This window comes from Zingiber officinale, chromosome 6A (genome assembly GCF_018446385.1).
Source record: "Zingiber officinale cultivar Zhangliang chromosome 6A, Zo_v1.1, whole genome shotgun sequence".
NCBI classification, from domain to species: Eukaryota; Viridiplantae; Streptophyta; class Magnoliopsida; order Zingiberales; family Zingiberaceae; genus Zingiber; species Zingiber officinale.
The window spans coordinates 46,683,261-46,755,349 of NC_055997.1; positions in this window are offsets into that span (position 1 = coordinate 46,683,261).

Below are 72,089 nucleotides of genomic sequence, written 5' to 3' on the forward strand. Positions count from 1 at the left end.
TTAATAGTTGGTTCATCTTCGGTCACACAAATAATAGCAGTGACTCCGATGGGGAGGATACTATTAAATGCGCCTAAGTGTATATCATTACTTGATACTTAGTCCATTAATTAGAATTGTGCCCCTTCAGATGGAGAAGGTTGCACATGCCTAAATAATTTCCTATAATCATCCATAGAGGAAGTTTGATCTAGCGATCCGCAAACAAACTCATCTGATATGGAGGAAGGCACTTAAAGCCAACACGCAAGTTTGAATACATCACTTACAAACCAGTAATGAAGATCGTGGAATTTAAATAAATAATCCCTCTCTCACTTAGTTATTTAAATAGAGGAATTTTATCATGCACATAGCATCACAGCACATAAAACAGTATATAAAGGCAATAAATATGAAAATAAGATTTCCAACTATTATGGCCTCATCCAACGCTGTCCTCCAATATGCCGCCACATCCATCGCTGTCCTCCAATGTGTCGCCAATGGATCAAGCCATCATGTCTATCTCACTTCCTTCTCTGCCGCGCCTCCGGTTATCAAAAATAGCACCATGCATAGCAAGGATACAAGCCGCAACAAAAAATAAAATTTTACATTTATCGATCTTATATTCCATAAAGGAATTTACATGTAATTTAGATCGAACAGAATGTAAAAATAATAATAATAATACGACAACTGGCCGTATTTAATTATTACATTCATGCACACACAAACAACCTCGACATGGCCGAGGGTTCAAATCATACACAAACACACAAAGAGCCATAATAGTTGGATCTAGGACGCCTGCAACCATAGAGTTAATCTATCTTGCACATCCTACTATTATCCGACCTAAATATATATACGAGCAGTGCATAATTTAACCGAAAACCAATCACATAGAACCAGAAAACTTGCTCTGATACCACTTGATGGTGTTGGAATTCTGTTCTGTTTAAATTTCCCTGTATAAAAAAATGTACAAGAACAGAACTATTCCTAACAACCTGTATGTTCGATCAGACATCTGTTTGATCAATCAAGCAAGTTCTTGACGGATCAAAACACACCTTGATCAAAGTACAAGATCACTAGCCTCTTGTGTTGGTATTCCAAAACCTGATACAAAGAAAACTAACTAATTACGTAGCGAAATTAAGAACTAGTTGTACCTCCCTTCGTAACTATATTCCTCTTAATCTTCTACCGTATTCCTCTCCTCTTCTTAGATGTCGTGTGGGCGACGATCTACCAAGACAACACCACCCTCCTTCTCTTCTCGATTTCCAAACCGCCGACTACAAAAGGAGGTTCTAGATGGGTTACCATCTCTTCTTCTTCCTCTTCTTCCTATTTTTCCTCTTCTCCAAGCCGCCGACCACCAATGGATTGCTAGGAAGGGGCGCCGACCCTAAGCAAGGAGAGGATGGGGGCGACCCTTACAAGGTGAGGAAGGGGCGGCCCTAGCAAGGTGAGGAGGGGCGTCGGCCCAAGCAAAGGAAGAGGGGCGCTGACCACAAGGAGAGAAGAGGATTGTGGAGAATTAGAAAATTAGGTTTTAGGAGCCACCACCTACTCCTTTTTATAGGCTTGTCGTCGGTTACAAAGAAAGAAAAATAACAGAATTCTATTTAGAAAAAATCTCTCTTTCTATAACTGAATTCTGTTTAAAAAAAATCTCTCTTTCTATAACCAAGTTAAACCAAACTAAGTTAAGTCAAACCAAACCAAGTTAAGTTAAGCTAAACCAAGTTAAACCAAACCCAGTTAAACTAAACCAAGTGATGGATGGGTGGATGTGAGGCTTTATATAGAGACTACAACAGGGACCTAGAGGAGAAATTGGTTTAGGCCTCCTGATGGGCTTGGGCTTCCTGTGTTCTGCCCGAACACCCATCCCAAGTTCATCAATAATAACTCATACCACTAAAGGGTTATTATTGAACTACCGCATCTGTAACGACCCACCTTCTGGGTACTGACTGTAAGGTCGGTCGCTACAGTTTCTGCTGTCTATATGCTGTGTGGAAAACTGGGTTTATTAAAATTTTGCTAAACTAATTTCTGTAAAATCTGAACTTAACATTCTAAGTGTACCTAGGAGTTGTTCACATGCTAGGGAAGAGAATCTATGCCTCTCGGATGACCTACTAGCTGTAATCAGGCATTTCAATCGATCCATGGATCGATTGGGCTATCGTATCGATCCAGTGATCGATCCAGCTTGATGCTGGCACGGAAACAACCCTCTGGATCGGTCGGCTGACCGATCCATAAGCTGTCGCTCCTGTACACGGCTGGATCGGTCTGCCGACCGATCCAGGAGTACACTGATCGGTCGGCTTGACCGATCCAGTGGCTTACTGATCGGTCGGCTGACCGATTAGTAAGCTTCGGTGCTCACTGTTTGCAGGCGCTAACTCTCTGTTCGCGCATGGATCGGTCAGTTGACCGATCCAGCGGCACAACCCACTCTCTGATCGGTCTGTAGACCGATCAGAGTTCTGATTTCAGCCTGAAACTCTGATTTCAGCCTGAAACTCTGATTTCAGCCTGAAACTCTGATTTCAACACTTGGGCGTGCCAAAATCTCACATTTCACTTATACAATCCATAGAATATATTCTAATGACATAAAGCTAGCATTCTAACTGGATGTAAAGCATGGTTTTCTAGTTCATAGCATTTAACAATTAAAAGTACATGACAATAGAAATACTAAAGGTTCAATTGTTTAAGCTTGCTAGATCCCCTAAGGATCTTTTATTCCAGTTCCTGCCACACACATCTTGATCTGCATTGCCCTCCAGCCTCCACTAGTCCACTTTTCTTTTACCTGTATCTGCAGTATAAGAAAAGTAGCATCTGTAAGCTAAAAAGCTTAGTAAGAAACCATCTACCTCACAAAAACATGCATACGATGCAGATATGATTTTGAAAGCATGCTATTTACAATATACTGACTAGGCTAAACATGGCATGGCATGTGATCATACAAGCATAGCAATCAAGAACTGAACACAAGCTATCATACTTGCGAAAATAGAGCTGAGCATGAAAACTGAAACTAAAAACAAATCATGGAACTGAACTAAACTGATCATGATATGTACTAAACTAACTGAGCTGGTACTGAAACTAAGCTGAACTCACATAACTGATTGTGAATTTGAGAAGCTATATATATAATAAGTGAAAATACTAAACATGCTGCTGATGGGCCCTGGCAACTGTACTTACTTTGCGTGCATCCCTATCCAAACCCGGGATTGCAAGTTCCGATTCTAGTAGGGTTTACTAGGTTAGCTAAACCTAGGGACAACTATAGGAGTCCAGCCCAGTGGATATATAATCCAGTACAGTGCCACTGCTGAAAGTAAAATACTGAATGCTATATACTTATTTTGCTGAATCTAGGTTATCTGAACCTAGAACTAGGTTGTCTGAACCTAGAGGCGACTGTGGGAGCCTACCCATTGGACTGTAGTCCTACACAAGTTGAAAATAAACTAACTTGCTGTTTTAAATGCTTCTAGTGCATTTAATAAGTTCTTTAAACTGTCTATTACTGAGCTAGACATTTAATCGAGCCCCTAGGATGCTCTAACTCTTCTCCCCCATTAGGGAGACCACCTCTAGGCACCCGACAATGTCTAACCTCCTATCTGAAGAGGGAAGACGTGCCCGACCCATCTAGTGGTGCTCAACTAAATCCCTAATCTGCGAAGAGAGTTAAATACACCCTAGATATCGATAAAAATCCGCATACATCCTAACTAAAGCATAAAAACTCAACCGGAAGCTATTATACTGCAGGTGAGGGGTTTCTTACCTTGTGTGCTAGATTTCTTACAAATCTAATCGCTAGAAATTCCGGTGGAGACGACTTCCCGACGATTCGCTCGCGTCCACGTGCTCTACTCGCGGAGGGGAACGTCCTTGTGCTGAAATAGTCGCCGGAAAGTATCCTTGGGCCCTAGGGAAAAACCCTAGGTCTTCCCTTGTTGTGGCGCCGAGAGAAGGAGGAGAGGGAGAGGTGTTCGGCGTGAGGGTTTGGAGAAAGAAAGTGGCGTGAGGTTTTGTGAGGAGAGGGCTGCCGAACCAAATTAAACCAACCCAACTTAAGTTCTTAATTTATATTAAGTGGATTATTGAACCCAACTCTAATATAAATATAATTGGCTCCTCTTTCTTTCAGCACGGCCCTGCTGGGTTCACCGGTTACTAAGGCTAACTAAAGGTTTAGCGGACCCGAGAGGTCCCTGGTTCGATTTCCGCTTAAACCATTTTGCTTATCTAATTACTTTTGCTACTTCCGCTACTCGGAAAATTCCGAAAAAATATCTAAATATTCCAGAAAAATCATAGAATAATTCTAATGCAAGTTTGAGAATTTTCGGGCGTTACAATCCCCCATACCTTATAAAAAGTTCATCCTCGAACTTAGAACAATTCTGGGTACTTCTGTCTCATGCTGGCTTCTGTCTCCCAACTTGCCTCTGCTGCTGTGTGACTTTGCCAACTGACTTTTACTAACAGTACTTCCTTGTTCCGCAATGTCTTAACTGCTCGGTCTATTATCTGAATAGGCCGACTGTCATAACTGAGATCTTCGCGGACTTGTACCGACTGGGGCTTAATCACCTGGGTGGCATCTGGGATATGCTTCTTCAGCATAGAGACATGAAATACGTTGTGGACAGCTGACATTTCCTGGGGTAGCTCTAGCTCATATGCTACCTTGCCCACTCTTCTGCTAATAAGGTATGGTCCCACATATCTGGGACTTAGCTTACCCTTCTTCCCAAAACGCATTACCCCCTTCATGGGAGCTACACTGAGGAACACTGAATCCCCAACTGAAAACTCTAAGGGTCTGCGCCGTGTATCAGCATAGCTTTTCTGGCGGCTCTGAGCTGTCTCTATCCTCTGGCGGATCTGCTGTATAGCTGCTGTGGTATCTGCTACTAGATCTGTCTGAAGCTCTAGTTCCTTCTGTTCACCACTCTCATACCAGCAGATTGGAGATCTACACCTCCGCCCATAGAGAGCCTCGTAAGGTGTCATGCCGATAGTGGCCTGATAGCTGTTGTTGTATGCAAATTCTGCTAAGCTCAGATATTTGCACCAACTTCCCTTGAAATCTAGGGCACACGCTCGGAGCATATCTTCGAGTACCTGGTTTACTCGCTCTGTCTGACCATTTGTCTGCGGATGGAATGGTGTGTTGAACTTTAACTTCGTGCCCAATGCTGACTGTACACACTCCCAGAAGTGTGATGTAAATTTGCTGTCTCTGTCTGAAATAATGGTACGTGGGACTCCATGAAGTCTGACGATCTCCTAGAGATACAACTGAGCTAGCTTCTCCATGGAGTAGGATACCTTGATAGCTAAAAAGTGGGCTGATTTAGTCAACCTGTCGACTATTACCCAGATGGTATCCAAACCATTCGTGGTTCTGGGTAGTCCCACTATGAAGTCCATAGAGATATCCTCCCACTTCCATTCTGGAATCTGTATAGGCTGCAGAACTCCTCCTGGTCGCTGATGTTCTGCCTTGACCCTCTGACAGGTGAGGCAGATGCTAACATATCTGGCGATGTCTCGCTTCATCCCGGGCCACCAAAAATGTTTCTTCAGGTCTTGATACATTTTGGTGGAACCTGGATGCATCGCATAGGGAGTCCTGTGAGCCTCATCTAAAATCTGTCTCCGTAGTTCCTCCTGATCTGGAACACAGAGTCTATCACCACAGTACACTACCCCACTGGTGGACACTCTGAACTCTCCATTTTCTGATTCTGCTAACCCTTGCTTGATTTTCTGGATTTCAGGATCCTGCTCCTGAGCTGTCTGGATATCACCAAGCAAGGTAGACTCTAAGGTCATAGTAGAGAGCTGTCCAACGATGAGTTCGAGACCGAAATCTACGATCTCCTTCTGTAGGGGCGGTGACATGGCTGTAAGAGATAATAAGGTAGCACTGGATTTTCTGCTAAGTGCGTCGGCTACCTTATTGGCTTTCCCTGGATGGTAGAGGATGTCTATATCGTAGTCTTTGACCAGCTCAAGCCATCTGCGCTGTCGCATGTTCAGATCCTTCTGAGTGAAGAAGTACTTCAGACTCTGATGATCTGTATACACTCTGCACTGAGCTCCATATAAGTAATGTCTCCAAATTTTGAGAGCGAACACTACTGCTGCAAGCTCAAGGTCATGAGTAGGATAATTCTTCTCATAATCCTTGAGTTGTCTGGAGGCATAGGCGATCACCTTGCCGTTTTGCATCAGTACTGCTCCTAATTCCAACTTAGAGGCATCACTATAGATGTCAAAGCTGCTGGTGTTGTCTGGTAGAGCCAAAATGGGAGCACTGGTCAATCTCCTTTTTAGCTCGCTGAAGCTGTTCTCACAGTCCTCTGTCCACTGAAATTTTCTGTTCTTTCTGGTAAGAGCTGTCAGTGGGGAGGCTATCCTGGAGAAGTCCTCTACAAACTTTCTGTAATATCCTGCTAATCCCAGAAAGCTCCTGATTTCACTGGCGTTCTTAGGTCTCTTCCAGTTACTTACTGCTTCTATCTTGCTAGGATCTACCATAATACCATCCTTTGAGATGATGTGACCCAGGAAGGACACCTGATCTAACCAAAATTCACATTTTGTGAACTTGGCGTATAGCTGGTGCTGCTGAAGGGTCTGTAATACTAGTTTCAGGTGCTCTGAATGTTCTTCCTGAGTTCCTGAATAGATAAGAATGTCATCGATAAACACAATAACAAACTTATCTAAATACTCCCTGAATACTCTGTTCATGAGATCCATGAATGTAGCTGGAGCATTGGTCACGCCAAAGGGCATGACTACGAACTCGTAGTGTCCGTATCTGGTTCTGAATGCTGTCTTGGGTATATCCCCTTCTTTAACCTTCACCTGATGATAACCTGATCTGAGATCTATCTTAGAGAACACTGCTGCTCCCTTCAGCTGGTCGAATAGGTCATCGATTCTGGGAAGGGGATACCTGTTCTTGATCGTGACTTGGTTCAGTGATCTGTAGTCTATGCACATTCGCATGCTTCCATCCTTCTTCTTCACGAACAATACAGGCGCTCCCCATGGCGAGTGACTCGGGCGTATGAAACCCTTGTCGAGCAGCTCCTGTAATTGCTCCTGAAGTTCCTTCAGTTCTGCTGGAGCCATGCGATAAGGCGCTTTGGAGATAGGATTCGTACCGAGAATGAGCTCTATCTCAAAGTCAATCTCCTTGTCTGGTGCTAAGCCTGGTAACTCTTCAGGGAAGACAGCTGGGTAGTCACATACGACTCGAACCTCTATTAGCTGTTGGTTCTTGTCCTGGCTGGCGTTGACTACGTGTGCTTGGAATCCTGTACATCCTGAACCCAGTATCTTCTGTGCTTTCATAGCTGAGAGAAACTTCTTGGCCTTTCTCTTCGGTTCTCCACTGTATTCAAATTGCACTACCGCTTCAGGTTGGAAGATGACTTTCTGTTTACGGCACTCTATGGTAGCACCGTATCTGATCAGAAAGTCCATTCCAAGGATAACGTCATAGTCGGTCATTTCTAGCACTATCAGATCACAAAAGAGCTCTCTGCCTGCTATGATGACCGGCACTGCTCTGAGCCAGTGCGTGGATGCCATGATCTCTCCTGAAGGTAGTGCCGTCAAAAACTATCCACTGAGTACCTCTGAGGGTATTTCTAATTTTTCGGCGAACATCCTTAGCCATATATGAATGGGTTGCCCTAGTATCAAATAGAATAGTAGCACTATACTGTAAAATGCTAATCTGACATGTGACAACTGTCGAGGCATTGGCTACGTCCTCTCTGGTGAGTGAGTAGATCCTCGCATTCACCATAGCTGGAGGGGCTTCTAATCTGCCCTGACTGATAAGTGGACCTTCTAGAGCGGCCTGCATCTGATATAACTGACCTGGCTGGCCTGCATACTGAATCTGCTATGGCTGAGGAAGACCGGTCTTGTTTGGGCACTGCTTGGCCATGTGCCCTTCTTGTCCACATTCAAAGCATCCTCGTGTGCCCTTGCGACAAACCCCTGGGTGGAATTTCCCACAAGTAGCACACTTTGGATAGCTGGGTCGCTTGCTAGATGGTCCTCCTTTTGGGTCACTCCCTGATTTGCGCTTGCTGTTGGAGTTCCCTATTAGAGCTGTGGCCTTGCTGTTTTTGAGTGTGAGAGTTTCCTTGGCCTTTGGACTCTGAGGAGACTTGCTTCTGCTGCTTTATGTTGTTCTGGTAATGCTCTGTGGTCAAGGCACTGCTCACTAACTCCTCTGTGGTTTGTGGCCTATGTATGCCACCAGCCACGTTCACTGCTATCTCTGGCCTCAGCATCTTGAGCATCAACCGGATTCGTTCCTTTTCTGTGCTGACTAGCTCTGGGCATAGACGAGCCAACCTGTTGAATTTCTTCACGGCTTCCTCAACTGAAAGGTTGCCCTGACGAAACTCAGTGAACTCGTCGTAGTGACGGTTGGTAACCCGTATGTGAAAGAACTCCTCGAAGAATTCCTTCTCGAAATCAGCCCATAACATCTGGTTCACTGGGCGCTTCGTTCTGATTCTTTCCCACCACATGCGTGCGTCTCCTGTCAGGCAGAAGGAGGCACACTTCACCTTCTCGTGTTCTGGCCAGTCCAGAAGCTCCATCGTGCTCTCCAGTGTTTTGAACCAGGCTTGTGCATCCCATGGTTCACTAGTGCCTGAGAAGTTCTCTGGCTTGACTCGCTGCCACTGGATCAGATAGGCTTCCTTTCTTGGCTCAGCTGCTGGTGCTGGTGCTGGTGCTGGTGCTGTAGGCTGAGCTGGTGGAACCTCTAAGACTACCGGAGTCGTCAAATTCGGTTCCGGGGTGACTGTGGGGGTATTCTGCTGGTTAGCCTTTAAGGTGGCTATTTCCTGTTGCTGTTCAGCTAAACTGAGCCACTAATGCTGTAAGGTCTGGAGGAGGCACTGAACTGCCTGCCTCTTGCTGGGGCTCAGTAGCTAGTGCCCTTCTAGCTGGGCGTCCTCGTGCCATTTCTAAAGACATAGAGAACATAACATAACTAAGGTAATTACAGTTATATAACTACTGATATCATGTTTAAAACTATCACATACTAACAAGCAGTAGGCATATAAACATGAACTGTAACTAGAAAGCAAGAACAATAAAGAGAGTAGAGGTATTCTTACTTGGAAGCTGCAGGTACAATGCTGATGTGTGTGTAGGAAGTATGGAACACTGCTCTGATACCACTCTGTAATGACCCACCTTCTGGGTACTGGCTGTAAGGCCGGTCGCCACAGTTTCTGCTGTCTATATGCTGTGCGGAAAACTGGGTTTATTAAAATTTTGCCAAACTAATTTCTGTAAAATCTGAACTTAACATTCTAAGTGTACCTAGGAGTTGTTCACATGCTAGGGAAGAGAATCTATGCCTCTCGGATGACCTGCTAGCTGTAATCAGGCATTTCAATCGATCCATGGATCGATTGGGCTGTCGGATCGATCCAGTGATTGATCCAGCTTGATGCTGGCATGGAAACAACCCTCTGGATCGGTCGGCTGACCGATCCATAAGCTGTCGCTCCTGTACACGGCTGGATCGGTCTGCCGACCGATCCAGGAGTACACTGATCGGTCGGCTTGACCGATCCAGTGGCTTACTGATCGGTCGGCTGACCGATCAATAAGCTTCGGTGCTCACTGTTTGCAGGCGCTAATTCTCTGTTCGCGCATGGATCGGTCAGCTGACTGATCCAGCGGCACAACCCACTCTCTGATCGGTCTGTAGACCGATCAGAGTTCTGATTTCAGCCTGAAACTCTGATTTCAGCCTGAAACTCTGATTTCAGCACTTGGGCGTGCCAAAATCTCACATTTCACTTATACAATCCATAGAATATATTCTAATGACATAAAGCTAGCATTCTAACTGGATGTAAAGCATGGTTTTCTAGTTCATAGCATTTAACAATTAAAAGTACATGACAATAGAAATACTAAAGGTTCAATTGTTTAAGCTTGCTAGATCCCCTAAGGATCTTTTATTCCAGTTCCTGCCACACACATCTTGATCTGCATTGCCCTCCAGCCTCCACTAGTCCACTTTTCTTTTACCTGTATCTGCAGTATAAGAAAAGTAGCATCTGTAAGCTAAAAAGCTTAGTCAGAAACCATCTACCTCACAAAATCATGCATACGATGCATATATGATTTTCAAAGCATGCTATTTGCAATATACTGACTAGGCTAAACATGGCATGGCATGTGATCATACAAGCATAGCATTCAAGAACTGAACACAAGCTATCATACTTGCGAAAATAGAGCTCAGCATGAAAACTGAAACTGAAAACAAATCATGGAACTGAACTAAACTGATCATAATCTGTACTAAACTAACTGAGCTGGTACTGAAACTAAGCTGAACTCACATAACTGATTGTGAATTTGAAAAGCTATACATATAATATGTGAAAATACTAAACATGCTGTTGATGGGCCCTGGCAACTGTACTTACTATGCGCGCATCCCTATCCAAACGCGGGATTGCAAGTTCCGAATCTAATAGGGTTTACTAGGTTAGCTAAACCTAGGGACGACTATGGGAGTCCAGCCCAGTGGATATCTAATCCAGTACAGTGCCACTGCTGAAAGTAAAATACTGAATGCTATATACTTATTTTGCTGAATCTAGGTTATCTGAACCTAGAACTAGGTTGTCTGAACCTAGAGGCGACTGTGGGAGCCTACCCATTGGACTGTAGTCCTACACAAGTTGAAAATAAACTAACTTGCTGTTTTAAATGCTTCTAGTGCATTTAATAAGTTCTTTAAACTGTCTATTACTGAGCTAGACATTTAATCGAGCCCCTAGGATGCTCTAACTCTTCTCCCCCATTATGGAGACCACCTCTAGGCACCCAACAACGTCTAACCTCCTATCTGAAGAGGGAAGACGTGCCCGGCCCATCTAGAGGTGCTCAACTAAATCCCTAATCTGCGAAGAGAGTTAAATACACCCTAGATATCGATAAAAATCCGCATACATCCTAACTAAAGCATAAAAACTCAACCGGAAGCTATTATACTACAGGTGAGGGGTTTCTTACCTTGTATGCTAGATTTCTTACAAATCTAATCGCTAGAAATTCCGGTGGAGATGACTTCCCGACGATTCGCTCGCGTCCACTTGCTCTACTTGCGGAGGGGAACGTCCTTGTGCTGAAATAGTCGCCAGAAAGTATCCTTGGGCCCTAGGGAAAAAACCCTAGGTCTTCCCTTGTTGTGGTGCCGAGAGAAGGAGGAGAGGGAGAGGTGTTCGACGTGAGGGTTTGAAGAAAGAAAGTGGCGTGAGGTTTTGTGAGGAGAGGGCTGCCGAACCAAATTAAACCAACCCAACTTAAGTTCTTAATTTATATTAAGTGGATTATTGAACCCAACTCTAATATAAATATAATTGGTTCCTCTTTCTTTCAGCACGGCCCTGCTGGGTTCACCGGTTACTAAGGCTAACTAAAGGTTTAGCGGACCCGAGAGGTCCCGGGTTCGATTTCCGCTTAAACCATTTTGCTTATCTAATTACTTTTGCTACTTCCGCTACTCGGAAAATTCCGGAAAAATATCTAAAAATTCCAGAAAAATCATAGAATAATTCTAATGCAAGTTTGAGAATTTTTGGGCGTTACAGCATCAATTCCATATTATAATATGGGCTCCTTCTTATCATGAGTGTATTAATCTCCCCGTGTTTAAGATATCGTATGTCTGTTAATTAAATGAGTTGCTGACAACTCAATTAATTAACATCTGATTCTATGAGTAGTACTACTCAACTTTATTATCATGCCGGACTAAGTCCACCTGCAGGGTTTACATGATAATCCTTATGAGCTCCTCAAGGGGACATCATCATCCTAAATAATTAGGACATAGATCCTTCTATAATCAACAACACACCATATAAATAATACTATCTTCCAACTCTTCAGCCCTATTAATTTAACTAATAAATCTCACCCATTGATAAGTTAAAGAATTAAATACAAAGTATACGTGCTTGTTATTATATCGGGATTAAGAGGACGCACATCCATAATAATAGAGGTTCTATTCTTTTATGTAGTTAGTATAAATCGAACAACCTTAAATGGTCCTGCTCAATACACACATAGTGTACTAGTGTAATTTTATAGTCAAGACATACTAATACCAAATTACACTACAACTATTCCAATGGTTTGTCCCAATCCATCTTGGTTGTGAGCTACTATTTATAATTTATAAGGAATCGATAACATGATCTTCTATTTGGCACCACACACAATATTATCTACAATATAAATTAAATGGACAACTGCATTGACATATATATAAATATAAAATGCAGAATTTGACCAAAGTGATTCTCATTTCAAAATATTTTAAAATAGATGTTTATACAAAAGCTAGGCCTATAGTATACATCCCAACACACTACACGCTGTAGTCATCGCTACCCATGAGTGGACTAGCGGAGCCCTGACAGAGCAAACTGCAACACACACCCTTCCTGAAATACCACTAACCCATGAGTGGTTCTGTGTGTGCAGTTCATGTAATTGATGATGTGCTCAACAATAATGGAACTGACAATTGCTCAGCATGAAATCATGCAAGATGGTGCATGACACTACAACATGTATATCCTGACACCTCCATAATATATTGCAAAAAGGTAAAGAAATCCAACAAGGATCTAAGTATCATGAAACTAGGTACACATGTCAGGTATGTCTAGTAACTAGTCCTGCACACAGTAAACCATTGTATGTCACTACTTATATGATCATAAGTACACATGGAAAGAACAAAAGAATATAAGTCTAAATGCATAACAGATAATAGCGAACAAGGGCATGCTATATGTATCAAATACTCACATACCAATGATAGCTAAACACAACCATTACTACTAGCTATAAATTACTATGCATATCATAATGACAATAACAAAAGAGATAAGTCAAAGGTACCCGCCTCAAATCGAAGATCGTATCAAACCAATCCCATGTCAAGAGGCTCGCCTCGAATCAAAGTCTTGCGATCACATAATGTATTTAGCTAATATATATGTAGCAAATAGCTAAATAAAATCCCCAACCTAATTAGGGAAACCCTAATCAAATTAATTAACCTAATTCATTAATCCAATTAAGTTTAACTCAATCCACAGTTCCTTCACTTCAATCCTACTCAAATCAACACATCATTTACTCCATGTCTTAAATCAACTACACATCAAGAACAAATTAATCTCTTTCATAATCCATCACAACATTAGAATAGATATCCATAACTCTTCGAAAATAAAATTGAATTTGATCAATGCATAACCCATCTACCAAATTTACCCAAATCCAAAGACTTCGATGTTGACTCAGCCAGAGGAGCTTGCTACCTGGTATTCATGGCCGGAGCTCCAGTGCAGCCGTGGATCTCCACACAAATCCTAAAACACAAACAACACCTCCATATCTAAATTCCAACTTCCAATCAGAAGTAGCATAAGTCAAATAAGCTTAGTTTAAGAGATTTGTTGCCCCTTTTTCCTCTTTGGTGGTTCCCTGCGGTTGGAGTAGCACTGAATAGGATTGATCATTATCAGATCTAGCTGTTGGCTGTAGTGGAGAGGAGAAAACGAGATATGAAGAAACACAAGGCTAAGGATCAACTCAGACAAAGGAAACAATAATGCACAAAGAGACTGACCCTCTTGTGATGGCTAATGGCATCGACATCACCGTGCTGGCCTCACACGAAGTGGCGACAGTGAGGTGGCAGTGATCAGGTGGCAGCGATCGAGCAGCAACAATCGGGCAGAAGAGAATGCAGGCAAGGGGAGGTCGATGCTTGTGCTCGGCCTTTCCCCTTCCTTGGCTAAAGATCTGCTCGTGTGGAGTGACGACCCGGGGAGGAAGACAACCCAACAGCCTCTAGGGATCAGTAGAGGAGAAAGGTAGCTTGGAGTCGGTGATTGAGTGGTGGCTATGATCAGTTGGGATGATATAGCATAATCGCGTGAGAGGGAGAGACTTAGGGACAATAGATCCCTCCTGGCCGATGACGTCGATTGCTGGCAGCGCCGGCATCTCACAAGTTGGAGCGGCACGATGATTGACGGCCGACATCAGGTTGTGACAGTCGGCGGTGAGATGAGGAAAAGGATCGAAGAAGGAGAAGATAAGGAAGAGGGAAAACGAAGAGATCGGGGAAGAGGCAATTTAGTGGCTTGGCATCGCGCGAGAGGGGCGACGGAGAGGAAGGGGATCGGGCGAAGAAGGAAGCTAGGGCACGGGTAAGAAACGAAGGAAAAGAAAAATCAAAGAAATATTTAAGAAATTAAACATTTCATCATTCAAATAGGGTAACTTAAGCAGGCTTTCCTCTATCCCAATAATTTATCCCCCTAACATATGTCATACGAGCTCCAAAAAAATCCCCTAAAATTTCTAAAAAGTACTAAAAATTCCATTTAGGTTTTTCCTCAAATAACCTTATTATTTTATTATTATTTGGGTGTCGTATTTTACATTCTCCCCCACTAATAAAAATTTGGTCCCTAAATTTTCGTTAATTACCATCAACAAGTACTAGCAATCAATAAACCATATAAATGTTGAACATAAAATTAACCCACATACCTCAAGTAAAGTAAAAAAAAGAGTGTATCGAGCTTGGATCTTATCCTCAAGATCGTAGGTAGTCTCCTCATCAGAATGATATTGTCATCCAACTTTTACCAGTCAGATAGTCTTGTTCCACAGCTGACGCTCTCTATGATCCAAAATCCATACTGGAACCTCCTCGTAAGTAACGTCAGGCCGAATGAGAACTGATATGTCTGACAAAACATGTGCTAGGTAGGATACGTATCTCCTCAGCATGGACACATGAAATACATCGTGAATGCCTTCTAGAGATGGTGGTAGCACTAGACGGTGAGCTACCGCTCCAATCGTCTCCAAGATATAGAAAGGCCTAATGTATCGTGGAGCTTGTTTACCTCGAAGACCAAATCTCTTCACTCCTTTCATGAGTGAGACTCTCAAAAATTCATGGTTGCCTATAGCTAGCTCCAGGGGTCTCCGTTTCCGATTAGCATAACTCTTCTGACAGTCCTACGCCTCAGACATCCTCCATTTGATAGTTTGAACCATCTCTGCCTACTGCTGAGCTCTCTGAGGTCCTAGCAGTTAGGTCTCCCCAACCTCCTCCCAGAGGATGGGTGTCCGACAAGGCCAACTATACAACTCTTCAAACGGTGTCATCTGGATAGTCGAATGATAGTTGTTGTTGTAGGCGAGCTCTACTAATGGCAGGTGATCCTCCCAGCTACCTCCGAACTCCATAACGCAAGAACTCAGCAAGTCCACTAATGTCTGAATGGTCCGCTATGACTGTCCATCCGTCTATGGATGAACTGTTGTATTGAAACGGAGATGTGTGCCCAAGGCCTGCTGAAGACTCTATCAGAACCGGGACGTGAACCGTGGGTCTCTATCCGATATAATGCTCAAAGGAACACCATGCAATCTGATGATCTCTCGACATTATAGCTCTGCCAATCGATCTAGAATCGGTCTTTTGAATCGCTAAGAAGTGTATGGATTTTGTTAATCGGTCAATGATTACCCAAATCGCGTCATGACCTCTTCAGGTCCTAGGCAATGTAACACCCACAAAACTATAAGATAAGCATATGGGTGTTATTTTCTTTAGAACATAAAAGAAGAAGAATCAAAGAAAAAGAAATAAGAGAAATAAAAAGAAGAGGTGAAGGTTTGAACCTTGAACCTCCCACCAAGGATAGAAATAAGATTGTGTATGTTAACCACTAGGATAATGAATAATATGTTAAAGGGAAATGATAGAAATTGTAGTTAAAAGTAAAGATATAATTTAGTGAAGGAACAATGGGAAAATCAAGTGGCTTCTTTCTCTTGTTTACCTCTTGGTTAAGAAAAAGAGAAGCAAAAGACAAGTTGTCTTCCTCCCTTTTTCCTCTCTATTTTCGTGGAGTTTAAAGAGGATAGTGAAGAGAGGAGTTAAGGGGCAAGAATGAGGACATATTCTCATTAAGAAAATACATGCATGAGATAAGGAGGAAGGGAAGCAAAGTTCATTTTGGTAACTTCCACCTACTTAGCATAAAAAGGGAAGGAACTAAAGGTTTTCATTTTTTTTCCCTTCTCCCTCACCCTTGCCGAGACTCTAAGTTTCCTCCCTCATCTCCACAAGCCAAGTTTAGGTTTCTCCCTAAGAGAAAACTAAACTACAAGAAGGAGCCTTCAAGGTGTACCTTTTCAAGCAAGAGAAATCGAAAGGAGTGCTAGAAGAAGAAGCTCCCTACTTCCTCTTCACCAAGGGTACCATTTCTTAAGGATTAACAAGTGATTACTAGGTAAGCTTCCCCTCACCTGTGGTACAATGGTTTGCATGGTTTTCCATGGAGATAGATCGCTTAGAAAACTTAAGATTTTGTTTAAGAAAATTCGGTCAAAAACAAGAAGAAGAGTTTAAGAAAGTTGTGATTAGATATGCTTTCTATTTTTCTTGTGACATGTATTTTATGTAAGAAGTTAATCTATGGTTTCCATGCTAGAATAATTAATGGAAAATTAGTTTTATGATTTACATGTTTCGGCCAAGCATGAACAAGAAGACTAGATAAGTTCAAAACTCAAACTAGGCATGTTTCCTTATTCTTTTAGTTATGTACCCTATGATAATGAGGTTGTTAACTTTTCTCTTACTTGTATATTGTTTGAAACTCCATTTACATGCTCATGAATATTCGGCCAACTAAGGAGTAAAGGCCTAGGAGAGTTTTAAACCTAAGACCATGCATGCTAAGATTTTTCCTAAGACAAGACATGAAGCTAAAATGTTATGCCATGATTGTATGTTAGTTATGAATCTTTTTCATGCTTATGAGGGTTCGGTCATGATGAGAGTTGAAGCCTAGGAAAGTTGAAACCAAGGCTAAGAGGCTCATGACCTTCTTGATAATATAATATGAAACTAGTTAATGTTTGATAGTTGCTTGTTATATAAAATTTTGAATACATGTAACTTTCGGCCACATTAGGTTTTAAAGCTAGTATGTGTAAGTTTTTTTAACTAAGTTTACTTATGTTGTTCCTTGTTATGAAGCCATGAAAATTGTGTAGGGTTTCCATGCTCTTGTGCCACTAGAAACTTAATTCCATGATTGTTAAGTTTCGGCCACTACAAGTTTAAAGGGTCTAGGGAAATTTGAATCCAACCTATACATGCTTATGATGTACTTGAGATATATGCTATGAAATGTAGTTGTGGTTCCCATGCTCTCATGTCACTAAAAATCTAGTTCCATGATTTACATGTTTCGGCCACTACAAGTTTAAAGGCTTAGAGAAATTAGAACCCAACTTATACATGCTTATGATGTCCTTAAGATATATGCTATGAAATGTAGTTGTGGTTCCCATGCTCTCATGCCACTAAAAACCTAATTCCATGATTGTTAGGTTCGGCCACCTTGAGTTAAGGGGGTCTAGGAAGTTTGAAATTTGAAACAAACATGCTTATGTTGTTACTCATGAAAATGTATAACATGTTGGCTTAAGGTTCAACACCTCTATGCTACTTGTAACCTAGGATGAGATAAGCTAGGGTTCGGCCATGATATGATTAGGAGCTTAGGGAACTTAGAACCTAAACTAAATGTGCTTAAGTAGTTCCCTATGAAATATAATATGATATGAGTATAGGGTTTACATGTTTACATGTTGCTTAGAACTTGATTCCTCTTCATGAAAGGTTTCAGCCATGAAATAATTGGAAACCTAGGAGGGGTTTAAAATTTAGGTTAACATGCTTATGATCTTTCTTATGTTAGTATGTGAAGATATCATGAGAATTTTTATGTTTATATGTTGTCTAGAGATCATGTGGACCTTTCATGACTTTCGGCCATATGGGTTTAGTGACTAGATATACCTCACATGCTATGAAGAGATGATATTTAATGATTCCATGAATGGTTATGTCTTTTTAGGATATGTGTTATGTTCTTTCATGTATGCTTATGACCCATGTATGTACTATGTGCTCAAACATGCTTACTTTATAACATGATAAAATGATACGTTCGTTATGCAAGCCTATGATTCATGCATGTGCTGTGTGCCCAAATATGCATGCTTTAAGATAAGTGATATGTTCATGATGTATGTTATGATTCATGCATGTGCTGTGTGCCCAAATATGCATGTTTTATGATATGTTAAGAAATATGATATGCATGAAATGATAAGAACTATGATATGTAAGTTAAGCCATGCTACTTTACTTTATGTATGGCTTGTACCAAGGGTGGGCTCCATAAGCGCCCCGGGGTCGATGGACTAAGAAACGGGCCTCGTTAGGGATGGGCTCCTAAGTGCCCCTAGGTCGATGGACTAAGAAACGGGCCTAGTATGTATGCCTTGTAGGGTTCAAGACTTGCTACCTTGGACCTACATAGGACACGCGCATTTATGTATGTGGTACAAGCCGGGGCCCTAATCATGTTGAGATTATGTTTAAGTATGTATTGTATAAGTTTTCAAAAGACATGTTGCATATGTTGCATGATATATGTCTAGGAGTTTACCATGCTTATACTTTATGATTATGCCATGATACTTTATGTTATGTTATGATATGCCATGATGTATGCTTACACTTTATGATTATGCCATGATACTTTATGTTATGTTATGATATGCCATGATATGCTCTTAACATGATACATTTGTCTTTATGCTTTATGACTTGTGATTTTAATATGCTTGACGGTTTTTGTGAGTAGGAAAGGAACTTACTGAGCCATGAGTGCTGATAGCTTACTTTCTTTTACCACAGATAAAGGCAAGGAATGGATGTACTAGGGGAGCAGCAGGAGGGCTTGAAGGATGTGTGCGGTAGTGGACTGGCTAAAAGAAATGACCTGCTTTCATATAATAAGAAATTTGCCATGTTGATGTTTTACTTTATGATTCCATGACTTTAAGTATGTGTTTGGTATTACGACCCAAAATTTAGGATAAGTATGCTATGTGGACCTTTTATGTCTATTATGACTTTTAAGTAAGAAAAAAAAAGGTTTTTAAATTCTCTAAGTAAGACTTCCGCTGTGTTAAGTATGCAAGTGTCGTCAAGTAACCCCCGTCGCCTTAGCAGGAGGGGCGGGGCGTTACAGTTTGGTATCAGAGCCAGGTTAGCCTTTCCACTACACACATGTCAAGCCTCTGTCCTGCCGCTCCAAGTAAGATTTTATATGCTTAATGTAAAATTTTATTTTTATGCTTTAATATTCTGCATGTTTACTTATTCTTGATTTAGTTAATTTTATTTTTTTTATGCTTTAATATTTTGCATGTTTACTTATTCTTGATTTAGTTAATTTTAATTTTTGATGCTTTAATATTATGCATGTTTACTTACTCTTGATTTAGTTAATTTATCTTTGATGCTTTAATATTCTGCATGTTTACTTATTCTTGATTTAGTTAATTTTAATTTTTGATGCTTTAATATTTTGCATGTTTACTTATTCTTGATTTAGTTAATTTTAATTTTTGATGCTTTAATATTATGCATGTTTACTTACTCTTGATTTAGTTAATTTATCTTTGATGCTTTAATATTCTGCATGTTTACTTATTCTTGATTTAGTAAATTTTAATTTTGATGCTTTAATATTCAGCATGTTTAATTATACTTTGAATTAGGATAGGTATGCATGATGGTAGGATAGGGATAGTAATAACCTTATGACAGCAAATAGGGTTAACGATAATTTGTTATTGTGTAATAAAGATAAACATGGCTAGGAGACGTACTACCCGAGCAGACGAGGCAATCACTTCACCAGATCTGACTCAGGTAGTCATCGACCTTCAACTTCAGATCACGGAACAACAACAGTTGATCACGACTTTGATGGGTCAACAAGGAACCCCTACCACCCCACCAGTAGTTCAGAATGCAGTGCCCGTTGTGCCACTAGTTGCACCAGTACCACCGGTAGCCCCTGCCCCAGTGGTTCGACAGGAGACCTATTTGATTCAGTGGTTGAGACTTAAACCGGAGAACTTCTCGGGTACTTGCGAGCCGTGGGATGCCCAGGCCTGGTTCAAGACAGTAGAAAGCACCGTGGAACTTTTGGACTGGCCTGAATCAGAGAAGATCAAATGTGTATCTTTCTGCTTCTCCGGAGAGGCGAGAATGTGGTGGGAAAGAGTTAAAGCGAAGAGGCAAATTAATCTGATGGATTGGACGGACTTCGAGACAGAGTTCTTCGAAGAATTCTTTCATACGCAAGTGACGAACCGACATTACGACGAGTTTACCGAGTTCCGGCAAGGTGACTTATCAGTGAACGAAGCAGTAAAGCGCTTCAACCGACTAGCACGCCTTTGTCCTGAATTAGTGCATACAGAGAGAGAAAGGGTCAGACTGATGCTGAAGATGCTTCGACCCGAGATAGCACTGAACGTGGCCGGCGGAGTTAATAGGCCGCAGACTACAGAGGAATTAGTCAGCAGTGCACTGATCACGGAGCATTATCAGAAAGCGATGAAGGAGAATAAAGGTCAGACCCGAGCCGAGGGACAGAAACCTCAGAGTACCAAAACAGGCTGGAAAGGAACGTCTACCGGAAAAAGAAAGCAGTGGGACAATGCAAAATGTGGGTCAGTGAATAAGCAACCGAGATACCCCCAGTGCTCTATTTGTGGGAATTTGCATTCCGGATTGTGTCACAAAGGTACACGAAAATGCTATAATTGTGGACAGGAGGGACATTTGGCCAGAGACTGTCCTACTCAAATGCAGGCACCATTCCAGCAGAACAACCAGAACAGGGGTGCCCCTTCACAACTACACCAGATGCAAACTGCTATAGAAGGGACTTCAATCAGCCAGGGGAGATTGGAAGCCCCGCCAGCAATGACAAATGCCTGGGGTTTTGCGATCACTAGTGAAGATGCGGCAAACGCCTCTACCGTCGTTACAGGTCAGCTGCCTATTTTTAATCAGCATGCTTTAGTATTATTTGATACTGGGGCGACACACTCGTTCATCTCAACCCCATTTACAAAGAAATTGGACATACCACCTCAAACCCTAAATGGTACATTCTTAACAACCCTACCATCCGGGGAAGTTATGTCGTCGAAGCAAATGCTGCGGGTCGTACGTATTCGAATCGCAGACAGAGAACTCTACTGCAATCTGATAGTACTTGATATGCGGGATTTTGACATTATACTGGGCATGGACTTCTTGAGCAAGTACGGCGCCTCAATCGTGTGTCGTAATAAGAAGGTAGTATTCCGACCCGAAGCTGAACCGATGTTTGAATATATTGGAGAATCTGGGAAAGAAACTAAAAGATTCTTATCAGCGGTAAAGGCACGAGGTATGGTAGATGAAGGTTGTAATGGATTTCCAGCGCAAGTGGTTGACACAAGACAAACTGGAAGTCAGAAACTAGAAGATGTCAGAATGGTGTGCAACTATCCAAAAGTGTTTCCTGATGAACTACCGGGATTAGCACCCGACAGAGAAATAGAATTTACGATTGAGTTAGTCCCGGGTACTAAACCAATTTCCAAAGCACCTTACCGAATGGCACCGACGGAGTTGAAAGAACTTCAAGAACAGCTACGAGAATTACTCGACAAAGGATTTATTCGTCTTAGTCACTCTCCATGGGGAGCTCAGGTACTATTTGTGAAAAAGAAGGATGGGTCTATGCGAATGTGTATAGCTTACCGAGCACTGAACAACGCGATAATCAAGAACAGATACCCCCTTCCGTGGATCGATGAGCTGTTTGACCAATTGAAGGGAGCAACTGTCTTCTCAAAGATTGATTTAAGGTCCGGCTATCATCAAGTGAAAGTGAAACAAGAGGATATACCGAAGACAGCCTTTCGAACAAGATATGGGCATTATGAGTTTGTAGTTATGCCCTTTGGAGTGACAAATGCTCCGGCTGTTTTCATGGATTTGATGAATCGGGTCTTTTCAGCGTATCTCGATAAATTTGTGATTGTCTTCATTGACGATATTCTCATCTATTCGAGAACCCAAGAAGAGCATGCCGAACATCTGAATACTGTATTACAAATCCTTCGAGAAAAGCGACTATATGCAAAATTCTCCAAATGTGAGTTCTGGCTTGATCGAATATCATTCTTGGGTCATATTATCTCCAAGGACGGAGTAATGGTGGATCCGAATAAGATTGAAGCAGAAAGCAACTGGAATAGGCCAAAGAACGCCAGTGAAGTCAGAAGTTTTCTTGGACTGGCAGGCTACTACAGGAAGTTTGTAGAGGACTTCTCCAAGATAGCAGCTCCGATGACCGTTCTCACCAAGAAGAATAAAAAGTATGAATGGACGGACGACTGCGAGAAAAGTTTTACGGAACTGAAATGGAGGCTGACCAGTGCTCCGATTCTTACTCTTCCGGAAAGCAACAAGGACTTTGATATGTATAGCGCTGCTTCCTTCTTAGGACTCGGAGCTGTACTCATGCAAGATGGCAAAGTCATTGCCTATGCCTCTAGACAACTCAAAGAACATGAAAGGAACTACCCTATTCATGATTTAGAGCTAGCAGCGGTGGTGTTCGCTCTAAAGACGTGGAGGCATTACCTATATGGGGCTCAGTGCAGGATATATACAGACCACCAGAGTCTGAAATATTTCTTCACGCAGAAAGACCTAAATATGAGACAACGCAGATGGCTCGAGCTAGTCAAGGACTATGATTGCGAGATCTTTTATCACCCTGTTAAAGCAAACAAGGTAGCCGATGCACTCAACAGGAAGTCCGGCACTACCTGACGAAGCTATTTTAAGTTCGAGGACGAACTTTCTATGTAACGACCCAACTCCTGGGTACTAGGCTATGAGCCGGATCGCTACATTTACTATTGAAGCTACTGTGCTGTACTGTGCGGAAACTGGGTAAAATAAAATTTCATTAACTGACTCTATTAAACTGACAACTGGTACACCCATGCTGTTATAAGGAAGGGTTCAAGACCTTTCCGGTTGGGGTATATGTACTAAGGAGGATACTTGACCTCCCATCTAGGCTAGAACTCAAAGCTGACTTCCCAGCTAGCTGCTGTTCGATCCACGGATCGATCAAACTTGCCGCGATTCTGTGGCCTGCTGGATCGGTCTGCGGACCGATCCAGGTGTGTCTGCCGCGATTCTGTGCCCTGCTGGATCGGTCGGAAGATCGATCCAGGTGTGTCTGGATCGGTCTGCAGACCGATCCAGGCACCTGGAGACGCTAGGATGCCTACTGTTCGATGCTGGGTCGGTCGGCTGACCGATCCAGGGAGATACAGTAGGCTACTGTATCCATCTGGATCGGTCGGCTGACCGATCCTGGAAGAGGAGTAGCATTGGATCGGTCTGCTGACCGATCCAGGTTCTGATAGTCTGAAACGAAATCAGAATTTCTGATTTCCAGCACTGATTCGTGCCAAAAATCCCATACACAAGCTCTAGATACATGAAAACCACTCTAGCATGTAAATACTAACATTCTAAACATGATAAACTAAACAAGACATAGTTTACTAAGCTATAACACCTAGTAACAAGACTAAGTCATAAAACTAGACATGTTAAGTACTAAAACTGAAATAAAAGCGTATAGATCCCAAGGATCTTTATTCCAGACCCCTTGCACACACACATCATCGTAGCATCGCCCTCCAGCCTCCGCTAGTCCACTTTTCTTTTACCGGTATCTGCAGTATAAGAAAAGTAGCATCTGTAAGCTAAGAAGCTTAGTAAGAAACCATCTATCTCACAAAAACATGCAACGATGCGATTATGTTTTTAAAACATGCTGTTTGAAAACTGAACTGAGCATGGCAACATGGCATGGCATACAAACATGTACTGAACTGATCATGGCATACAAACAAGCGGAGCATAGCATACTGTATCTAAAACTAAGCATGAATACTGAACTGGTCATGCATATACATCTAACTGGTCATGAACTCAAATCATGAAACTTAACTGAGATAATTAACTGAAACTGAAACTAAGTTAGTGTTTCCATCCCTGATTACATATTTGGAAAACTATATATAATAATAGATGAAAATACTAAACATGCTGCTGGGGCCCTGGCAACTGTGCTTACTGTGCGCGCATCCCTACGAGACCCGGGATTGCAAGTTCCGAATCCAGCAGGGTTACTAGGTTATCTGAACCTAGGGACGACTGTGGGAGTCCAGCCCATGGATATCTGATCCAAGCACAGTGCCATCTGAATAAAAGTAAAATACTGAATACTGTTTTATTTTACTTTGTTGTTCTAGGTTATCTGAACCTAGAGCTAGGTTATCTGAACCTAGAGGCTACTGTGGGAGCCCACCCAATGGATATGTAACACCCCTAGAAAGCCTAGATAAGAAAGTAAGGATAATGAGAGTTTGAAGGTAGTGAAAAGAAGGTGTAAATATTCTAAGTTGAATATTAAGATGGGAAGGATTTAGATGATTAAAACTTTATGAAAGAAAATAAAGTTGAGAATATAAATCATCTATATTTATAATACATGGAATTAATGTAAACAAAAGGAAGGAATATGAGATAATATATATGTGTATGAAATATTTATGCATAATGCATAATATGGTGATATATGAATTATTATGTACAAAAGAATATCAATAATATGTTAGAAGAGAAATAGGATTGAACCTTGGACCTCTTGTAAGGAACATGTATAGGATATCAAAGGGGATAGGAGAATTATTGATAAGGAGAGAAAGGACTAAGTAGTTAAGAATAAGAAAGGATTCTTTTTACTTAAAAGGAAAAGGAAGTAAAAAGAAGTAAAAATATACATAACCAAGTTTTGATCCTTGGTTCTCTTGTGGATGCATGCATATGTTAACCAAGTGTGATAGGAGAGGATATTGTAAGAGGAGAGATAGGAATTTTAATTAAAGGAAAGAAAAGAGAGAAATTAAAGGAAAGAAAAGAGAGAACTCAAGAAGCATTTCTCTAGAATATTCTTATCATTAAAGAGGAGAAATAAATAAGGAGGATGAATCAAGTCAAGTTTTCCTCCCCTCATTTTAGTATAAATAGGCATGGAGGGTGGCTTCATCCTCAACTCACTCTCCTCCTCTTCCCTAGAGGTGCCGAGACACTCCCTCTTTTCTTTCTTTCTTTTGTTGCCGAGCAACACAAGAGGAAGAAGCCTCCTCTTCTTCCTCCTCCTCTCCACCAAAAGACCTAGCCACTTCTTCCTCCATTGGTGCCGAGCAAAGCAAGCAAGGAAGAAAGGTCCACAAGCAAGTTCTCAACTCTAGGAAACTTAAGCAAAGAAGGTAAGCTTCCCCTCACCTGTGGTACAAGGCTTTTATGTGATTTTTGGATTTATAAGGATTAGAAAACCTAGGAAAGAATTTAAGAAAATTCGGCTAAAGAAAAGGTTTTCAAATCTAGGATGATTTAAACAAGACCTCATTTCATGATAAGATTTTCTATGCTATGTAGAAGGATTCTTTTCCATGATTTTATACTGATATGATGTATGATCAGAGGAGTATCTAACCCTAGGATTTAACCAAAAATATTTTAAAGAGGCTAGGAAGATTATTGTCTAACCAAACTAGTGCAAGGTTCCTTCTATGAAATGCTAAGGACCTTTCTATAGTTTTCTTGCTTGGAAATTAATTGGAACCAAAAGAAAACTCACTTGTATGCTTCGGACCAGAAAGGTTAAGGGTTAGAAAGACCTTCAAAAAAAATTTAAATAAACATGCTCCTATGATAGGATATAAAGTTTCTTAAAGGGTGTTCACATTGCTAGAAACTCATGAACTCTTTTTAGGATTTTTCGGCCATGATAAAAGGGATAGCTTAGATTAGCCTAAACAAAAATATTAATATGCTCAAGACCTCTGTGATATTATGATATGAAAGTTGATTAATGCTCTCATGTTTAATTGGAATGTAGAAAATTAGTTACATGATATAAGACATGTAAGATCACAAGAGTCCTAGCTTGTTTATGATCCAATTTTGTGTATGATGTTCTTAGTAACTTTTGCCATGATATTTACTTAGGCTTTCCATGCTTTAGGCCACTTAAGAAACCTAGCTTAAGGACTGGTAGGTTTCGGCCATGAAGGAAAATAAAAGAAAAAGGGAAAGAAACCTAGGAAATGCTATACATAATGAGAAGAAATGAAATTATGTTATGTAATATGCCATGATATGTTATAGCATAGGAAATGCTATACATAATGAGAAGAAATGAAATTATGTTATGTAATATGCCATGATATGTTATAGCATAGGAAATGCTATACATAATGAGAAGAAATGAAATTATGTTACGTAATATGCCATGATATGTTATACCATAGGAAATGCTATATATAATGAAAAGAAATGAAATTATGTTACGTAATATGCCATGATATGTTATAGCATAGGAAATGCTATACATAATGAGAAGAAATGAAATTATGTTACGTAATGATATGTTATAGCATAGGAAATGCTATACATAATGAAAAGAAATGAAAAAGGAAATGCATGAAAGATTGTTAGGGACATGATATGATAGTTATGCATGATAAGTTATTTTTTTTATGGTTTGTACCAAGGGTGGGCTCCGTAAACGCCGGGGTCGATGGAGTAAGACTCGGGCCTCGTCAATAATGGGCCTCTGAATGCCCTAGGTCGATGGAGTAAGACTCGGGCCTAGTATGTATGCATGGTAGGGTTCAAGACTTGCTACCTTGGACCTACCTATGAAGCGCGCGCATTATGTATGTGGTACAAACCGGGATCCCCTCTAATGATGATATTAATTTCAAGTACTTATAAGTATAAGTTTTCAAATTCATGATGCATTGCCTACATATGTGCTTGAATTATCTGATGATTAGATATAATGTCATGTGATATTATGATATGAATATGAATATGATACCCTTGTATGTCGTATGCTTATGATACCTCGCATGATATTGATATGCAATGATATGAATTCAGTTTTAGTGAGTAGGAAAGGAACTTACTGAGCCATGAGTGCTCATAGCTTACTTTCCTTGTACCGCAGATATGGGGGACGGATATTCGGAACGACGGAGCAGCAGGAGGAGCAGATAGTGATGTGTGTGGTGGTGGCTCGGCAAGAACGATTCGGACAAATTAATATTTTTAGTTATATGATCAATATATGCACATTCGAACTAATCAGAATATGTGATATCATGCTTATTTAAATAAAAGGAATGATTTAAAATTTTCCGCTGTTATAGTATAACTAAAGCATGTACGTAAGTAGTATAAGATCGTAGCGCCGCCCTTGGGTAAGAAGGGTGGGCGTTTTACAGGTGGTATCAGAGCGAAGTTTTGCCAGCTCACTACACACACATCAAGCTCCTTCCTGTCGCTCCAAGTAAGTACAGTTGCTTAATTTATTTATATGCAAAAATTAGTATGATACTCTAGGATACATGAATAATAGCCTAGGAAGGATACCTTAAGCTATACCCTAGAGAAGGGTGCATGATGACAAGTATGTGTTAAAAATAGTATGATACTCTAGGATGCATGAATGGTAGCCTAGGAAGGATACCTTAAGTTATACCCTAGAAAATGGTGCAAGATGATAAGTAGGTGATATTCTAGGATGCATGAATGGTAGCCTAGATACAAGAACCTTAGGCTATAACATAAGAGGAATAATGAATCTTTAAAATCTTGTAGAAATGGACTATATCCCGTTCGAATATGATCCCGAGGATGTAGAATATTTTGGCGAATAACTCGAGTTCGCGGATGAACCCGATATGCTGGAATACTTCGACAACTATGTGAGCGACTCGGAATCTCCAGAACACGGTGAGTTCGGAGAGGAAGATCTCGAGGAAATCGAGGAAGGGAATTCGGACGATAATGAAGATGAAGATTCAGAAATTATGGAATATTATGAAGGAGAGAACGAGTTTCCTGAGATGGGCGAGGATGAATTTAACCTTGCTGAATACATGGAAATGGGTTTCAACCCCAACGATATAATAGACTTCGAGTGGGGACTGAACAACCTCGAGGGGGAACTAAACGAAGACCCGATGGAACCGGACGAACATGTTGAAGAAGACGAGGGAATGGATGAAGAGACAATAATCGACCCGGAAGAGGAATCGGAGATTCAACCTCCGATAATGCCTGATCCACCCCAGAATGATCTGGGCAAGTCGATACAGGTTGGGTTGATGATGACTACTGCTATCATGTCCTTTATGGCAGGAGTAGTCACAACCTACCTGGCCTTTTAAGAGAAGAAGTTATGAACAAAAAAATGTAATAAAAGCTTTTGATGAATAAAAAGAGTAGAAATGGTATCAATTTAGGCATGAGTCAAGTAAGAATGATAATACCATCGGCTAGATCTTAACGCGTATGAATGGTAAGGTAATCTAAAGATGATATGACAACCTAAGAAAGAATACCTCAACGATAACCCAAACATGGCATGAAACCTAGACATGATATGTTAAGATATTCATGCATAAATGACAACTTAGACTAAACTTATTATCATTTAGGAAAATAAGTATGACTAGAAGACGAAATGCCAGAACGGAGGAGACCGTACCTCCACCTGATTGGGCACATGTAGTTACTGAGCTACAACGACAGCTTACAGAACAGTAACAGATGATTGCTGCCATGATGAATCAACAAGGGAATCCTGCTACCCCAAATCAGAATAATACGCCAACTATACCAGTAGTTGAACCGGAGCCAGTAGCAGCACCGGTACCACTAGTGAATCTGGCACCGGTAGTTCGTCAAGAAGCGTATCTGATCCAGTGGCAAAGACTGAGGCCAGAGAAATTCTCTGGTACTTGTGAAGCATGGGACGCACAAGCTTGGTTTAAGACAATGGAGAGCATGATAGAACTATTGGACTGGCCTGAGCATGAAAAGGTCAAATGCGTATCATTCTGTCTCACGGGAGACGCCCAAATGTGGTGGGACAGAGTGAAAGTGAAAAGACCAGTAAACCAAATGAGTTGGGCAGATTTTGAGACGGAATTCTTCGAAGAATTCTTCCACACTCGGGTGACAAGTAGGCACTATGATGAATTCACCGAATTTCGGCAAGGTGACCTAACGGTAGAAGAAGCGATGAAAAGATTCAACCGCCTGGCACGACTATGCCCGGAATTAGTTAGGACGGAGGGAGAAAGGGTCAGGCTTATGCTAAAGATGCTCAGACCCGAGATAGCACTTAATGTGGCCGGCGGAGTTAACAGGCCGCGGACCACAGAGGAGTTAATTAGCAGTGCCCTGAATACTGAACACTACCTGAAGGCACTAGGCAAGGACAAGAAGCAAGCTCAGATGGAAGAACTGGAAAATATCAAGGCCAACTGGAAAGGGAACCACGGTGGAAAGGGAAAGCGACGGAACGACACTAAGAATGGTCCGTCCAACAAGCAGCTCAAGTTTTCTCAGTGCAATACATGTGGGAAGAAACATCCAGGAACATGTCGTACGAGCACTAATAAGTGTTACAACTGTGGGATAGAGGGTCATAAAGCAAAAGACTGTCGTAAGGGCAAAATTAAATGCTACGACTGTGGACTGGAAGGACATCTATCTAGAGACTGCCCTACCAAAACTAAAGCACCACAGTATGTTCTGAATCAAGGTGGTCCCGCAAGGTTACACCAACTGCAGACTTCTATTGAGGGACCTTCAATGAGTCAAGGGAGATTGGAAGCTCCACCAACGTCTAAGGAATCTGAGCAGAAATTGTCATTCTAAGTTCGGGGACGAACTTTCAATAAGTAGGGGAGATTGTAACACCCCTAGAAAGCCTAGATAAGAAAGTAAGGATAATGAGAGTTTGAAGGTAGTGAAAAGAAGGTGTAAATATTCTAAGTTGAATATTAAGATGGGAAGGATTTAGATGATTAAAACTTTATGAAAGAAAATAAAATTGAGAATATAAATCATCTATATTTATAATACATGGAATTAATGTAAACAAAAGGAAGGAATATGAGATAATATATATGTGTATGAAATATTTATGCATAATGCATAATATGGTGATATATGAATTATTATGTACAAAAGAATATCAATAATATGTTAGAAGAGAAATAGGATTGAACCTTGGACCTCTTGTAAGGAACATGTATAGGATATCAAAGGGGATAGGAGAATTATTGATAAGGAGAGAAAGGACTAAGTAGTTAAGAATAAAAAAGGATTCTTTTTACTTAAAAGGAAAAGGAAGTAAAAAGAAGTAAAAATATACATAACCAAGTTTTGATCCTTGGTTCTCTTGTGGATGCATGCATATGTTAACCAAGTGTGATAGGAGAGGATATTGTAAGAGGAGAGATAGGAATTTTAATTAAAGGAAAGAAAAGAGAGAAATTAAAGGAAAGAAAAGAGAGAACTCAAGAAGCATTTCTCTAGAATATTCTTATCATTAAAGAGGAGAAATAAATAAGGAGGATGAATCAAGTCAAGTTTTCCTCCCCTCATTTTAGTATAAATAGGCATGGAGGGGTGGCTTCATCCTCAACTCACTCTCCTCCTCTTCCCCTAGAGGTGCCGAGACACTCCCTCTTTTCTTTCTTTCTTTTTGTTGCCGAGCAACACAAGAGGAAGAAGCCTCCTCTTCTTCCTCCTCCTCTCCACCAAAAGACCTAGCCACTTCTTCCTCCATTAGTGCCGAGCAAAGCAAGCAAGGAAGAAAGGTCCACAAGTAAGTTCTCAACTCTAGGAAACTTAAGCAAAGAAGGTAAACTTCCCCTCACCTGTGGTACAAGGCTTTTATGTGATTTTCGGATTTATAAGGATTAGAAAACCTAGGAAAGAATTTAAGAAAATTCGGCTAAAGAAAATATTTTCAAATCTAAGATGATTTAAACAAGACCTCATTTCATGATAAGATTTTCCATGCTATGTAGAAGGATTCTTTTCCATGATTTTATACTGATATGATGTATGATCAGAGGAGTATCTAACCCTAGGATTTAACCAAAAATATTTTAAAGAGGCTAGGAAGATTATTGTCTAACCAAACTAGTGCAAGGTTCCTTCTATGAAATGCTAAGGACCTTTCTATAGTTTTCTTGCTTGGAAATTAATTGGAACCAAAAGAAAACTCACTTGTATGCTTCGGACCAGAAAGGTTAAGGGTTAGAAAGACCATCAAAAAAAAAATTTAAATAAACATGCTCTTATGATAGGATATAAAGTTTCTTAAAGGGTGTTCACATTGCTAGAAACTCATGAACTCTTTTTAGGGTTTTTCGGCCATGATAAAAGGGATAGCTTAGATTAGCCTAAACAAAAATATTAATATGCTCAAGACCTTTGTGATATTATGATATGAAAGTTGATTAATGCTCTCATGTTTAATTGGAATGTAGAAAATTAGTTACATGATATAAGACATGTAAGATCACAAGAGTCCTAGCTTGTTTATGATCCAATTTTGTGTATGATGTTCTTAGTAACTTTTGCCATGATATTTACTTAGGCTTTCCATTCTTTAGGCCACTTAAGAAACCTAGCTTAAGGACTGGTAGGTTTCGGCCATGAAGGAAAATAAAAGAAAAAGGGAAAGAAACCTAGGAAATGCTATACATAATGAGAAGAAATAAATTATGTTATGTAATATGCCATGATATGTTATAGCATAGGAAATGCTATACATAATGAGAAGAAATGAAATTATGTTATGTAATATGCCATGATATGTTATAGCATAGGAAATGCTATACATAATGAGAAGAAATGAAATTATGTTATGTAATATGCCATGATATGTTATAGCATAGGAAATGCTATACATAATGAGAAGAAATGAAATTATGTTACGTAATATGCCATGATATGTTATAGCATAGGAAATGCTATACATAATGAAAAGAAATGAAATTATGTTACGTAATATGCCATGATATGTTATAGCATAGGAAAAGCAATACATAATGAGAAGAAAATGAAATTATGTTACGTAATGATATGTTATAGCATAGGAAATGCTATACATAATGAAAAGAAATGAAAAAGGAAATGCATGAAAGATTGTTAGGGACATGATATGATAGTTATGCATGATAAGTTATTTTTTTTGTATGGTTTGTACCAAGGGTGGGCTCCGTAAACGCCCCGGGGTCGATGGAGTAAGACTCGGGCCTCGTCAGTAATGGGCCTCTGAATGCCCTAGGTCGATGGAGTAAGACTCGGGCCTAGTATGTATGCATGGTAGGGTTCAAGACTTGCTACCTTGGACCTACCTATGAAGCGCGCGCATTATGTATGTGGTACAAACCGGGATCCCCTCTAATGATGATATTAATTTCAAGTACTTATAAGTATAAGTTTTCAAATTCATGATGCATTGCCTACATATGTGCTTGAATTATCTGATGATTAGATATAATGTCATGTGATATTATGATATGAATATGAATATGATACCCTTGTATGTCGTATGCTTATGATACCTCGCAAGATATTGATATGCAATGATATGAATTCGGTTTTAGTGAGTAGGAAAGGAACTTACTGAGCCATGAGTGCTCATAGCTTACTTTCCTTGTACCGCAGATATGGGGGACGGATATTCGGAACGACGGAGCAGTAGGAGGAGCAGATAGTGATGTGTGTGGTGGTGGCTCGGCAAGAACGATTCGGACAAATTAATATTTTTAGTTATATGATCAATATATGCACATTCGAACTAATCAGAATATGTGATATCATGCTTATTTAAATAAAAGGAATGATTTAAAATTTTCCGCTGTTATAGTATAACTAAAGCATGTACGTAAGTAGTATAAGATCGTAGCGCCGCCCTTGGGTAAGAAGGGTGGGCGTTTTACAGGATATCTGATCCATATAGCTGTAATAACATATAATAAGCTGAATAAAATGTTTCTAATACATTTTACATGCTGTTAGGACGCCTACTGGTGCATCATTCTGAACTGGGCATTCTACCGAATACATGGTGTGCACTACAAGCACACCCTAAAACTGAAAACTGTAGAATTACTGAACTAACGCCAAAACTAACAAGCGAGAACAATTATACTGCTGGTGAGGGGTTTCTTACCTCAATCGCAAGGTTTTCTTACGATTCTATCCGCTAGGTTTTCCGGAAAACTGCTCCGTTCGACGAACCGCTTACGTCCTCGCGTTCCTCTCGCAGAGAAGAACCGACTTAGTGCTGGTGTTGTCACCGGAAAGTGAACACACGATCCTAGGGAAGGAACCCTAGGTCTCCTTTGCTTTGTTGGTTGCGCCGAGAGAAAGAAACGGGAGAAGGAGAGTTGCGTGAGGTTTTCTTTGTGAGGAGGGGCTGCCGAACCAATAAAACCAACCCAACTTATATTTCTAATTTATATTAAGTGGTTCAATTGAACCCAACTCTAACATAAATTTATTTGATTCTCCTTTCTTTCAACACGGCCCTGCTGGGTTCACCGGTTACTAAAGCTAACTAAGGGTTTAGCGGACCCGAGAGGTTCCGGGTTCGATTCCCGCTTAAGCCTTTTTATTCGTCTAATTATTTTTGCTACTTCCGCTACTCGGAAAATTCCGGAAAAATATCTAAAAATTTCAGAAAAATCATAGAATAATTCTAATGCAAGTTTGAGAATTTTCGGGCGTTACAATCCCCCATACCTTATAAAAAGTTTGTCCCAAACTTAAAACAATTCTGGGTACTTCTGTCTCATGCTGGCCTCTGTCTCCCAAGTCACCTCTGCTGCTGTGTGATTTTGCCAGCTGACTTTGACTAATGGTACTTCCTTGTTTCGTAATTTCTTTACTGCTCGGTCTATTATCTGAATAGGCCGACTGTCATAGCTGAGATCATCACGGACCTGTACCAACTGGGGCTCAATCACCTGGGTGGCGTCTGGAATATGCTTCTTCAGCATGGAGACATGAAATACGTTGTGGACAGCTGACATCTCCTGAGGTAGCTCTAGCTCATATGCTACCTTGCCCACTCTCTTCGTGATAAGGTATGGTCCCACATATCTGGGAGCCAGCTTGCCCTTCTTCCCAAAACACATGACTCCATTCATTTGAGCTACCCTGAGGAAAACTGTATCCCCAACTGAAAACTCTAGGGGTCTGCGTCGTGTATCAGCATAGCTCTTCTGACGGCTCTGTGTTGTCTCTATCCTCTGGCGAATCTGCTTTATGGCTGCTGTGGTATCTGCTACTAGATCTGTCTGAAGCTCTAGTTCCTTCTGTTCACCACTCTCATACCAGCAGATTGGTGATCTGCACCTCCGCCCATAGAGTGCCTCATAAGGTGCCATGCCGATAGTGGCCTGATAACTGTTGTTGTATGCAAATTCTGCTAGACTCAGATATTTGCACCAACTTCCCTTGAAATCTAGGGCACAAGCCCGGAGCATATCTTCGAGTACCTGATTTACTCCCTCCGTCTGACCATCTGTCTGAGGATGGAAGGCTGTGCTGAATTTTAACTGGGTGCCTATAGCTGACTGTACACACTTCCAGAAGTGTGATGTAAATCTGCTGTCTCTGTCTGATATAATGGTTCGTGGGACTCCATGCAGCCTGACAATCTCCTTGAGATACAACTGAGCTAGCTGCTCCATGGAATAGGATATTCTGATAGCTAAGAAAGTGGGCTGATTTAGTCAACCTGTCGACTATTACCCAGATGGCATCAAAACCATTCGTGGTTCTGGGTAATCCCACTATGAAGTCCATAGAGATATCCTCCCACTTCCATTCTGGAATCTGGATCGGCTGCAGAACTCCTCCTGGTCGCTGATGTTCTGCCTTAACCCTCTGACAGGTTAGACAGATGCTGACGTATCTGGCGATATCTCGCTTCATCCCAGGCCACCAAAATCGTTTCTTTAGATCCTGATACATTTTGGTGGAACCAAGATGCATCGCATAGGGAGTCCTGTGAGCCTCGTCTAGAATCTGTTTTTGTAGTTCCTCCTTGTTAGCTAGAGCCCTAGAGCCAATCATTTGATGATTGTATGGACTCATGTATATCATATTCTTTTATATTAATAAAGGCATTTGTTTGGTTTTTATACTTATTTATATTAGTGTCAAATAGACTAAGTATAATAGCGTCCTTGAGTAGAAGGTTCATACCTATATCAATCGATTAGTTGAATCGATAGTGAGATGATATAGGGAACACTACTCTAAATCATTCCTAGTCGAGTATTAGCATTCAGGGACAATGTTAATACAATAAGACTAGCATGTAGGTCAGCTCGATGACTTGATCTCACAAGTCATGGATATAGAGATATCAAGCTGACACATGGGTATGCATTAGAGAATGTATACTGAATGACCCGCCATGAGAAAGTATCATGGATCGTTATATGAGTGTCATATACTTTCTCATGTGGCTATTAGTATGACTATTAGTCCTTAGACCTGAAGTCACCATGGATCCCTACATAAGGAGTTATGTGCTTTGGTTTCGTCAAACGTCACCCGTAACTGGGTGGACTATAAAGGCGATTACTGGGTATATAACGAATTATGTAGAGGGATGTGAGTGATGTAGATGGGATCTATCCCTCCCATATGACGGGAGCGACATCGGTATTCTTGATAGAGTGAGACCACTAAGTGCATGGCCATGCCCAAATGAGTCAACATTAGATGTTGAGCTCATTTGATCGAGTGAGTCTACTTGGAGTTCAAGATTTAGATTGATTAGAGGATGACACGGTCTATGCCTCATATTGATCAATCTAGATGTCTAGGATAGAAGGACACTTGTCATTATTTTGTGAGGAGTCACAATTGGTAGTCACAAGGTGATGTCGGATCTCGACATTCTTGTAACTTGGGTAGTAATGATGTGTTGCTAGATACCGCTCATTACTTATGCTCCTAAATGAGTTTAGGGCATTGCCAACGTTACAAGAACCTATAGGGTCACACACTTAGGACAAATAGATGGAGATTAGGTTCATATGATGAACCAAGAGGATTAGATTTATTTGATAAATCAAATTGGATTAAAAGTAATCCTAATTGGGCTAACTTGAGTTCGACTCAAGTTGATTCATGTATTTAATGAGTCTAATTTAGATTATGACTTATTAAATCAATTTAATTTAATGAATTAGGTTCATTATATTAAATTGGCTTGAATCAAATGGTTGGATTAGATCAACCATGGTAGAGATTGAGTCAAGTTTGACTTGACTAGAGAAGGAAGACCAAAGGTCAATTTTGACTTGACCTTTTGCCACCTCATTGGTGAGTTGGCATTAGGTGGACCAATAATGATGTTCCACATCATCATGGGTGCCACCTCATGGAAGTTACAAAGCCACTCTCTTAATGGTTTCATATTAATTGCAATTAATGCAATTAATTTTGTGAGTTTTTGAGAAGTGGCCGGCCACTTTGTTTCTTGGTGTGAATTCATTTTCATTCAAGGGTGGTGACTCTTCCTCCTTCTTCCTCTCAAGCTCTCCCTCTCCCTCTCCTCCTTGCTTGGCCGAATCTCACCAAGGTGCTAGCACACCTTTGTGTGAGGTTTTCTCCACCTACGTGTCCGTGTGGATACTTCTAGAGGACCGGCGCTTGACGGTCTAGAGATCCGGCAACCCCTTGGACGAGCGGGATAAGCGAAGGGCTTCGCTTCGAAGGTATAACTTTCATCTAGTGTAGATCTAAAGTTTTACAAACTCGTACAAGAAAAAAAGTTTTTCGAAAAAGTTTTTGTTTACGAATCTTTGCACGGATCTATGGCTTTGGGTGACTCGGGGTTCCCGCGACGCGAAAAAGCGGTTTTCGCGGCCCGACGAACCCAACAGTGGTATCAGAGCCACGTGCAAAGACTTGTACGAGTTCGTTTGTATTTTTATGAAAAATATACCTTCTGTAATTTTCTGTAAAATTGAGTTTTTAGAGTTTTTATGTGTAATTTTTCCGTAGAAGCGAAGCACAAGTGTCTCGGCACTTGTAGGCTTCGGCTACCGGAAAGTTTTCTTGTAAACGACTTCGTTTTGCCCCAAATTCGTTTGGGACAGCGGGGTCGGGTGCCATTAGATCGCAAAGGAGCAACTCACGATGGTTAGATCGTGGGTAGGGGTACTGCTCCTAACCCCGCAAGGGGATTTGCTCCGCAATTGCACCCGAAATCGCTAAAAACGAACCCGACGGGAAGATTTTTCCGAAACGGCAATGTCTCGGCCCAAATCGTTTTGGGAAAGCGGGTTTAGGCGCTGTTGGATTGAAAATGAACCCTCGTGATGGTTAGATCGTGGGTAGGGGCGCTGCCCCTGTGCCCCGCAAGGGGATCCGTTCCGCGATTGCGCCCGAAACCGCTAAACGGGACCGCCGGGAGATTTTACTCCTACAAATTTTAAAAATTAATTTTAAAAATTATAGAAAATTATGAAAATATATAATTTTGGATTATATATTAAATTTGTGATAGTCATGGCCCAAAGACCTAATTTGATTGGACAATGTATTGTAATTCATAATACGGCCTGCGTGCCGTTATGTGTAAACAAATACGCGGTGAATAGTGTAATTGGCTATTACCGCTTTGATGAGCAGAGCATCGTCATGGGGTACTTCAACTCCTTCCAAGTCCCCAGGCCCGAAACTAATTTCGGGTCCTTCCGCTCATTCTTGGCTACAGCCGACCGCATGAATCTGGAGCTGCCGGACGCTCGCCTTTCTAGCTCGGTTGGAGTCTCCTCCGGTCGGCCCGCCAGCAATAACGTTGATCTCACCTCGAGAAGTATTGCTTCTATTTTCCTCTTCCCGAGCGGATGGTCGAGACCGTTCTATGGACGCTCGGCGATTCTCCTTCCTTGGGGAACGATGCCGATCGGGAGTCTGTTGCTGTGGCCTATCAGCTTGCATCCGATCGGCGTCATGAGTTCTCCGTTGCCTGTCGACTGAGGGAGACCGTCGTCCGGCATTCCGGAGCGCAGGATGAGCCACGAAGGGAAGACTTCGACAATCCCTTGTGTTGTGCGTATCCGTTCGGTGGAAGGAGCAAAACATCGGGGTCCATTTCTTTTTTGGCTTGGGCCGGGCGGCGGCTACCTCTTGCACGTGGGACCTGGCATGGGGGGATCGGATTACTTCGGCCCTTGGTCCCCTGGGCGGCTGATGAACGGCGTGTTGTTTCCCCTCGGCTGGAGGAGCCCGCTCGGTTGGAATTTCTTTTTTCCTAGCCGCCTGTGCCTCTTCCACGTTGATGAATTCGTTCGCCCGGTGTAGCATGTGATCATAGTCTCGGGGTGACTTTTGGATGAGCGATCGAAAGAAATCCCCATCCACCAGGCCTTGTGTGAAGGCATTCATCATGGTTTCCGAGGTGGCCGTTGGAATGTCCATCGCCACTTGGTTGAACCGCTGGATGTAAGCTCGAAGCGATTCACGGGCTTCTTGCTTGATGGCGAACAGGCTCATGCTCGTTTTCTGGTAGCGTCGACTGCTCGCAAAATGGTGGAGGAAGGCCGTTCGGAAATCTTTGAAGCTCGTGATGGATCCGTCCGGCAATCTCCGAAACCACCGTTGAGCCGATCCCGAGAGAGTGGTAAGAAAAACTCGGCACTTTACTCCATCTGTGTATTGATGGAGAGTAGCTGTGTTATCGAACTTACCCAGATGATCATCTGGGTCGGTTGTCCCATTGTACTCGCCGATCGTCGGAGGCGTGTAGTGCTTTGGCAGAGGGTCTCGTAGAATAACCTCCGAAAATTGGCGATTGATCCGCTCGGGAGAGGCGTCCGCTCGGGGGGCTTTCCCCTTTCTGTCATCTCACCTAGGCATTTCCTCCGAAGAAGATCCCCTATCCCTATGAGCTGGTGCGGCTTCAGGGGTGCGGAATAGGGCTCGATGAAATGCAACGGTGTTCAGTGGTGCTTCCACTCGACCACCAGACGCCGATGTTGCTTGCTGCTCCGGCCGTTCGGCTGTGGCTTTTTGTTTTTGCTCCACGAGCTTGGCGGCCCTTATATCGATCAGAGCGTCAAGTTCCTCGTTCGAGAGCGTCACCACGTGTTGTCGTCCAGCCTCGTCCATGGCTACCGATCGGATGCAGGAGCGTTCCCACAGACGGCACCAAATTGATCCTGTCCGAATCGCCGAACCAAATAACGCTGGGCAGGTGGCGCACTCCTAGTCGATGGTGTAGGTCTCCGTCTGGTCGCACGAATCTCCGGCGAACCTGCACAGAAGTTGGGCCGGGAAGGGGTTCCCGGCGGCGACCCTCCGACGCTCAAGTCAGGTAAGCGGACAGCAAAAGGTGTCTCCGAATATCCAAGAACGTGTACCTCCGGCGAAGGGTGAGGACCCTTTATATAGAGTTGTGAAGAGGCTCGGGCACATATACCGAGGTACATACGTGTCCTCTGTCCATACCCCGGTATGTACCTGTCAGAGAGCTTACCTGACACCATACTGCTACAGTTCAATCACGTCTTCGATGGGACAACAGAACACCTTGTTGTCAGACTTAGAGTATGGCCTAGCCATAGGACTTGACGGCTGTCAGAAGATGTTCCCATTCTTCTTCCACCGCCCGGCCAGGACATCCGTCCGGCCGGCCGGCGCGAAGAGCGTCGTCCGGACAGCCTTAATTCCCGGCGCCAGCCGGCCGGCGCGCCCATTATGTCCTGCCTTTTCTTAGGACTTCTGCTCGGTCATTTACTACTTCATTGAGTGTCGGAACCCCGACCCCTGTTAGGGCGTCTTTCACTATCAGACGTGTACGGGCAGGCCGATCGGCCCGCCCTTTTGTCATACGTCCGGTCGGCTCACCCTTCTCTGACGGACCACCTGGCCCTCTGACCTCCACGTGGCATTGACCCCTCGTTAGGGGGTCCCGGGCTCTTACCACCGGATCATTTACTTATGTTGTTCCTTGTTATGAAGCCATGAAAATTGTGTAGGGTTTCCATGCTCTTGTGCCACTAGAAATTTAATTCCATGATTGTTAAGTTTCGGCCACTACAAGTTTAAAGGATCTAGGGAAATTTGAATCCAACTTATACATGCTTATGATGTACTTGAGATATATGCTATGAAATGTAGTTGTGGTTCCCATGCTCTCATGTCACTAAAAATCTAGTTCCATGATTTACATGTTTCGGCCACTACAAGTTTAAAGGCTTAGAGAAATTAGAACCCAACTTATACATGCTGATGATGTCCTTAAGATATATGCTATGAAATGTAGTTGTGGTTCCCATGCTCTCATGCCACTAAAAACCTAATTCCATGATTGTTAGGTTCCGCCACCTTGAGTTAAGGGGGTCTAGGAAGTTTGAAATTTGAAACAAACATGCTTATGTTGTTCCTCATGAAAATGTATAACATGTTGGCTTAAGGTTCAACACCTCTATGCTACTTGTAACCTAGGATGAGATAAGCTAGGGTTCGGCCATGATATGATTAGGAGCATAGGGAACTTAGAACCCAAACTAAATGTGCTTAAGTAGTTTCCTATGAAATATAATATGATATGAGTATAGGGTTTACATGTTTACATGTTGCTTAGAACTTGATTCCTCTTCATGAAAGGTTCGGCCATGAAATAATTGGAAACCTAGGAGGGGTTTAAAATTTAGGTTAACATGCTTATGATCTTTCTTATGTTAGTATGTGAAGATATCATGAGAATTTTTATGTTTATATGTTGTCTAGAGATCATGTGGACCTTTCATGACTTTCGGCCATATGGGTTTAGTGACTAGATATACCTCACATGCTATGAAGAGATGATATTTAATGATTCCATGAATGGTTATGTCTTTTTAGGATATGTGTTATGTTCTTTCATGTATGCTTATGACCCATGTATGTACTATGTGCTCAAACATGCTTACTTTATGACATGATAAAATAATACGTTCGTTATGCAAGCCTATGATTCATGCATGTGCTGTGTGCCCAAATATGCATGCTTTAAGATAAGTGATATGTTCATGATGTATGTTATGATTCATGCATGTGCTGTGTGCCCAAATATGCATGTTTTATGATATGTTAAGAAATATGATATGCATGAAATGATAAGAACTATGATATGTAAGTTAAGTCATGCTACTTTGCTTTATGTATGGCTTGTACCAAGGGTGGGCTCCATAAGCGCCCCGGGGTCGATGGACTAAGAAACGGGCCTCGTTAGGAATGTGCTCCTAAGTGCCCCTAGGTCGATGGACTAAGAAACGGGCCTAGTATGTATGCCTTGTAGGGTTCAAGACTTGCTACCTTGGACCTACATAGGACGTGCGCATTTATGTATGTGGTACAAGCCGGGGCCCTAATCATGTTGAGATTATGTTTAAGTATGTATTGTATAAGTTTTCAAAAGACATGTTGCATATGTTGCATGATATATGTCTAGGAGTTTACCATGCTTATACTTTATGATTATGCCATGATACTTTATGTTATGTTATGATATGCCATGATGTATGCTTATACTTTATGATTATGCCATGATACTTTATGTTATGTTATGATATGCCATGATATGCTCTTAACATGATACATTTGTCTTTATGCATTATGACTTGTGATTTTAATATGCTTGACGGTTTTTGTGAGTAGGAAAGGAACTTACTGAGTCATGAGTGCTCATAGCTTACTTTCTTGTACCACAGATAAAGGCAAGGAATGGATGTACTAGGGGAGCAGCAGGAGGGCTTGAAGGATGTGTGCGGTAGTGGACTGGCTAAAAGAAATGACCTGCTTTCATATAATAAGAAATTTGTCATGTTGATGTTTTACTTTATGATTCCATGACTTTAAGTATGTGTTTGGTATTAAGACCCAAAATTTATGATAAGTATGCTATGTGGACCTTTTATGTCTATTATGACTTTTAAGTAAGAAAAAAAAGGTTTTTAAATTCTCTAAGTAAGACTTCCGCTGTGTTAAGTATGCAAGTGTCGTCAAGTAACCCCCGTCGCCTTAGCGGGAGGGGCGGGGCATTACAGGCAATCCCACCTCAAAATCCATAGTGATGTGCTCTCATTTCCACTCTGGAATAGGAATCCTCTGAAGTAAATCGGCAAGTCTCAGGTGCATAGCCTACACATGCTGACAGACTAGGAACCTAGCTACAAACTCCATGATGTCTTTCTTCATGCCGTTCTACCAATAGGAATGCCTCAAATCTCGATACATGCGGGTTTCGCCAGGGTGGATAGCAAATCGGGAGTGATGAGCCTCTTGAAGTAACTCCTCCAAGACCAGGTGAGATTGAGATACTTACAATCTGCCTCAGAAATAAATAGTACCCTCATCATGTCAGGTGAACTCGGTCTGCTGCCCGAATGCTATCTAGCTGCCAATGAACTATAAGCGCTGATCACCGGCTTGGGCCTCTCGGATCCTCGTCCTGATCGAAGAATGAGCAACCATGGTAACCAGAATACCCTGCTCTGTTTGTCCCTGCTCCTCAAGGCCCAACTTAGAGGAACCCTAAATTAAGTTCGTGATCAAAACTCGGTGGCAAGCTAAGGTCCCTAGACTTTCGGCTAAGTGCATCGGCAACCACATTAGCTTTCCCTGGGTGGGTACTAATGGTACAGTCATAATCCTTCAGGAACTCCATCCATCTTCTCTGTGGATATTGAGTTCCTTTTGAGTGAAAAGACATTTGAAACTCTTATGATTAGTGAGAATCTCAAATGTAATACCATACAGATGATGCAGCCAAATCTTCAAAGTGAATATAATGGCGGCCAACTCCAGATCATGTATTGGGTAGTTCTTCTCATGCTCCTTCAACTAACGAGAAGCATAAGAGACTACCCTACCGTACTGCATCAAAACAGCGCCCAAACCCTGTAGAGAAGAGTTGGTGTAGAGTACGAATCCGTCCTCTCCAGAACGTAAAATCAGAACTGGTGCCGACACTAATCTCCACTTCATCTCCTAGGAGCTGGTCTCGCAGGCTTCTGACCATGTGAACTTCACACCTTTCCTGGTCAGGCATGTCAGCGGCATAGCAATGCGAGAGAAACCCTCAATGAACCATCTGTGATATCCGGCCAATCCCAAGAACTACGGATCTCTTGAACTGATTTCGGTTGTTTCCAGCTGATCACAACCTCGATTTTCTGAGAGTCTACGAAAATACCTCGACTAGAAACCACGTGTCCCAAAAAACATATTGAGGGTAGCCAAACAAAACACACTTGCTGAACTTCGCATATAGACGATGTCGTCGAAGAGGCTCCAAGACTATGCGAAGATGCTGTGAATATTCCTCCTCGGAATGCGAGTAAATCAAAATGTTGTTGATGAAGATGATTACGAACCGATCTAGATACTCCAAGAAGATGCGGTTCATCAAATCCATAAATACTGCTGGAGCATTGGTAAGCCCAAATGGCATTACCAACAACTCATAATGTCAGTATATAAGGCATACTCAACCATAAGATTACTAGCAACGAATCTGTAATCTGATCACCAACTACATATCACCAAATCCATAATTATCCCACCTGACACTCACTATGTCACCATTAATGACAAACCCAAATAATAGATCATCAAAACAAACATCCACTAATAGATCATCAAAACAACTATTAACTAATAGATAATTAGAAAACCACATAACTCAACATTTACTCCAATAAATCATTAGAAATCCACATATCACAATATCTAATCTCACAATATCCCTCAACCTCAATCAAACATGATAATTTTCTAGTAGCAAATTCTCATCTTGGTGTACTATTAAGATGAATAAATATATCACAATCCCATATAAGATATATGACTATTGAAATCCAAGGGATATCCCTTGACTTCCTGACCGATAATCAACAACTCTCAAGTGGTAGTAGATATACGATCAATCCAAAAGATGAGTATAAAAACTCTACTAATTTCATCCATAATTATCCAAAGAGTATGCCAAATCTCATCCTTCAGATACTCAAATATCCACCATAAAGGAATGACAATTCAAAATCCAAAGGGTCATTCAATCTCCTGACTAAGAGTCTACTCATCAAAGAATATCCCCACAAATCTCATAATCATACCCGTATCATGTCCTCCGACTAATATCGACAAAAGATCGAACACTCCAATCTAAATTATAAACTTCAAGACCTTGGTAAAATGATCATGTGGTTAAGGTCTCGAGCTACTCAAGGGAGACAATGTTAGTTGAGTCAACTAACCATTGTCTTATAACACATCATACTATGATTGCTCCACCTATGGTTCTGTAACCTTTTGTGACGAGCAATGCATACAAGGGTAGAGAAGTACTATCAACAAATAGCTAACCGACATAACTGTTGATTGGCGCTCTGTTCCTCATAAATCATCATAAAATATTTCCACTCGATGACGGTGAAACTTTCTAGGTGTTAATCAACTAACACTACCTTTGTATTACTGTGGGTCATAAATCCCTAGATATCATCAAGGATATCCGTGATCGATCCATGAGTAAGGATCCCTCATGGATCAGCATTAGGTGAATCGACTGATCATCACCTTATAATCCATCATGCTACCGGAATAGGTGGTAAAGTACTCGCTCTCAAAACACCTCAACGTAATCACCAAATGATGCCTTGATCTCAAAAATCATCATCTGCTTCTTCCTTCACGTGATGCCTTGTCACATAAAAGATAAGCAGCTAACTTCACCTTTTCTTACGCCAGTATAAATTATATATCCAAATGTACTCACCAATTCATACGCCCATGAAATGGTTGTATCTTCTAAGTGTTAAGCAAGTAGCTTTACACCTTTCCACATGAGTGCAGGTATCCCATCTGAATGTACCTACTAAGTCATCCTACTAAGTACAGACGATCCAGGGTCAAAACCCACATGGAATAGGATACGTCGATCCTCTATAGGTTGACCAAGTCGACAATGGTATATGGCTAATTCAGTCCTCTCTACCTTGGTACAAGTCATGTACCCAAATGTGCCTAAAAATCTCTAACCAAGCACGAGGATCCTAAAAATTCAAAATCTCTATAAAAATAGAGTAAGTCATTCCCCTACTGATTGAACCAACAAAATAGATCGGTCATCAACAACTGGTCCAATAAGAGTACATCAATCCTCCACAAAAGTAACTAAGGTAAATCAATTCACAACTACCCAAGTCAATGAGGGTAAATCAGTCATCTATAGGCAGAACCAAAGAGAATATAAATTAATCCTCTACAGACTAAGTCAACATGATTATTACTGGTAGTATGATATGACGAATCCCCTAAGACTGTTATCCTTAATTTCCAATAGGGTCGACCGTGATCAGTGGTTGACCCATCACATGAAATATATGCTACAAATAACTAGACAAGTACTAAAAGATTACTAACACATCATAACTAACTATCATATATAACCATATAAGTACTAAATGATGTGCATGATAACAATAACAAACATACCTCCAATAGCTTGTAGATGTCCTACTGCTGCCTTGTCCCAAAACCTGAAAAGTCACATCGAGAAAACCAAAACACAAAATCCAGAACACAAAAAATAGGTATCATAAACCTGCTCTGATACCAAATAAATTGTCACACCGTAAAGGAGTGCCTGCTAGAGGAAAATTCGACAGCATCTCCCCTGTACCGGTGACAATCTGAAGCATATATACATCAATAACAAAATACATCAGCCCACACGGTTGGAATATACACAACCACGTAGTTATATATATATATATATATATATATATATATATATATATATATATATATATATATATATATTAAACAACCCACACAGTTATACCACAAACACAACCACATAGTTATATATAAAACATTCCACTTGGCTATACTAAAATCACAACAGAAAAACAAACAGAAAGCCCATACAACCAAAGCAACACAATGCGTGTTGACACATCTTAAGCACAAATACAACACCAAAATCAAAGAAAATAGCCACATGGCTAAACACCAATACAATGGTAAAACATTAAAGAATATATAAAAGAAATCAAAAGCGAAGTAAAACCATCTTCTGATGTGACGAGGGATCAGCAGACAAGATTCCCTAAGCGACACAACATATCTATTTGTTAAACTGAAAACAATTGGAAAAATAAAGGGTAGTGAGTTCAACAACTCAACGGGAATCAGGCGGACATGCATAGTAAAATATAACTACCAATAATAATCATGCGGTATAGTTTCCCGAACAATAATAGGAAATGTGAACTTAAAATGCTGAAGAAACTATACTCACCAGGACCTCCTATCCGAATATAAGGGTCGTTAGACATGACACAAAATGTCTCCTATATGCATGCCAATCATATGCAACCACCAAAAATGCAGCATACAAAATGCAGCAACTACAAACAATAAATGCAATCTATGCATATGATGTAAATATGATATGGTCACCCCTGACGCAGTCAGCCATCTCACACGTGATGGTGAGACTGAGTAGGTAGGTTATGACAACTGTGCACTCTGCCATCACTACTCATGAGTGACCGAGTGGACAGGATGATGTCAGAGTACACCTATCCTCCTACCCCAAACATAGTGGGGGAGCTTAAGCTCTCATCTCCCTGTATTATGGTCAAGTGGAGGGATCCCTGCCCGCTACACACTGCAGTCATTGCTACCTATGAGAGGACCACCGGAGCCTTGACACAGCAAATTGTAAAACACACCTTGCCTGAAATACCACTAACCAATAAGTGGTTGTGTGTGCGCGGGTCATGTAATTGACTATGTGCTCAACAACAATGGGGTCGATAAACTCTTAGCATGCAATCATACAAGATAGTGCATAACACTACAGCATGTAAATCCTAACACCTCCATAATATATACCAAAAAGGTAAAGAAATCCAACAATGATTTAAGTATCATAAACTAGGTACACATGTCAGGTATGTCTAGTAACTAGTCCTGTACACAGTAAAGAAATGTATGTCACTACTTATATGATCATAAGTACACATGGCAAGAACAAAAGAATATAAGTCTAAATGCATAACAGATAATAACAAACTAGGGCATGCTATAGCTATCAAGTAGTGACATACAATTGGTAGCTAAACACAACCATTATTATTAGCTATAAATTACTACGTATATCATAATGACAATATCAAAAAAGATAAGTCAAAGGTACCCGCCTCAAATCAAAGATCGTATCAAACCAATCTCATGTCGAGACGCTCGCCTCGAATCAAAGTCTTGCGATCACATAATGTATTTAGCTAATACATATGTAGCAAAAGCTAAATAAAATCCCCAACCTAATTAGGGAAACCCCTAATCAAATTAATTAAGCTAATTCATTAATCCAATTAGGTTTAACTCAATCCACAATTCCTTCACTTAAATCCTACACAAATCAACACATCATTTACTCCATGTCTTAAATCAACTAGGCATCAAGAACTAATTAATCTCTTTCAGAATCCATCACATCATTAGAATAGATATCCATAACTCTTCCAAAATCAAATTGCATTAGATCAATGCATAACCCATCAAACAAACTTACCCAAATCCAAAGACTTCGATGTTGACTCAGCCGAAGGAGCTTGCTACCGAGATTCATGGCCGGAGCTATAGTGTAGCCGTGGATCTCCACACAAATCCTAAAACACAAACAACACCTCCATATCTGAATTCCAACTTCCAATCGGAAGTAGCATAAGCCAAATAAGCTTAGTTTAAGAGATTTGTTACCCCTCTTTCCTCTTTGGTGGTTCCCTACGGCTGGAGTAGCACTGATTAGGGTTGGCCGTTGTTGGATCTAGTTGTTGGCCATAGTGGAGAGGAGAAAACGAGATCTGAAGAAACACAAGTCTAAGGATCGACTCAGATGAAGGAAACAATAGTACACAAAGAGACTGACCCTCTCGTGATGGCTGGTGGCATCGGCGTCACCATGCTGGCCTCACACGATGTGGCAATAGTGTGGTGGTTGTGATCGGGTGGCAACGATCATGTAACACCCATAGGATCCCTAGAAATTTTACATGAACTTATGCATGATTAAATTGATTTCATGTGGATTCTTCTTTAAAAGAAAATATAATAAAAAGAACCAAAAAGAGGCATGACCAAGGATTGAACCTTGGACCTCTTAGTAAATGGTTCCATGTCATAACCAGTAGCCCCAGCAGTGGAGTGCTATTATGAAGAGAGGGAAATGTTAGTTAAAGGTAGGGAAAGAGAAGGCTCCTTTCACTTAGAAGAAAAGTTGAAGTTGCCCTCTTCCTCTCTAATGAAAAGATGATTTTTGTTTTCTCCCTTCATTAAGGATGAGTTAAAAGAAAAAGGGAAGGCAAAGTTCATTTTCCTTCTTCTTCTCATTTAGAATAAATAAGAAAAAGAGTAGGAAAATTTCATTTACTCTCTTCCTCCTCCTCCTTCTCTCCACCGAAAAACAAGTTCTTCTTCCTCACCATTGCCGAACCAAGCAAGAAGGTTTTCTCTCTAGGAAAAGCTTTACAACCAAGGTTACTTCTCTTAGGGAATTAAGCGAGAGATGTAATTATCCCCTCACCTGCAGTACAATAGTTTTCGTACGCTTTATGTTTAAAGATTTTTGAAAAAAACTTAGAAATTTCCTTGCAAGTTTCGGCCAAGATGAGGAGTTGTGGTCACTTAAGGTTGTCAAGTTTACAATTTATGCTTCATGTTGTAACAAAAGGGCTAGAACCCCACACCTTAGGTTTCGGCCAAGATGGAACATGAGGTTTAAATCAAAGTGTTGAAACCTAAACATGATTGTTTATGCTCCTTCATGATACATGATTTATTACATATTGTTAGTTAAGATTTCATGCTACATGTTGTACAAATAAAAACTAGAACCTCACCTTAGGTTTTGGCCAAGATGGAACATGAGGTTTAGATCAAAGTGTTGAAACCTAAACATGCTTGTTTATGCTCCTTCATGATACATGATTTATTACATATTGTTAGTTAAGATTTCATGCTACATGTTGTACAAATAAAACCTAGAACCTTACCTTAGGTTTCGGCCAAGATGAAATATAAGGTTTAGATCAAAGTGTTGAAACCTAAACATGATTGTTTATGCTCCTTCATGACACATGATTTATTACATGTTGTTAGTTAAGATTTCTTGCTACATGTTGTACAAATAAAACCTAGAACTTCACCTTAGGTTTCGGCCAAGATGGAACATAGGGTTTAGATCAAAGTGTTGAACCCTAAACATGATTGTTTATGCTCCTTCATGATACATGATTTATTACATGTTGTTAGTTAAGTTTTCATGCTACATGTTGTACAAATAAAACCTAGAACCTTACCTTAGGTTTCAGCCAAGATGAAATATAAGGTTTAGATCAAAGTGTTGAAACCTAAACATGATTGTTTATGCTCCTTCATGATACATGATTTATTACATGTTGTTAGTTAAGTTTTCATGCTACTTGTTGTACAAATAAAACCTAGAACTTCACATTAGGTTTCGGCCAAGATGGAACATAAGGTTTAGAGCAAAGTATTGAAACCTAAACATGTTTGTTTATGCTCCTTCATGATACATGATCTATTACATGTGGTTAGTTAAGTTTTCATGCTATATGATGTATAAACAAAACTTAGAGTCTTACCTTAGGTTTTGGCCAAGGATGAACACAAGGTCTAGGGCAAGGTTTTGAAATCTAACCATGCTTGTTTTATGCTTCCTCATGATGTATGATTTCTTATGCAATGTTAGGTTAAATTTCCATGGCTTATGTTGCATGAAAAACCTAGAAATACCACCTTGAGGTTTCAGCCAAGGTTGAATATTAGAGTTAGAACCTTACTTATGGTTACCAAAGGACTCACTTGCTATGCTATGTAGGTTGCAAAAGTCTCATGCTTTAAATTGATTAAAGGAAAATTTAAAACATGCCTTCATGTTTCGGCCTAGTTAAGAAGAATGAGGTTAAGAAGCTACCTAGGATTCCTAAGGTCTTACATGCTATGATTAATGATCATGAAGACCTAGGTAGTTGATTTCATGTATCCATGTTGTTTGAAAATCTACGATGTATGTTTATATGTTTCGGCCAAGCATGATTTAGGGCTTGTAGGAAGTTTCAAAAAAAAAAACACCTTAATCATGTATGATGTTGACCCTTATGATATGATATGAATTTTTATGTCACCATGTTAATTGATATGTGCACTTCATGTTATTATGTTAAGTTTTTATGAGATGCTATATAATGTGCACTTCATGTTATCATGTTATGTTTTTATGACATGCTATATGTTATGTGCACTTGGTGCCATCATGCTATGTTTATGCAAGGCTTATGTAAGATGAAAAGACTAAGAGATGCTTCCCTTAAGTTGGGATCAAGAGTACTCTTCATGATATGACAAGAATATGAATGTTATGAAATGACAAGAACACGATATGTTATGATATGACATGATATGACATGCTATTTTACTTTATATGGCTTGTACCAAGGGTGGGCTCCACAAGCGCCCCTAGGTCGATGGTCTATGAAACAGGCCTAGTAAAAGGGATGGGCTCCTAAGTTGCCCCTAGGTCGATGGTCTATGAAACGGGCCTAGTTCCTAATAGGTTCAAGATTTGCTACCTTGGATCTATTTAGGATGCGCGCATTTATGTATGTATGTGGTACAAGCCGGGCCCTCATGTTGAGATTATGTTTAAATATGTATATGATATATGTTTTCAAAAGGACATCTTGCATATACTCATTTCATGATACATATTTTCAAAAGATCATCTTGTATTTACAAGTTCATGTTATATGTTTTCTTTATGCTTCTTAAAGATGCTCTTAAAATATGTCTATGATGCTTATATGATCATGTTACTACTTTATGTTTATGCTCTCACATGATATGATATGACTTTATGTTTATGCTCTCACATGATATGATATGACTTTATGTTATACTCTCACATGTTATGTTATGATTTACCACTTTATGTTCATGAATGATTCATGGTTTTTGTGAGTAGGAAAGGGACTTACTAAGCCTATGGGCTTATAGTTTTTATGTTTCCTTGTACTACAAAAAATGAAAGGAATGGCTAAACTAAGAGGAGCAGCAGGAAGGGCAAGAGTGTGTGTGGCAGTGGCTCGGTGGAAGAAAACTGCTATATGTTTTTAAGTTCTAAGTTTGCATATGAACCATGTGTTATCTTTATGCTTTGATAGTACTTTAACTAGTATGGATAATTATGCACTTATGTTCTTCATGTTTCATGCTAGTATGCTTATGATATCTTGAATTATGTTTCAAGTAGTTGGTGTTAATTAAGTTGTATGCATGATTACTAGTAAGTCTAAATGTTCAGTATGATAAGCATGATGACTAGTGTAGAAAAAAAATTTAATAATTATTTCCGCTGCCATGATTTTGTATGTATGCATGTATGTAAGTAACCCCGTCCCTCCTTAAGCAGTGGGAGGGCGAGCGTTATAGATCAAGCAGCTACAATCAGGCAGAAGATAATGCAGGCGAGGGGAGGTCAAGGCTAGGGCTCAGCCTTTCCCCTTGGTTGAAGATCTATTCGTGTGGAGTGATGACCCGAGGAGGAAGACGACCCAACAACCTCCAGGGATCTGCGAAGGAGAAAGGTAGCTCGACACCGATGATTGAGTGGTGGTAGTGATCAATTGGGGTGATATAGCATAATCACGTGAGAGGGAGAGACTCAGCGACAACAGATCCCTCCTGGCCAATTGCATCGATTGCTGGCAGCGCCGACGTCTCATAGGTTGGAGTGGCACGGCGAATGACGCCCGCCATCGGGCTGTGATAGTCAGCGGTGAGATGAGGGAAAGGATCGGAGAAGGAGGAGATAACGAAGAGGGAAAACGAAGAGATCGGGGAAGAGGTGAGGCGGTAGCTTGGTGGAGAGGAAGGGGAACGGGCGGAGAAGGAAGCTAGGGCACGGGTAAGAAACGAAGGAAAAGAAAAATCAAAGAAATATTTAAGAAATTAAACATTTCCTCGTTCAAATAGGGTAACTTAAGTAGTTTTTGCCCTAGCCCAATAATTTATCCCTCTAACATACGTCATACGTGCTCCAAAAAATTCTTCGAAAATTTCTAAAAATTCCTAAAATTTTTGTTAAGGTTATTCCTCAAATAATCTTATTATTTTATTATTATTTGGGTGTCGTATTTTATAATAGATATGTCTATGAAGTGCTTACTGTAGCACGAGTGCAAGTTTCCTTCGATTTAAGGTATACAAGTCATCTTGGTCATGGAGACTTATACTTTGACATCTTAAGCAAGCATCTCATTGAGATGTGGACCCAGGATAATTGGGTATAAGTCGAAGGCATCCCGCATGCAAAACCCGACCTTTAGATACATGCACCGAGTGATGAGCAAAACAATCTTTGGTCGAGGAGATAGTGACGGGGGTGATTAAAAAGAGTGAACTCTATTGTCTTTGGGCAATGTTGAAGAAAGTTGATTTTAATTCCGGGTTCCATTTCCTACAAACCTTAGTAAGGGCAGCTAGGTCATCTTTGGGGGCAATTGTGTTTGGTGGATTGATTACTCCAATAGCACATAATTTTGGTTGTGAGCTTGATGGACTAGAGGTTATTCATGGCAATGACAAGATCGACTTCGATTCTTGTCTTGCAATGAAGATGATTTGTTGGGATGAGCATGGGTTTACCTTTCCTAGGGCCTTTGGTTTACCTCTACCCCTTCCTTATCCCGAGCGCACTTCAGTTCGCAATCCTGCAAATTGGGTGATCACTAATCCAGCCCCCGAGAATGTGCCTCCCATAGTACCACCACGAACCCTCACCATCAGGTTTCCCGCAGCCTTCCAGACATCCGGATTCTCCTAGGCACTCTTTTGCCTATGGCACGGGACCCTCTAGTTTTAATTTTTCTGACTTCCGTACCTCCTTATAATCTCTTCACGAGAAGCACAATGCCCAACAATAGTTGTTGGAGGGTCGCTTCAAGCTTTATGATGGCCAATTTAGGGAGGTTCGAGATCATTTTTAGTTCACTAGAGACCTCCATAGTTAGGTGACGGGGTTCGTACATGATTATGATGTGGACCAGGAGAGAATGAGGAACTTTATGGATGATATGGATATCACTCGACAGCAAGTAGACGCTTTGTATCAATATCATCAGCACATAGGCCATCTCCCTGGTTTCCCTAGATTTCCCCCGAGGCCACATCAAGGACCTCCTTACCCCCCACCCCCGCCACCATATTGATTTCATCGAGGTGATGAAAAGTTTAAGTCTGGGGGGTGTTGTTGCACAACCTGAGTTTGGTTGAGAGTCTTTCTTTTGTTTTTGTATATGTTATTTGCTTTCTTTTATCTGTTTAGTTTAGTTTTATCTATTTGCATTTTATTTGTTTATGTTTGCACATTATTTGAGAACATCAACTATCTACTTCTTTGGCCACTTGTCCAATAGCAAAATGTCTAGCATTTTCTTAGTTCATGAATGGTCCAGATAGTGTTAGTATGTTTAGTGTATCTCCTTTTTCTATCTTTAGTATCATGAAATAAGCTAAGTATTGTACAAAGTTCGGTATAAGTTTTTGGCCTAACCTTAAGGACTTATTTTCACTACACTTAAGCACTTAAGCTTGAATGGTAGACATACTTTTGAAATAGTTATGATTCATCCAAACTGTTTAGTACTTGTGTTGCCATGGTGATTCCTTATTTACATTTTGGTTACTGGATAACCTCGGATCATGGAAGCTCATTTGGAAAAATCTAAATCCCAACATATGCATCGCATGTGTAATAAGTGATACTCTATAACACTATATATATAAAAAATAATAATAATAATAATAAGGGATAAAAAATAGTTGTCGTGAGTGGAAACTAACAATTCACCCCTTTGAGACCGAGTTAGGTTATTGGAGAAATGAATGTTATGTATCTCTTGATTCCGAGAAGTACCCTTTGGGACCTTGTGTAATTTAAGGAAAATGAACCAAGTGTGTGGCAGGTAAGTGTCTATCACTGGGAACATTAGGAACTCAATTGTATGACGACTTAACTAGGACAGAGAATGGAAACTTGAAGAGCTTGAGCTACTTACTGCACCGAGCATAGAGGACTTATGTTTAAGCCATACTTAGGTTACTCCACAGTCATGTTTATCAGTGAAGCTAGATGATAGAGTTAGGTGAATGCACTAAGGATTATGAAACACTACAGGATTTCATGAACATAGTTTGTAGCATTTTGCTTGAGGACAAGCAAAGGTTCAAGTCTAGGGGTGTGATGTGCGCAAATATTATGATCTTCTACGCATGTTTTAGCGCACATTCACTTGACTTATGCACATATATTCTTCACATGATCGCATCTTTTATCTTGTATTCACCATTTCTATTGTTTTTTTTCAGATATCTGCTCTTTGTTTGGTTTTATGTTGACAGGAAAGATTTTTGGAGCTTGAACGGAGAGTATTGATGCACCGGAACCAACCAGACAACACGGTCGTGCGACCCTGCATGACCATGTGGCCAAACAAGAGAGGGAGAGTACACGGTCGTGCAATCCTGCACGGTCATGCGACCAAAACAGCAGCCAGTCAGCACACGCCCGTGCAACCCTTCACGGTCGTGCCACCCGAGGCAGAGAAGGAGACTTGCACGGTCGTGCACCCCTGCACGGCCGTGCCCTAGGAGACAGAGCCCAAAGGCTACACGGCTATGCGACCCTGTACAGCCGTGCAGCCACGCACAGAACCGGAGAAGGGCACGGTCGTGCCACCCTTGCACGGTCGTGCCGCCGTGGCCAAACCCTAAGGCTATATAAGGGTTTTAACCCTTTTTGCAAGAGGAGAGGCGAGCCGTCAGGGAGAAAAAGATCTTGGAGTAATTCTACGCTGCTTTGGGCTGCCGTTCAGTGAACTTCCACCACCACATCGACTCCAGAAGCTGAGAGTTGGATCCAAAGGACACTCTTCGACACCCGATAAGCATATTCCTTCTTACTTGCTGAGAATTGTATGTTTGTCTATACTATGTTTTCGGATATTTCTGTAATGCCCGAAAATTCTCAAAACTATTTTAGGAATATTCAATGATTTTTCTGGAATTTTTAGATATTTTTCCGATATTTTTCCGAGTAGCGGAAGTAGCAAAACTAATTAGAAGAATAAAAAGGCTTTAACGGGAATCGAACCCGGGACCTCTCGGGTCTGCTAAACTTTTAGTTAGCCTTAGTAACCGGTGAACCCAGCAGGGCCGTGCTGAAAGAGAAGGGAAACATTTATATTTATATTTGTGTTGGGCATAGTTACCCACTTAATATAAATTGGAAAACTTAAGTAGGTTTTGGATTTTTTTTGGGTTCGGCAACTTCTCAACCCTCACCACCGAAACCTCACCGCCGCCTCTTCCCTCTTCTTCCTCTCTCGGCACACCAAGCCCCAAGGGCTCTAGGAGCACTTTCCGGCAGGATCTTCGATACGAGGACGTTCCCCTCCGCGAGAAGAACGCGTGGACGCGAGCGAATCATCGAGAAGTCGTCTCCACCGGAATTTCTAGCGATTAGATTTGTAAGAAATCTAGCACACGAGGTAAGAAACCCCTCACCTGCAGTATAAGTAGCTCTCGTTTGATTGCATGCTTATAATTTAGTTATATGTAGATTTTTATCGATCTCTAGAGTGTATTTAATTCTCTTCGCCGACTTAGGGGTTAGTTAAGTATCTCTGGATGGGCCGGACGCGTTTTACCTCTTCAGATAGAGGTTCTAGACGTCGTCGGATGCCTAGAGGTGGTTCCCCTATTAGAGAGGAGAGTTGGAGCACACTAGGTGTTCGATAAAATGTTTAGCGCAACATTAGATAGTTTTAACAGCATAGTGAAATGCATAGAAGCATTTAAACCAGCATGTCAGTTTTATTTCAGCTTTATAGGACTAGACGTCCAATGGGTGGGCTCCCACAGTCGCCTCTAGGTTCAGACAACCTAGTTCTAGGTTCAGATAACCTAGATTCAGCTGATTAGCATTTCAGTATTTTACTTTCAGCAGCGGCACTGTACTGGATTAGATATCCACTGGGTTGGAATCCCATAGTCGTCCCTAGGTTTAGCTAACCTAGTAAACCCCTACTAGATTCGGAACTTGTAATCCCGGGTCTAGTTAGGGATGCGCGCACAGCAAGTACAGTTGTCAGGGCCCTACAGCAGCATGTTTAGTATTTTTAGCTATTATGTATAATAGTTTTTCAAATCAGTTTTAAAACATAATGGAATTCAGTATTAGCTCAGCTTCAGCTTAGCTCACTTTTGTATCAACTCAGCTTATTTCAGTTGTTAAATATGATAGCTTCATATACAGTTCTAGACATGTTATGATCAGTTTTATTTTATGTTCAGCTTATGTTATGTCATGCTTTGTATGATACCATGCCATGCCATGCTTGCATATTCAGTATGTTTTTCAAATAGCATGACTTTCAAATCATGAGTGGCATCGTATGCATTGTTTTTGTGAGTAGATGGTTTCTTACTAAGCGAAAGCTTATAGATACTTTTTCCTTATACTGCAGATAAAGGTAAAGGAAAGGTGGACCAGTAGCGGAGGCTGGAGGGCAATGCTATCAGGATGTGTGTGGGCAGGAGTTGGAATAAAGATCTTTGGGATCTAAACAGTTTTACTTGAGTATTAGTACTTAGTGGTTTCAGTTGTTACTATTCGGTTTTTGATTTGTTAAGTGTTATGAAATAGTAAACCATGCACTATGTAGTATGCCAGGTTTAGAATATTAGTAGTTTTATAGTAGTGTGATTTGCATTGATTTAGAGTGGTTGCAGGTGGTTTTGGCACGACAAAGTGTCGAAAGCAGCATCTCTGATTTCGTATCAGGAAATCAGACGCTGGATCGGTCTGCCGACCGATCCAGTAGTGTACCAGGCTTCTGGATCGGTCCGTCGACCGATCCAGACAGATACAGTATGCTACTGTATCCTCCTGGATCGGTCAGCCGACCGATCCAGCACGATACAGTAGCGTTCCAGAGGTTTCGGGTACCTGGATCGGTCAGCCGACCGATCCAGCCACACCTGGATCGGATCTGCCGACCGATCCAGCCACACATGGATCGGTCTGCCCGACCGATCCAGTTGGGAACCGAATGCCCCATAGCTTCGATCGATCTGCGGATCGATCGGCAGGTCTGTAGTTAGTTGGGAAGTGTAGTTTCTAGTCCCTAGCCGAGTTGGGATGTTCAGTTTCCCCTCCTTAGCATATGTACACCAGCAAAGAAGGTCTTTAGACCTTTCTTAGCAGTTGTATCCGTCATTAGTAGAGTAAAATTTTAATTAGCCCAGCTTTCCGCACAGTATAGTTTAGCATAATTGTAGCGACCGGCCTTACAGCCAGTACCCAGAAGGTGGGTCGTTATAGAGTGGTATCAGAGCAGTGTTCCATACTTCCTACACACACATCAGCATTGTACCTGCAACTTCCAAGTAAGAATACCTCTACTTTATTTATGCTCCTTGTTTTGTTATTACAGTTCATGTTTATATGCCTACTGCTTGTTAGTATGTGATAGTTTTTAAACATGACATCAGTAGTTATATAACTGTGATTACATTAGTTATGTTATGTCCTCCATGTCTTTAGAAATGGCACGAGGACGCCCAGCTAGAAGGGCACTAGCTACTGAGCCCCAGCAAGAGGCAGGCAGTACAGTGCCTCCTCCGGACCTTACAGCATTAGTGGCTCAGTTACAGCAGCAGCTAGCTGAACAGCAACAGGAAATAGTCACCTTAAAGGCTAACCAGCAGAATACCCCCACAGTCACCCCGGAACCGAATTTGACGACTCCGGTAGTCTTAGAGGTTCCACCAGCTCAGCCTACAGCACCAGCACCAGCAGCCCCAGCAGCTGAGCCAAGAAAAGAAGCCTATCTGATCCAGTGGCAGCGAGTCAAGCCAGAGAACTTCTCAGGCACTAGTGAACCATGGGATGCACAAGCCTGGTTCAAAACACTGGAGAGCACGATGGAGCTTCTGGACTGGCCAGAACACGAGAAGGTGAAGTGTGCCTCCTTCTGCCTGACAGGAGACGCACGCATGTGGTGGGAAAGAATCAGAACGAAGCGCCCAGTGAACCAGATGTCATGGGCTGACTTCGAGAAAGAATTCTTCGAGGAGTTCTTTCACATACGGGTTACAAACCGCCACTACGACGAGTTCACTGAGTTTCGTCAGGGCAACCTATCAGTTGAGGAAGCCGTGAAGAAATTCAACAGGTTGGCTCGTCTATGCCCAGAGCTAGTCAGCACAGAAAAGGAACGATTGATGCTCAAGATGTTGAGGCCAGAGATAGCAGTGAACGTGGCTGGTGGCATACATAGGCCACAAACCACAGAGGAGTTAGTGAGCAGTGCCTTGACCACAGAGCATTACCAGAACAGCATAAAGCAGCAGAAGCAAGTCTCCTCAGAGTCCAAAGGCCAAGGAAACTCTCACACTCAAAAACAGCAAGGCCACAGCTCTAACTGGAAAGGGAACTCCAACAGCAAGCTCAAATCAGGGAGTGACCCAAAAGGAGGACCATCTAGCAAGCGACCCAGCTATCCAAAGTGTGCTACTTATGGGAAATTCTACCCAGGGGTTTGTCGCAAGGGCACACGAGGATGCTTTGAATGTGGACAAGAAGGGCACATGGCCAAGCAGTGCCCAAACAAGACCGGTCTTCCTCAGCCACAGCAGATTCAGTATGCAGGCCAGCCGGCTTAGTTATATCAGATGCAGGCCGCTCTAGAAGGTCCACTTATCAGCCAGGGCAGATTAGAAGCCCCTCCAGCTATGGTGAATGCGAGGATCTACTCACTCACCAGAGAGGATGTAGCCAATGCCTCGACAGTTGTCACAGGTCAGATTAGCATTTTTCAGTATAGTGCTACTGTTCTATTTGATACTGGGGCAACCCATTCATATATAGCTAGGATGTTCTCCGAAAAAGTAGAAATACCCTCAGAGGTACTCAGTGGACAGCTTTTGACGGCACTACCTTCAGGAGAGAGGCTCAGAGCAGTGCCGGTCATTATAGCAGACAGAGAGCTCTTTTGTGATCTGATAGTGCTAGAAATGACCGACTATGACGTTATCTTTGGAATGGACTTTCTGATCAGATACGGTGCTACCATAGAGTGCCGTAAACAGAAAGTCATCTTCCAACCTGAAGCGGCAGTGTAATTTGAATACAGCGGGGGACCAAAGAGAAAGGCCAAGAAGTTTCTCTCAGCTATGAAAGCACAGAAGCTACTGGATTCAGGATGTACAGGATTCCTAGCACACGTAGTCAACGCCAGCCAGGACAAGAACCACCAGCTAGCAGAGGTTCGAGTCGTATGTGACTACCCAGCAGTCTGCCCTGAAGAGTTACCAGGCTTAGCACCAGACAGGGAGATTGACTTTGAGATAGAGCTCATTCCCGGTACAAATCCTATCTCCAAAGCGCCTTATCGCATGGCTCCAGCAGAACTGAAGGAACTTCAGGAGCAACTACAGGAGCTGCTAGACAAGGGTTTCATACGCCCGAGTCACTCACCATAGGGAGCGCCTGTATTGTTCGTGAAGAAGAAGGATGGAAGCATGCGACTGTGCATAGACTACAGATCACTGAACCAAGTCACAATCAAGAACAGTATCCCTTCCCAGATGATCTGTTCGATCAGCTAAAGGGAGCAGCAGTGTTCTCTAAGATAGATCTCAGATCAGGTTATCATCAGGTAAAAGTTAAAGAAGGGGATATACCCAAGACAGCATTCAGAACCAGATACAGACACTACGAGTTCGTAGTCATGCCCTTTGGCATGACCAATTCTCCAGCTACATTCATGGATCTCATAAACAGAGTATTCAGGGAGTATTTAGATAAGTTTGTTATTGTGTTTATCGATGACATTCTTATCTATTCAGGAACTCAGGAAGAACATTCAGAGCACCTGAAACTAGTATTGCAGACCCTTCAGCAGCACCAGCTATACGCCAAGTTCACGAAATGTGAATTTTGGTTAGATCAGGTGTCCTTCCTGGGTCACATCATCTCAAAGGAGGGTATCATGGTAGACCCCAGTAAGATAGAAGCTGTGAGCAATTGGAAGAGACCCAAGAACGCTAGCGAGATCAGAAGCTTTCTGGGATTAGCAGGCTATTACAGAAAATTCGTAGAGGACTTCTCCAGGATAGCCTCCCCACTGACAGCTCTTACCAGAAAGAACAGAAAGTATCAGTGGACCGAGGACTGTGAGAACAGTTTCAGCGAGCTGAAAAGGAGATTGACCAGTGCTCCCATTTTGGCTCTACCAGACAACACCAGCAGCTTTGACATCTATAGTGATGCCTCTAAGTTGGGATTAGGAGCAGTACTGATGCAAAACGGTAAGGTGATCGCCTATGCCTCCAGACGACTCAAGGATTATGAGAAGAATTATCCTACTCATGACCTTGAGCTTGCAGCAGTAGTGTTCGCTCTCAAAATTTGGAGACATTACTTATATGAAGCTCAGTGCAGAGTGTTTACAGATCATCAGAGTCTGAAGTACTTCTTCACTCAGAAGGATCTGAACATGCGACAGCGCAGATGGCTTGAGCTGGTCAAAGACTACGATATAGACATCATCTACCATCCAAGGAAAGACAATAAGGTAGCCGACGCACTTAGCAGAAAATCCAGTGCTACCTTATTATCTCTTACAGCCATGTCACCGCCCCTACAGAAGGAGATCGTAGATTTCGGTCTCGAGCTCATCGTTGGACAGCTCTCTACTATGACCTTAGAGTCTACCTTTCTTGGTGATATTCAGTCAGCTCAGGAGCAGGACCCTGAAATTCAGAAAATCAAGCAAGGGCTAGCAGAATCAGAAAGTAGAGAATTCAGAGTGTCCGATAGAGGGGTGTTGTATTTTGGTGACAGACTCCGTGTTCCAGGAACTACGAGATAGATTTTAGATGAGGCTCACAGGACTTCCTATGCGATGCATCCAGGTTCCACCAAAATGTATCGAGACCAAGAAACGCTTTTGGTGGCCGGGATGAGCGAGACATCGCGATATGTTAGCATCGCCTCACCGGAGGGTCAAGGCGTAACATCACCGGGAGGAGTTCTGCATCTGATTCCAGAATGGAAGTGGGAGGATATCTCTATGGACTTCATAGTGGGACTACCCAGAACCACGAATGGTTTTGGATGCCATCTGGGTAATAGTCGACAGGTTGACTACATCAGCCCACTTTTTAGCTATCAAGGTATCCTACTCCATGGAGAAGCTAGCTCAGTTGTATCTCTAGGAGATCGTCAGACTTCATGGAGTCCCACGTACCATTATTTCAGATAGAGACAACAGATTTACATCACACTTCTGGGAGTGTGTACAGTCAGCATTGGGCACGAAGTTAAAGTTCAGCACAGCATTCCATCCGCAGACAGATGGTCAGACAGAGCGAGTAAACCAGGTACTCGAAGATATGCTCCGAGCGTGTGCCCTAGATTTCAAGGGAAGTTGGTGCAAATATCTTAGCTTAGCAGAATTTGCATACAACAACAGCTATCAGGCCACTATCGGCATGGCACCTTACGAGGCTCTCTATGGGCGGAGGTGTAGATCTCCAATTTGCTGGTATGAGAGTGGTGAACAGAAGAAACTAGAGCTTCAGACAGATCTAGTAGCAGATACCACAGTAGCTATACAGCAGATCCGCCAGAGAATAGAGACAGCTCAGAGCCGCCAGAAAAGCTATGCTGTTAGAGTTTTCGGTTGGGGATTCAGTGTTCCTCAGAGTAGCTCCCATGAAGGGGTAATGCGTTTTGGGAAGAAGGGCAAGCTAAGTCCCGATATGTGGGACCATACCTTATCAGAAGAGTGGGCAAGGTAGCATATGAGCTAGAGCTACCCGAAATGTCACCGTCCACAACGATTTCATGTCTCTATCAAGAAGCATACCCGATGCCACCGGTGATTGAGCCCCGGTCAGTGCAGATCCGCCAAGACCTCACTATGATAGTCGGCCTATTCGGATAATAGACCGAGCGGTTAAGAAATTGCGGAATAAGGAAGTACCATTAGTCAAAGTCATTTGGCACATCACACAGCAAAAGAGGCAACTTGGGAGACAGAAGCTAGCATGAGACAGAAGTACCCTAAGTTCGACGAACTTTTTATAAGGTATGGGGGATTGTAACGCCCGAAAATTGTCAAAACTATTTTAGGAATATTCTATGATTTTTCTGGAATTTTTAGATATTTTTCCGGTATTTTTCCGAGTAGCGGAAGTAGCAAAACTAATTAGAAGAATAAAAAGGCTTTAGCGGGAATCGAACCCGGGACCTCTCGGATCTGCTAAACCTTTAGTTAGCCTTAGTTACCGGTGAACCCAGCAGGGCCGTGCTGAAAGAGAAGGGAAACATTTATATTTATATTTGAGTTGGGCCTAGTTACCCACTTAATATAAATTGGAAAACTTAAGTAGGTTTTGGATTTTTTTTGGGTTCGGCAACTTCTCAACCCTCACCACCGAAACCTCACCGCCGCCTCTTCCCTCTTCTTCCTCTCTCGGCACACCAAGCCCCAAGGGCTCTAGGAGCACTTTCCGGCAGGATCTTCGATACGAGGACGTTCCCCTCCGCGAGAAGAACGCGTGGACGCGAGCGAATCGTCGAGAAGTCGTCTCCACCAGAATTTCTAGCGATTAGATTTGTAAGAAATCTAGCACACGAAGTAAGAAACCCCTCACCTGCAGTATAAGTAGCTCTCGTTTGATTGCATGCTTATAATTTAGTTATATGTAGATTTTTATCGATCTCTAGAGTGTATTTAATTCTCTTCGCCGACTTAGGGGTTAGTTGAGTATCTCTGGATGGGCCGGACGCGTTTTACCTCTTCAGATAGAGGTTCTAGACGTCATCGGGTGCCTAGAGGTGGTTCCCCTATTAGAGAGGAGAGTTGGAGCACACTAGGTGTTCGATAAAATGTTTAGCGCAACATTAGACAGTTTTAACAGCATAGTGAAATGCATAGAAGCATTTAAACCAGCATGTCAGTTTTATTTCAGCTTTATGGGACTAGATGTCCAATGGGTGGGCTCCCACAGTCGCCTCTAGGTTCAGACAACCTAGTTCTAGGTTCAGATAACCTAGATTCAGCTGATTAGCATTTCAGTATTTTACTTTCAGCAGCGGCACTGTACTGGATTAGATATCCACTGGGTTGGACTCCCATAGTCGTCCCTAGGTTTAGCTAACCTAGTAAACCCTACTAGATTCGGAACTTGCAATCCCGGGTCTAGTTAGGGATGCGCGCATAGCAAGCCAGGGCCCTACAGCAGCATGTTTAGTATTTTTATCTATTATGTATAATAGTTTTTCAAATCAGTTTTAAAACATAATGGAATTCAGTATTAGCTCAGCTTAGCTCACTTTTGTATCAACTCAGCTTATTTCAGTTGTTAAATATGATAGCTTCATATACAGTTCTAGACATGTTATGATCAGTTTTATTTTATGTTCAGCTTATGTTATGCCATGCTTTGTATGATACCATGCCATGCCATGCTTGCATATTCAGTATGTTTTTCAAATAGCATGACTTTCAAATCATGAGTGGCATCGTATGCATTGTTTTTGTGAGTTGATGGTTTCTTACTAAGCGAAAGCTTATAGATACTTTTTCCTTATACTGCAGATAAAGGTAAAGGAAAGGTGGACCAGTAGCGGAGGCTGGAGGGCAATGCTATCAGGATGTGTGTGGGCAGGAGTTGGAATAAAGATCTTTGGGATCTAAACAGTTTTACTTGAGTATTAGTACTTAGTGGTTTCAGTTGTTACTATTCGGTTTTTGATTTGTTAAGTGTTATGAAATAGTAAACCATGCACTATGTAGTATGCCAGGTTTAGAATATTAGTAGTTTTATAGTAGTGTGATTTGCATTGATTTAGAGTGGTTGCAGGTGGTTTTGGCACAACAAAGTGTCGAAATCAGCATCTCTGATTTCGTATCAGGAAATCAGATGCTGGATCGGTCTGCCGACCGATCCAGTAGCGTACCAGGCTTCTGGATCGGTCCGTCGACCGATCCAGATAGATACAGTATGCTACTATATCCTCCTGGATCGGTCAGCCGACCGATCCAAAGGTTCTTCGGCGTGTCAGTGTCATGGATCGGTCCGTAGACCGATCCGAACACTGGATCGGATCTTCCGACCGATCCAGCCACACATGGATCGGTCTGCCCGACCGATCCAGTTGGGAACTGAATGCCCCATAGCTTCGATCGATCTGCAGATCGATCGGCAGGTCTATAGTTAGTTGGGAAGTGTAGTTTCTAGTCCCTAGCCGAGTTGGGATGTTCAATTTCCCCTCCTTAGCATATGTACACCAGCAAAGAAGGTCTTTAGACCTTTCTTAGCAGTTGTATCCGTCATTAGTAGAGTAAAATTTTAATTAGCCCAGCTTTCTGCACAGTATATTTTAGCATAATTGTAGCGACCGGCCTTACAGCCAGTACCCAGAAGGTGGGTCGTTACAATTTCTCTAGCATTCATGGAGTAAATCCCTTATTCTGGGATAAGGGAGTAGTCGTGGTACGGATTGATGTAAAACTCGAATTGTGTTTATACTTGTTGGATGAACTTTCATGCTTTGTTTCAATTGTTAATTGCTTACTTTTGAATGAGAAGAACTTGTCATCCTTGTAGAGGATTACCTCTAGATCATACACCCAAGGGGCCCTAGTGACAGCGGTAACCCGTTCACAGACATCTAAGATAGCTCCTTGAGAGGAAGGCAGATTCTCCCTAAGGGAGTGAGAGACCAGGCTTAGCTCTACTTTCTATATATTCTTAATCTACCAGTTAGATTTATGTCCTTGTTCGCTCTCCGCAAGTGTACGAAAATGTCGCAAGTAATATAAAAGATTATCATATCCACAGGGACTGGAATAAGCACTAGAAATGTTTCAACACAAGTTAGCCAAACAACTAATCAATTGGTTTCCAAAAGCTAAATGTAACTAATGAAAAGTAAACATAGAAATGAAAGATCAACAAACAAGATTATGGGTTTTGATAAAGGAATATTCTAGAAGTTTTGGTTTCTTTGTAAGATTCCTCAATGTAAATGATCTACCAAATCCTATTTCTCAATTGCCCGACATTTATAGAAGGTTGCCAGTTCTCTCTTGCAATAGACAACCGGCCTAGGACTGAAATCTATACCTAAATGTGATCAATTACATATGAACTTATGTTGTCCTTACACGGGCATGTTCCTGTCACGATGATCCCTCGAATTTTCAACACAAAGATCATACTTCTCAACCCCATAAGATATAAAGATTAATCCCTAAATCTATCCTACCCTCTTGAATTATCCTATTTCCCCCCTAAAGCTCATCACTCAAATGTCCTTACACGGGCTTGCACCTTACGCGTGCTTCCCTCGGAAAATCGAGTGAGAGATAATCTCTACAAGATCCACAAGACATTCAAATAATCAATCAAGAATGTGAATTAGGTCCAAATCATAACAACACATCCAAGATCTAATTGATACAAATAGGGCAAAATTATAGAAACAAGGAAATGGCAAATCCACAAGAGTTTACATAAATTCATCATACAAATACTCCCTCCATCCTAAAACAAAGAGATCTACTCCATGAATCAAAGAGAGAAATCTGAAAATACAAAGATTACAAGCATTTCTCGATCCCCCAATCCAAGAAGAGGAGAGAAAGAAAACTTATCTAAGATGAACCTTGGTCTTCGGATCCAATCCACGCTCCCGGAGTCGATTCCGTTGAAGATCTTCCTTTAGATCGCCCAGAAATCCTCCCAAGATTGAGAGGAAACACCCAAATTTCACTTTTCCCCCAAGAGGGAGAAGATCCCCTTTCAAATCTTGAAGAAGGGTTTAAATAGAGGTGAAGTTTGGGCGCCACACGACCCCATGGCACGGCCGTGTGAGGTTCACACAGCCCTGCCCACTCTCCTCTCTGCCAGCCTTGCATGGCCGTGTGTGAGACACGGCCGTGGCAAACATCCCCAATAGCCCCTTTACACGGCCGTGTAGATCTACACGGCCTGAACTGTCTTAGCCTCTGGAAATCTGGCACGACCGTGTGATACACACGGCCTGCTTCCTTCCTTGCCACTGAGAACCTCACATGGCCGTGTGAGACACACGACCGAGGCTTCTCCTTGCTCTGGAAAACTCACATGGCCGTGTGGTGCACACGGCCTAGGTCCTTCTCAATCTGGGTTCTTCGGATCCTTGCACGGACGTGTGAGGTTCACACGGTCATGACCTCTTCATTTCTTGTTGCAGCCTTCTGGCCCGTGATCTCCACATGGCCTGGGCAACCCCCCAGAGCAGGGCAGTGTGTGGTTTAGGTAGGGCACCTTCTTCCCTTTGCTTTGCTCACAGATCTGGCTTCAAACACGATATCTTCACCAATTCCGACTCCTGTGTACAGAAAATGCACAAAAGTAGATCTCCGAACAAAGAGAGTAAATATGCTAAAATGGAAAGCTGAAAGTACGAAAATGCATAGATCAAGCATGCTAAAAGTATGTGAATGTGCATCAAAACATGCATAAAAGTGTATACAATCTACGCACATCACACCCCCAGACTTAAACCTTTGCTTGTCCTCAAGAAAAATGCTGCAATCTACATTCATATGTTCTACAACACATTCATAAACCATAATACACTTTCCTAACTCTATCAAAAAGTTTCACTAACAAGCATGATCGTGAAAACAAAGTCAAGTATGGCTCAAACATAAGTATCTTGTGCACAGTGCAAAGACAACTCAAAACTCTTCAAGTTTCAATCTTTGTCCTAGTCAAGTCATCATCAAATTTGAATTCCTAATGTTTCCAGTGATGGACAAGTAACCAGCAATAGGCACTTACTTGCCAAACACTTGGTTCATATTTCTCAATCAACCCATGGTCTCAAAGGCGTGCTCAATCTCAAGAGAAGATAAGTAGTCATTTCCCCAGTAACCCAACTCGGTCTCAAAGGGGTGACTTGCTAGATTCCACTCACGACAACTGTTTTTTTATATCCCATATTCACTTTTTTTTTCATTGCTTTTTTTTTCAATTTTTTCCATAAGCATTTGCATTGTGCAAATCTTATTTCACAAGTGTACTTTTAGCACAAATGTTGGGATGTTTTGATTTTTCCAAATGAGCTTGCATGAGTTGAGCCTCATCCAGTAACCAAAATGAAGTTTGAAAAATCACCATGGAAACCAAGTACTAAACAAACAAGATGAATCATGACTATTTCAATGATATCAACCATTCAAGCATCAAGTCAAAGTGTAGTGAAAGTAAGATTCTTAAGGTCAAGCCAAGACTAAAACTTATCTCAAAAAGCTACTTAGCTTATTTCATGCTACTCAAGAAAGAGAAAAGAGGTACACTAGGCATACTACTAGAATCATTTACAACATCATGAATCTAGATAATGAACGTGCTAACATTTTATCTTGAAGACAAGAAAGCATATAAGTGAAGTTTGATGTTCTCAAGATGTATGCCACAAGATTTCAAAAGATAATCAAATGACTATAAAAACAAACACTCAAGCAAGACAATAAAAATAAAATGCAAAACAAAAGCTAGAAAACAAGAAAACAAGCAAAACTGAAAACTAAAACGCAAAAAGAAATCAGGTTTGACACGCCCCCCCCCCAGACTCAAACTTTTCATCATCTCAATGAAATCAATATGGTGGAGGTGGAGGGGGACGAGGAAAAGGGTGCCTACGACGTGGCTGACCAACGGGAAAACTAGGGAAACCTGGAGTTTCACTCAGGATTATATGATACTCAAATAAAGCATCTACTTGTTGGCTAGTGACACTCATGCTTTTCATAAAATCTCTCATTCTAGCTTGATCCGTATCATAATCCTGAACAAATTCGACCACTTGACCCTGAAAGTTCCTTGTGAACTGAAAGTGATATTGTACTTCTCTAAACTAATTATCTGATAAAGAGAAGCGACCTTCCAACATTCTTCATTGGGCATCATGCTTCTCGTGAAGCGATTCTAGAGAAGTACGAAAATCAGAAAAGTAGAATCTGGAGGGACCCGTACCATAGGTAAAAGAATGCCTAGTAGGATCCGGATGTCCGGAAGGCTGCGGGTATCCAGATGTCGAGGGCTCAATGTGCGGCTCTGTGTCTCCGGATATAGAGGGAACATTCTCGGGGTCGACATCGGTGATTACCCAATTAGCAGGGTTGTGAATAGATGTTCGTTCCGGATAAGGAAGAGGTAGAGGAAAACCATTCCTCCTAGGAAATGCAAACCCATTCTTATTTCGAACGATCATCTTCATGGCAAGACATGCATCCATGTCAATCATATCATTGCCATGAATAACTTCTAACCCTTCTAAATCAAGTTCCAAGTTAACGGCTACTTGGGTAATCAAACCACCAAGCACTATTGATCCCGATGATGCCCTCGCAGTTCTCAGTAAGGTTTGTAAGAAATGAAAACTGGAATCAAAATCAACCTTATATAACATAGCCCATAGAGAATAAAGTTTTACCTTTTTGACAACTCCATCACTATCACCCCTACCAAAAATAGTTTTGGTCATAATTCTATGTAGATATCTAAAAACAGGGTTTTGCATGTGAGAAGCCTTGGCTCTAGAGGGCTCATAAGGATGATCTAATCCAGTAATTGCATTCCAAAAATGGTTCCAATTAAATCTAGAATCAAACCTTCGAGAGCTACCGGAAGACAATCCAAAACAAGTATTAAAGTCACTAAATGTCCATTGAAATTCTTGATTCATTAATCTAAAAGTTATTTTGCCAACATAATCATCCTCATTGGTAAAATGGGCATCTAACGAACTCAAAAACTCCAGAACAAGGCGAGGATAAGTTGGTAGATGTGAGTACAACATATCACTCCAATCTAAGAACCCTATCATCCAATCTATATCTTCCATAATTCCCATCATATCTAAAACAGTTGGGTCCATATACCAAGTACACACAATGTTTCTATTGACAAGAATTGCAAATCTAGTTATTTGATCATCATTTCTAAATACAATATTGAATTCATTGGCATTACCTTCGTCGCGTGATGTCCTCTTTCCCTTGCCTTTGACTAGTTGTTTCCCCTTGTCCTTGCTTGGCTCCTTCCCTTTGTCTCCACTTGAACCACCACCTCCCTTGCGTAGTTTCTTCAAAAGATTGGACATAATGTCTAGCTTAAGTAGGGATGGGTACTATTTATGCTTAGAGAAATTAGATCTTGAGGAAATGGGTCTCAAAGAACAAGATCTTAGGTTAAGGAAATGGAGATCTTAGATCTAGGAGAAGAGAAGGATCTAGATCTAGGAAAAATTTATGAAGAAGAGAAGGGTTTAGAACTAGATCTGAGAGAACTTGGAAGAGAGGTTTGATGAAAGAGGAGTTTTGGAGAGAAAGGGGTGCAAAGATGAAGGGTGTGTGGGGGGGGGCACGGCCTGGATCTGGCCGTGTATAGTAGACACGGCTTTGCAGAGTTTCCCCACACGGGTCGTGTAGATCCACACGGCCATATCCCTCTCCTTCTCGGGTTGAGTCACACGGCCGTGCCAATTGGCACGGCCATCTCCTTCTTCCCCAATGGTACTCATGCATGACTATGTCTATGACACGGCCCCAACAACTTCCTCCTCTGGATTCTTCACACGGCCGTGTCAGATGGCCCGGCCAGTACAGGCTTTTGCATTGGTTCCCTCACACGGCCATGTGTAAGACACGACCGAGAAGCTTTCCTCCTCTGGATTCTTCACACGACCGTGTCGGAGACACGACCACATACCTTCTCTTCTCTGGAGACTCCACACGGCCGTGTCATGTAGACACGGCCCAAGCATCTCCACTTTCTGAACTGTAAGCCTAGCCGTGTGCAGCACACGACCATGCTCTGTTTTACTCCAATTGACACTTCTCCTCTATTCTAGCTCCTCCCACACTTCCATGCCCATAAAGAAATCATGGCCAGCTCATGGAAGTGAAATTTCAACCTGAAAACAGAACAATAACCAAGTAAAAACACTACCAAAGAATTATAGAGACATGAAATGAAATTAACTAAAAAGAAACCCTTGGGTTGCCTCCCAAGAAGCGCTTGTTTAAGGTCTTTAGCTCGACCAATCTAATTACTCCTCTCTTTTCTTTGCCCTTGGAGGGCAAACATATTTGTCATTTTTGTTGGGATGTCTCCTTCCAACATCTTCCACCACATAGTTTTCTTCATTTGGTAGCATCCCATGAGGATGAAAATTCTATTCCTCAAATTTGTAAATGCTTGTCCTGCTACAAGCATTCAAGAGAGAAGAGACATGGTTAGAGGCTTTAGACAAATCATATTCCAACCGTTCCTTACCAATCACTAAAGAAAGTTTATGATTTTTAACATCAATAATAGCTCCTGCTGTAGCAAGGAATGGTCTTCCCAATATGATCGAGATTTTCGGGTCCTCTTCCATGTCTAACACAACAAAATCGGTGGGAATTATACTCCCACCTACTTCTACCGGCACATCTTCCACAATACCCATAGGGTACCTACGGGAGTGATCAGCAAGTTGTAGTGCCATGGTAGTAAGTTTAACGTTTTTGAGACCTAACTTATTACAAATAGAATAAGGAATGAGGCTAACACTTGCCCCCAAATCACAAAAAGTTTTTTCAATAAATTCAGTTCCTATATTGCAAGGAATATAAAAGCTTCTAAGTTCCTTCAACTTTGGGGAAGTATTCTTTCCCAAAAGAGCGCTGCATTCCTCTGTAAGTGTAATGGTCTATATGTCTCCTTTCTTTCTCTTATTTGACATGATGTCCTTCAGGAATTTGGCAAACTTGGGCATTTGGAGAATTGCATCAATAAGTGGTACCTCCACACAAATTTCTTTTACCTTCTCCAAGAATTTGCCAAACTCTTCATCTTTCTTTAACATGATCAATCTTTGAGGAAAAGGGACTGCTATATTTTGATGGTTGAGTGGAAGAGTCTCTTCAACCTTAGTGGTACTCTCCTCATCTACTTGAATCTGATTTGGTGATGGTGGAGAGAGCTCTTCTTCATTGCGCATCCCTTTTGGAGCAGTCACTTGGGGATCTCCCAAGGTTCGTCCGCTCCTAAGCTCAATTCTATTACAGTGCTCCATGGAATTAACATCAGGCTTTCCTAGTAATTGTCCTGGTGCTCTAGAAGATGAGGAAGCTAGTTGGGCAATCTGACTTTCCAAAATCTTATGATGTCTATCAAAATTATCCATTCTCTGAGTAAGCTTCAAAATGTCTTGCTTCATTTCGTTCTGAGCTTGTTTCATTTCATTCTGATTGGACATAATTTCTTCAAACATCTTTTCAATTTTGGACATAGGAAAGCTTTGAGAAGATTGTTGCTGAAAATTTTGTTGCCCGAATTGAAAATTTGGCCTTGCCCCCATGGATGGTCCTTGATCTTGGTTATTTCTATAAGAGAAATTAAGATGACTCTTCCATTCAGGGTTGTAGGTATTTGAGTAGGGGTTGTTCTACCTCTGATTGTAACCCATGATTGCATCGCATTGCTCTAATTGATTGATTTATACAGTTATAGCCCCCAATGGGCATGAGTCACTTAGATGTTCAGAACTTCCACATACTTCACAAGAAGCAACAATGACATTGGCTGTGTTTGAGCTAGCTCCCATATCCTCAAATTTTTTTATAAGAGCATCCAGTTTTGCAGCCAACAAGGTCACTACATCAACATCAAATTTTCTTGATGCTTTTGTTGTTGGGTTCATACAATAATAGCCACCACTTCTTTCATTAGCCCATTGATGGTGGTTTTGTGCTACGCTCTCGATTATCTCCTC